Raw genomic sequence first — 72,089 nt, 5'->3', positions numbered from 1 at the left:
TGTATTTCTATAGAAAATTTTATCCTAATTTTATTTCTATAGAAAATTTTGTCAAAATTGTATTTCTAAAGAAAATTTTATCCAAATTTTATTTTCATAGAAAATTTTGTCAAAAATTTTATTTCTATAGAAAATTTTGTCAAAATTTTATTCCTAAAGAAAATGTTATCCCAATTTTATTTCTAAAGAATATTTTGTCAAAATTTTATTTCTAAAGAAAATTTTATCCAAATTTTATTTCTAAAGAAAATTTTGTCAAAATTGTATTTCTATAGAAAATTTTGTCAAAATTGTATTTCTATAGAAAATTTTGTCAAAATTGTATTCTATAGAAAATTTTGTCAAAATTGTATTTCTATAGAAAATTTTGTCGAAATTGTATTTCTAAAGAAAATGTTATCCTAATTTTATTTCTACAGAAAATTTTGTCAAAATTGTATTTCTATAGAAAATTTTATCCAAATTTTATTTTTATAGAAAATTTTGTCAAAATAGTATTCCTATAGACAATTTTGTCAAAATTGTATTTCTATAGAAAATTTTGTCAAATTGTATTTCTATAGAAAATTTTGCCAAAATTTTATTTATATAGAAAATTTTGTCAAAATTGTATTTCTTTAGAAAATTTTGTCAAAATTTTATTTCTAAAGAAAATGTTATCCAAATTTAATTTCTAATGAATATTTTGTCAAAATTTTATTTCTAAAGAACAGTTTATCCAAATTTTATTTCTATAGAAAATGTCGTCAAAATTGTATTTCTATAGAAAATTTTATCCAAATTTTATTTTTATAGAAAATTTTGTGAAAATAGTATTTCTATAGAAAATTTTGTCAAAATTGTATTTTTATAGAAAATTTTGCCAAAATTTTATTTTTATTATTTCTATAAAAAATTTTATCCAAATTTTATTTCTATAGAAAATGTCGTCAAAATTGTATTTCTATAGAAAATTTTGTCAAAATTGTATTTCTCTAGAAAATTTTGTCAAAATTTTATTTCTATAGAAAATGTAGACAAAATTGTATTTTTATAGAAAATTTTGTCAAAATTGTATTTCTAAAGAAAATTTTGTCAAAATTTTATTTCTATAAAAAATGTAGTGAAAATTGTATTTCTAAAGAAAATTTTGTCAAAATTTTATTTCTATAAAAAATGTAGTCAAAATTGTATTTTGATAGAAAATTTTGCCAAAATTTAATTTCTATAGAACATTTTGTCAAAATTTTATTTCTATAGAAAATGTAGTCAAAATTGTATTTTTATAGAAAATTCTGTCAAAATTGTATTTCTATAGAAAATTTTGTCAAAATTTTATTTCTAAAGAAAATGTTATCCAAATTTTATTTCTATAGAAAATGTCGTCAAAATTGTATTTCTTTAGAAAATTTTGTCAAAATTGTATTTCTAAAGAAAATTTTATCCTAATTTTATTTCTATAGAAAATTTTGTCAAAATAGTATTTCTATAGAAAATTTTGTCAAAATTGTATTTCTATAGAAAATTTTGTCAAAATTGTATTTCTAAAGAAAATTTTATCCAAATTTTATTTTTATAGAAAATTTTGTCAAAATTTTTTCCAAATTTTATTCCTATAGAAATTTTTTTCAAAATTGTATTTCTATAGAAAATTTTATTTTTATAGAAAGTTTTGTCAATATTGTGTTTCTATATAAAATTTTGTCAAAATTTTATTTCTATATTCTATATAAATTAAATTCTATAGAAATAAAAATATTGTCAAAATTTTATTTCTAAAGAAAATTGTATTCAAATTTTATTTCTATAAAAATTTTTGTCAACATTTTATGTAGAAGTCTTCTTGTAAGGTAGAATTATTTTGCAAGATCTACCAAAACATCAAGAATTCTACCAATCATTAAAGAATCTACCATTTTTGGTAGAATTCTACCAATTGTGGCAACCATGGAGGGGAAGGTTTCAACGACCCCAATGAAAAGTTCTTGCTCCTTGCTCTTCCAGAAGAATGGACAAGCACCGAAGATTTAATTTTGCTCACAATTATGACAAATTAATTTGAATTGTCCTCTTTCGGGGTGTCTAAATTCAAAAGGTTTCACTGTAGTTAAAAATTGATCAACGTTATTATGTGTATTTTTTTTAATCTATAATAATTTAATGATATTCTTATTACAAAATTTAATGAATTCCTATCAAAGCGATATTTTGCTCCTTTCATTGTCTATTTTATAGATTGAGAATATTTTGTCCATTTCTATTCCATTCAAAAAATTTTAACAAATTTTGTTTTATTTATTTTCATTTATAACTTCTTTGGATCAAATCCATAAGGATCAAAAACAGCAAACAAATTTTATCAGAGGCTCAACTACAGAGCCAAAAATGAGTCAATCTGTGCTCTATGCAGATGAAAAGAATGAAATGAGAACAAAGAGAGAAAAATTCAAAATATACTGAAACAAAAATATATTACATTTTAAGTAGTTGTAAATATTTGTGAAAACAAAACAAAAACGAAACAAATTGAAAAAACAAAACAAATATATAAAAGAAAATATTCAAAATAAAAATTCTATGTAATTTTAATTTATAACGAAAAAGAAAGGAACAACAGAAGCCTATGAGAAGATCTCCCAAATTCCCGTATAGAGGAATTTAAAAAAAAAAATTATATCTTAAATAAAACAAAAATAAAATAATTTCTCCCTTAAAAAAACGCAAAATAGAAATACTATTATGTTGTCCTTAACCCAAGAACCCAAACAATAAATATATAAATAAATAAATATTTGGTTGTTTGTTTATAATGCTTCATATATTTGTTAAAAAAAAAAAAAACAATAATCTTGATAATATGTTTGCCTCCAGACACACAACACACCCTATTATTTTATAAAACCAACCAGATTTATCTAAAATAATTTATTCAAAACGAAAAAAAATAATAACACAAAATAAACTCAATAACTATATTTAACAATTATTTGCACATTATTAATAAACCTACAACAATAACAACAAAAACAATATTATTTTCCTTAATGATGCTGATGACCAGAATCAGAATGAAAATAAATTTAAAAAGAAAAACAAAATACTACTTGCCAAAAATCTAAACAAAAAAAACCATCAACTCAATTATCAAATAAAATAAAAATACCCCCCAAAAAAAAAGGCAAACAAAAACCATAACCACCATCCCTTTCCACCCTTAAGCATATAAATATATATAAATACAAACCCTTTCCCCCCACCCCATATGGAACCAATACACCAATATCCTTTCATCACTTAACAACCCAGGAAATACCTAAACTCTCCCCCCTTCCCCCACCCAAAACAATTAAATAAATATCATTGTATCATTAAATTTAAGTCTAAAAACAAAATAAATATCTTTCTCCTACAAACAGCTGATCACCACCTAACGAAAAACACAATTTATATATATAACTCTCTTTATATTTTCTTATTCTTTGAGACAGAAATACCCTCGGAATAAACCATAAATCCCCATCCAAAATTCAACCTCCATTTATAAAAGAATATTGAATTTCATTGACTGAATTACAAAGAAAAAAAAAACAAAACAAAAGAAATTAAATTAAATAATAAAAAATATAAAACTTACAAAAATAAAAATAAAGGGAAGCTAGAGAGCAAGAAAAAATTCAAAATAAATAAAACACAAAGTTTAATTGTAGATTTTAAGTCTTAACAAGATATTGTATAACAAAACAAAAAACAAGGATGAGTAAGATTTAAAAGAAAACCACAAATGATAAAAATTATATATATATATATATATATATATATATATATATATATATATATATGAAAATAATAATTGTAATTGTAAAACAAATAAAAACAAATGTGTGAAAGAAAAAACGAAGGAAATTTGAAATAAAAAAAAACAAAAACTCTCATCTACATTGTACATATAATTAAGTACAAGTGCAAATAATAAAGGAAGCTCTGCAATAGCGAAAAAATCCAAAAACAATTTGTATTTATTTGATCAAGAATTTCACGAAAATTTTTCCAATTAAAGTCTTAAATGAGTTTTAAACAAGTAAGTAAAGTAGAAAGTCGGGCGGGGCCGACTATATCATACCCTAAACCACCATTACAGAATTAGTAATCATAAGCATTTGTGGGGTAACATATAGGTCTGGGAGATAAACCGCAGTTGCATATTTAAGAAAATTAAGGGGTACATGTCTATGGGTGCTTTGTGTCAATCTGACTATAGCTCATAGTCAATGTTGCCAAGGAAAATGTTCGGTTTACCCTACAAGGACAAAACAAAGTTCCCTACTTTCCCATACATTCCCAAACAATTTCCCCTACTATATTTTTCGTTAAATTTAAAAAAATTTTACAAAACAAAAATGGTTCTAAGTACTTTATTATCTTAAAACATGAATATGCAACGTATATAACTTAGAATATACATTTGTATTACCACCACGGTTGCCACAGTTGGTAGAATTCTACCCAAATTAGTAATCTTTTTTGTTAAATCTCTATAAAAATACAATTTTGGAAAAAGTTTCTATAAACAAATTTTTGTGAGAAATTTTTCTATAGAAATAAAATTTTGACAATAAATTCTATAGAAATAAAATTTTGAGAAAAAATTCCACAGAAATAAAATTTTGAGAAAATTTTTTATAGAAATAATATTTTGAAAAAAATTTCTATAGAAATACAATTTTGACAAAATGTTCTATAGAAATAAAATGTTGACAAAATTTTCTACAGGAATAAAGTTTACCACACATTGTTAAAGATCAAGCCTTGCCGGCTTCTAATTTCCTCCTCTACACACAAAAAATTTTTTTTCTGATTCAATCACCAAATTAATTGATCCAATTAATTTTTTAATTGAAATGTCTTCAATCACGAAAATGATAGTATCAATCACAGTTTTAATTGGGCATAGAAAAAATTCTTGATTAAAAAATTAATTGATTTTTTCAGCAAATTTCAATTAATTTTTTAATTGATTCAATTAAAAATTTAATTGATGTTGATTGCAAAACTCAATTAATTTATCAATTAAAAAAGGTAACTATTTTTAATTACTTTCTGAATTGGCTTAGAGTTTTTATTTGGATTAACAAATGATTGTTTGAAATACATTTTTAATTAAAAATTTAAAAAAAAAATCAGCACTTTTTTTAACCCTTTCACTACCGATGTCCGCTTTGAAGGACATTCGAAAAAGACACCAAATTCTATTTTTCCACTTAGTTTTGATTTATTTCTCGATGTTATTTTAAAGTAATCTAAATAACCTATAAATATTTTCCATATTGGTGAGGTCCAAAATACATTTTTGTAAACTTCTTTAGAAATAAACGAAAAATACGTAAATTTGAGACAATTTTTCTACTGTATGTTTCTAGTAAATGGACATTCATACCAAAACTATAGCTGACACTTTTTCGGGTTCTTTTTTGTACACACACTTTGAAGGACATTATAGGCCAAATAAGGCCACTTGGTCACAATTCAAGAATCAAATTTTCAAAACAAGCTCATATAGCTCTTGAAGTATTTGAAGTAGGTTTTCAAAATGGCAATTTTTGTTCTACATGCTGTTAGTTCAACTAAAAACAGAAGAAAAATTAAAGTTTTTAACATTAGGTTTATTTCGATAGTGAAAGGGAATTAGTCTTCCGAATTTGATTAAAAGTTAATTGTATCAATTAATTTTTTAATTAAAAATTTAAAAAATTTCAATCATTGACTTAACTAACTTAATGTTTCTATCATGATTAAAAAGTTAATTGTATCAATTAATTTATTAATTGAAAAAATTTTCAACTTCAATTAACTTTTTAATTGGAAATATTTTGGTGATATTTTTTCTGTGTAGAGCCACCAAAATGTAAAAATTATTACAAATTGTGTTGAGTGAAAATGTCCTACATTGTGGCCCCACGTCCCTACAAGACGCTAAATATTAGAAAAACCCTACATATAGAGAATTTCCCCTACTTCTAGCAACACTGGCTGTGTTGATATTGCGCCTATGGAGTTAGTATGCCACTAATATTGAGCCCATTATAAAAAAAGAGAAAATCGTTAAATTAGTATGGGTAATAAATACAAATTTGTAAAAATCGAGCAATATTCTTATGTAAGAGCTACAAGTATGTATAAGTACGATCGGCTAGTACGTCAAAATTTGAAATTTGAGTAACATCTATATATATAAAATTCAATCTATGTTTGTTTATTTGTTTGTTTGTATGTACCGAGTTGGCTCCGAAACGGCTGAACCGATTTACTTGAAACTTTCAGAGATCGTAGTGGGCGTTCATGTGGTGAAAATAGGGTACCTCATTTTTGGACACCTGGTCGCGGAGGGGGACCTCCCCTTTGTCCGACTTTTTGAAAATTGAACCAAAGTTGACCGATTTGCTTGAAATTTTCATTGAAGGTTGGGGTTGGCATCTAGATAAAGATCCGCCACTTTATATTTCGATATTTGGTGGCGGAGGGGGATCTCCCCTTTGTTCGATTTTTTTTAATGTACAGTGAAAAAACTAAAATTCTCTAAATTATTTGAGATTTACAGAGAACATGCGGTGAGGTTATGGAATTAATATGGGGTACCTGATGATTTCATATGTGGTCGGGGAGGGGGACCTCCCCCTTGCCCTACTTTTTGAAACTTGGAACAAAATTATGCGATTTGCTTGAAATTTTCATTGAATGTTGCCATCTAGACAAAAATCCGCTACATTATTTTTCGATATTTGGTCGGGGAGGGGGACCACCCCTTTGCCCGACTTTTTTTTTTAAGTACAGTGAAAACAAAACTAAACTCCCCCGACTGAAATTTTACGGAAAAAATGGGTGAGGTTATGAAATTTATATCAGGTTCCTGATTTTTTTAATAAAAATAAAAGGGCATAGGGAGACATCCGCTTCTCTTAAGTACATACAGAGAAACAATTTAACTTTACCGAGTTACTTGAAATTTACACAGGACTGGGGAGAGGTTACGATATTAATAGTTGATACCTGATTTTGTGATATTTGGACGAAAGAGAGGCCGCCCCTTTAGGCTTATAATTTGCTTGACATTTTCTGAGACGTGTACAAAAGGTACGCTACATCACTTTTCGACATTTGGTCGAGGGGGAAATTCTTAAGTTTTCTTGAAATTTACAAAGGCGGTGGAAGGTTATGAACGACGGGGCAACCTTCCTTGCCCCACACTTGAAGGAAAGTTTCAAGAATTTTCAGGGAAGGTTAGGGGTGCTATTCACTACGGTGTTTGTCGATATTGTATCGGGGAAAGTGACGTCCCTTTAAAACAATAGAGCAAAATTTAAACATCTCCGATCTACTTGAAATTTACAGGGAACGTGGGAGGAGGTGATTAAATTTATACATAATTTTTAAATTAGTATATGATTTTTCGATATCTGGTTGGGGAAGGGGAAAATTTGAATAAACTTTGTCGATTTACTTCGATAGAATTTATAGGGACCATTGAGTAGTTGTGAAATTAATATAGGGGTACGTCATAGTCCGATATCAGGTCGGAGTGGAGCGAAAGTGGGGAGAGGGTTCCCTTTTGTCCGTTTGTTTTTTCTTAAATTGAAAGTAGAGGGTTGTCCGTAAATGGGAACTCGGTACATAATTTTATGATTTCTGCACAGACTTCTTTTTAGTAAAGAACTTAAATTTACATGAAATTGGCAGCCAACGTAGAGGGTGCATCATTTTCCCACATTTTATCAAATGTTAATGTGGTAAAATTTTTTACTACTTTTGCTTTTTCCGATTTATTGAATTGGAAACAGTAATTCTTTGTATGTTATTATAATATAGTGCTTAATTTTCAGATATGTTGAGGAGAAGGATACATTTCCACACTTAAAATTCACAAGAAATATAGAAGATTTTCCAACTACTTGAATACAGAACATTATTTAAAAAAATTTTGAGGAAAGGGTACACCCTCTCCTCGACATTTTTTAAGACGAACCGTTTTACATATGCATATCCGCCGTATTTGTATCTATAAATGAAAAAGCAAGTAGTCCGATTTGTTTGAAAGAATTCAAATCTTTTCGAATTTGTTTTCAGCACGAAGGATATGGTTGACTAAGTTAACGCAAAATGTTCCTACAAAAACACTTCGGAAGGCGCAGCGAAGCGGGCCGGGTTACGCTAGTTGGTTAATAAATAACAGTACTATGGCCAAATTTGGGAAAATCGAGCGATGCATATATGGAAGCTATATCTAAATCTGAACCAATTTGCATAATATTTTGCGGGTTTGATTAATACCACAAAAGGTTACCTTGTGCAAGATTTGAGTAAGATCAGTTACGAAATGAGGCCTATATGGTCAAACATAAGGTTATAAGGGCGAATTTTTCAAAATCGGGCGATACATATATGGGAGCTATATCTAAATTTGAACCAATTTCTATGAAATTTTGCACATATAGTTAGTGCTATAGAAGACTACATTTAGTCAAATTTGGGTTAGATCGGTTGATAAATAATGGTTTTATGGCCAAATTTAGAAAAATCGGGCGGTACATATATATGGGAGCTATAGCTAAATCTGAACCGATTTCAATGATTTTTTGTGCATATAGTTAGTGCTAAAGAAGATTATATTTAGCCAACTTTGAGTAAGATCGGTTGATAAATAAAGGTTTTGTGGCCAAATTAGGGAAAATCGGGCGATACATATATATGAGAGCTATATCTAAATCTGGACCGATTTGGATGAAATTTTGCAGACTTGAAGGGCGATGGAAAAGATTACCTTTTGCCAAATTTGGTGACGATCCGTTTGAAAAAACGCGTAACGTGACCCCATTTGGCGATACATATATATGGGAGCTATATCTAAATTTGATCCGATTCCTTCCAAATTCAATAGCGTTCGTCCTTGTGCCCAAAAAACTCCATGTACCAAATTTCATCAAAATCGGTTAATAATTGCGACCGGAATCCTATGAACAACAAATACATGGACAGACGGACGGACGGACAGACACCAAGCGCTAGATCGACTCAGGAGGTGATTCTGAGTCGATCGGTATATATTTTATTGGGTCTAAAATCAATATTTCTGGTAGGCACATTTTTTGGCCGATCAAACTTATTATACCCTGACCACTATGTGGTTTAGGGTATAAAAATGTTTGATTAAAAATTTTATTAATTTAAAAAAAATTTAATTGAAACAAAAATCAATCGCAAAAATTAATAGTATCAATTAATTTTTTAATAGACTGTTAATTAATTTTTTAATTGATACTAGCATTTCTGTGATTAAAGACATTTCTATTAAAAAATAATTGGATCAAATAATTTCGTGATTGAATCAGATTTTTTTTGTGTGTAAAAAAGGATTTTATATTGCGTAAGTATTTTTTTTTTTATGGAGACATTGCTTATTTCCACCCTAGTAATCATAGGTCATTGGGCCAGACTCAAAACCATCGGTCAAAGAAAAAAGTCATTTTTAATAGCAAACAAGTTAACTGTTTCAGCAGTCTATATCTGCTGAAAACAGTGAAAGCAGTCAAATAGCAAATTTACCACTGCAAACTATTAAAACAGCAAACATTGTTTTCGAAATCAGGAGCTATATCTAAATCTGAACCGATTTCAACCCAATTTGGCACGCAAAGCTACAATGCTGATTCTACTCCCTGTGCAAAATTTCAACTAAATCGGAGTTAAAAATTGGCCTCTGTGGTCATATGAGTGTAAATCGGGCGAAAGCTATATATGGGCTATACCCAAATCTGAACCGATTTCAACCAAATTTGGCACGCATAGCTACAATGCTAATTCTACTCCCTGTGCGAAATTTCAATAAAATCGGAGTAAAAGATTGCCACTGTGGTCATACGAGTGTAAATCGGGCGAACGATATATATGGGAGCTATATCTAAATCTGAACCGATTTCAACCAAATTTGGCACGCATAGCTACAATGCTAATTCTACTCCCTGTGCAAAATTTCAACTAAATCGGAGTTAAAAATTGGCCTCTGTGGTCATATGAGTGTAAATCGGGCGAAAGCTATATATGGGAGATATATCTAAATCTGAATTGATTTCAATAAAATTTGGCACACTTGACTACACTACTAATTGTACTCCTGGTGCAAAATTTCAACCAAATTGGGGTAAAACTCTGGCTTCTGGGACCGTATTAGTCCATATCGGGCGAAAGATATGTATGGGAGCTATATCTAAATCTGAACCGATTTCAATAAAATTTGGCACACTTGACTATAGTACTAATTGTTCTTCTTGTGCAAAATTTTAAGCAAATTAGGGTTAAACTCTGGCTTCTGGCGTCATATAAGTCCATACCGGGCGAAATATATATATATATATATATATATATATATATATATATATATATATATATATATATATATATATATATATATATATATATATATATATATATATATATATATATATATATATATATATATATATATATATATATATATATATATATATATATATATATAAAGGGTGATTCTTTTGAGGTTAGGATTTTCATGCATTAGTATTTGACAGATCACGTGGGATTTCAGACATGGTGTCAAAGAGAAAGATGCTCAGTATGCTTTGACATTTCATCATGAATAGACTTACTAACGAGCAACGCTTGCAAATCATTGAATTTTATTACCAAAATCAGTGGCAGAAAATCCGCTTTTTTATCGACAAATTTTGTTCAGCGATGAGGCTCATTTCTGGTTGAATGGCTACGTAAATAAGCAAAATTGCCGCATTTGGAGTGAAGAGCAACCAGAAGCTGTTCAAGAACTGCCCATGCATCCCGAAAAATGCACTGTTTGGTGTGGTTTGTACGCTGGTGGAATCATTGGACCGTATTTTTTCAAAGATGCTGTTGGACGCAACGTTACGGTGAATGGCGATCGCTATCGTTCGATGCTAACAAACTTTTTGTTGCCAAAAATGGAAGAACTGAACTTGGTTGACATGTGGTTTCAACAAGATGGCGCTACATGCCACACAGCTCGCGATTCTATGGCCATTTTGAGGGAAAACTTCGGAGAACAATTCATCTCAAGAAATGGACCGGTAAGTTGGCCACCAAGATCATGCGATTTGACGCCTTTAGACTATTTTTTGTGGGGCTACGTCAAGTCTAAAGTCTACAGAAATAAGCCAGCAACTATTCCAGCTTTGGAAGACAACATTTCCGAAGAAATTCGGGCTATTCCGGCCGAAATGCTCGAAAAAGTTGCCCAAAATTGGACTTTCCGAATGGACCACCTAAGACGCAGCCGCGGTCAACATTTAAATGAAATTATCTTCAAAAAGTAAATGTCATGGACCAATCTAACGTTTCAAATAAAGAACCGATGAGATTTTGCAAATTTTATGCGTTTTTTTTTTAAACGAAGTTATCAAGCTCTTAACAAATCACCCTTTATATATATATATATATATATATATATATATATATATATATATATATATATATATATATATATATATATATATATATATATATATATATATATATATATATATATATATATATATATATATATATATATATATATATATATATATATATATATATATATATATATATATATATGGGAGCTATATCTAAATCTGAACCGATTTCTTCCAAAAACCCTATTGATGTTGAGCCAAAACACATACTTGTGCCAAATTTGAAGTCGATTGGACTAAAACTGCTTTGATTAGAAAAATGTGTTCACGGACAGACGGACATTGCTATATCACTCAGGAGCCCACCCTGAGCATTTGTGCCAAAGACACCATGTGCCTATCTCGTCTCCTTCTGGGTGTTGCAAACATATGCACTTATAATACCCTGTTCCACAGTGTGGCACAGGGTATAAAAATAAATCACGAAAAATATAAATCAAAAAAAAAAATTGGAAGTTTTTCTAAAAGCACAACTTTGAAATCACTTCCAAGAATGTTCTCCCAAAGATGTTCTTTATTTTAACTACATACACTGAAAAAAAAAATATTTACGTGGTATTAAAGAATACGCAACTTCAATTTTAGGATGCGCAATTTACACACTATTGAGGACAAATTTCTTTAAAATACATAATGAAATTTTATTCAAAGAAAATTCATAATCTTTGTTTAAAAAAATATATTTTGCATTATATTTAGGACACAAATATTGAAAATTTGCCCCCCTTCGCTAGAGTCACATGTCTTTGAACTAAGGCTAAGTTTCCTTAAAGTAAAGAAACATTTTAAAGTAAAGAAACAAATATAGGCTATCACTTATTTTAAGGATTTTGCATTTTTGGTTTAAAGTTTTGCTTTTTGTTTAGGAATTACGAAAACATTTTTTACTTTGAAGTGTCCGTTATAAATTGGATTTTTAAACTGGCATTTGTTTGTACATGAGCACCTTTATTAATACACCGCGAAAAGAGAATGAAAATTTAATAAATGAGATCTGGGGGCTAATCACGGCATTCGATATCGAATTCATAATCGTATCGAAAAATTGTCGATACGATTAAAAGTTTGGATCACGGCATTCGATCAAATTTGATGCAATTTCTCTAGCATTGCCAATAGCAAAAAAACGAAGCAGAATAAAATAGAATGTAGAAAAACACATGTTTTTGAAGATTTCAAAGTAAAAAGTAAATTGTATTGCATTATATCTTATGGATCCATATCTCTTTTACATTCCTCCGAATTCCTTCCTAATTGGAGGATGAGATGAATATAAAATAATTCGGCGACAAATAAGGAATAAAAGTGCACATTGTTATTGGTGTAAGTACATGGGTTTGAAATAGTGTGCACCGTTAGAAAGTCACCTTTTTGCAGGCTCCATGGACGATTTCGGCTGACGAAGGAGGCGTTCAAATGGAAAATAATTTTTGGTGGCATGTCATCGTCAATTCTATCGCTTTACAATTGTCTGCCGTCTTAAAACTTGTTGCCAGTGGATGCCTTCATCATTCACTATTCTTACAAGATGGTTCAGAAGCGTTATGTTGTTACAGAATGGTACGGTAATTGGTTGATCACAATCGCTTGGATATCGATCTAACATGTGCACTTTATATATGGTTCTTTGCCAAGCTAGGATGCTCGCTCCCGATCTCGACTATGACCAATTTTTGTTTAACTTTTATTGGAGTTGCATTAGTCCTAAATATTCAAAATATGTTCATAAATTTACTACAAATTAGAAACAATTCGAACTAAAACTAATATATTTTCTATTCCTATATGGCGAAAACAATGTAAAAAACAAGTGAAAAATGTTTTACGATTGCAATTTACCAATCGAAAAAGTTGTCTATCAAAAAACTCGATATCGAAATTATATGATATATAATAAATTATACGAACATACTTTTCTTCTGTTGATTAAGCTACTCTTGAGTTAGAACGCATGGTTTTAGGATTACACACACATTGATTTTAATCGTATTTGCTAGACGACACATGTTCCAATATATTTATCAAAACCATTTAGAATCTCCTTATCTTATGATCTCATTAGACCATCATTAAATTTCGTCAGTACAAAAATTTCTTCATATGAAGAAAAGAACGGAGTTCCTACAGTCCTCTTCTACTAATCTATACAGATATGTTTTTACAAAAAAAAAAGTATAAATTGTTATTATTATTTTAACCTCAAATACACTATTCGGTCCTTTTTGTTATACGGACCGATATAGAATTTTACGTCACAGTTTTTTTCAATAATCTTTATTATAACCCATGAAGATATACGGCGTTCACATTCATGAAAGCGAATGAGCACATCTGGTGCATGGTTGCCACGCAAGCCAAAATTAATCTACCAACATTTTGAGAAAATTTTACCAAAAAACTACCAAACAAAAAAATCCTATTTTGCAAAATTTTATTTCTATAGAAAATTTTGCCAAAGTTTTATTTCTATAGAGTATTTCGTCAAAATTTTCTCAAAATGTTATTTCTATAGAAAAGTTCGTCAAAATTTTATTTCTATAAAAAATTTTGTCGAAATGGTATTTCTATAGAATTTCGTCAAAATATTATTTCTATAGAATATTTTGTCAAAATTTTATTTCTATAGAAAATTTTGTCAACATTTTATTTCTATAGAAAATTTTCTCAAAATTTTATTTCTATAGAAAATTTTCTCAAAATTTTATTTCTATAGAAAATTTAGTCAAAATTTTATTTCTATAAAAAATTTAGTCAAAATTTTTTTCTACCGAAAATTTTATTTCTATAGAAAATTTTCTCAAAATGTTATTTCGATAGAAAATGTTGTCAAAATTTTATTTCTATAGAAAATTTTGTCAAAATGTTATTTCTGTAGAACATTTTTTCAAAATGTTATTTCTATAGATTTTTTTTTTTTTTAATTTTATTTCTAAGAAAATTTTGTCAACATTTTATTTCAATAGAAAAGTTTGTAAAATGTTGTTTCTATAGACAATTTTGTCAACATGTTATTTCTATGGAAAATTTTGTCAAAATTTTATTTCTATAGAAAATTTTGTCAACATGTTATTTCTATGGAAAATTTTGTCAAAATTTTATTTCTATAGAAAATTTTTTCAAAATTTTATTTCTATAGAAAAGTTTGTCAAAATTTCATTTCTATAGAAAACTCTGTCAAAATTTCATTTCTATAGAAAATTTTGTCAAAATTATATTTCTATAGAAAACTCTGTCAAACTTTTATGTCTATAGAAAATTTTGTCGAAATTTTATTTCTATAAAAAATGTCAAAATATTTTTTCTATAGAAAATTTTGTCAACATTTTATTTCTATGGAAAAGTTTGACAAAATTTAATTTTTATAGAAAATTATATCGTGTTTGTTGAAAATTTTGCAAAATCTATCAAAATATCAAGATTTCTGGCAATCTACACAGAAAAAAATATCACCAAAATATTTCCAATTAAAAAGTTAATTGAAGTTGATTTTTTTTTTCAATTAATAAATTAATTGGTACAATTAACTTTTTAATCAAGATAGAAACATTATGTTAATTAAGTCAATGATTGAAAATTTTAAAATTTTTAATTAAAAAGTTAATTGATACAATAAACTTTTAATCATATTCGGAAGACTAAGTCAGTTAAAAAAGTGATTAACATTTTTTTAAATTTTTAATTAAAATTTTTTTTCAAACAATCAATTGTTAATCCAAATAAAAATTCTAAGCCAATTCAAAAGGTAATTGAAAACAGTTACCTTTTTTTTAATTAATAAATTAATTGAGTTTTGCAATCAACATCAATTAAATTTTTAATTGAATCAATTAAAAAATTAATTGAAATTTGGTAATGAAATCAATTAATTTTTTAATCAAGATTTTTTTCTATGCCCAATTAAAACTGTGATTGATACTAACATTTTCGGGATTGAAGACATTTCAATTAAAAAATTAATTGGATCAATTAATTTCGTGATTGAATCAGAAAAAAATTTGTTTGTGTGTACCAAACAGTAAAAAATCTACCATTTTTGGTAGAATTCTACTAATTGTGGTAACCGTTATCTAGTGTCAAACGGAGAACAGACGGTGTGAATCTAACAACGATTGTTATGGCAAACGGGAGCTATGAAGACACAGGTACGAATCGGAAATTTTTTTATATAATAATTTATTAATTTTTTTTTGCTCTATAAATATTAAAAAATTGAGGAAAAATATTTTTGACATATTTCTTTGTTTTTAATTTAGTACATTACACCACCGACGGAGTTGCCATAACAACGTCCAATGATTATTTAAAGACTTTTTAAGGTCAAAGAAAAACTACCGACGTTCATGACATCGTGAACGTCCGTTGACGAAACTGTAAACACATCGTTTTAATTTTTCTTGAACGATTTTCTGTTTCATTTCGTTAGCATTTCGTACGTTTACGATTTTGAAACGTAATGTTTTGCTGAATATTTTTTTGTATGTGAAGGATTGTTTTCTACAGGCTAAACAAACAACTACGTCCCTGATGGAGGGTACCTGAATTTCGGTCTAGCCGAACTCAATATCACTTTCCCTTGGTCAAAGAACAAATAGCCTTTTTATAAAAAAAAAAAAAAAAAAAAAAAACAAATAAATTTAAATTTTCATTAATATATTTTCAATACATTGCTGACATTGTTTGTTTTTTTTTTTAACACAAATTCTCCAGTACTTTGTATCACTGATTATCAAAAATATTTGGCTTTTTCAAATGCAAAATATTTTATAAAATCAAATTGCTGCCTTCGATAATGAATCAAGTATTGATGATTTATTTTCGAATAGAAATTTGTTGGTAGCCAATAAATATCATCAATTTCGTTAGGTTGCACAAATAAAAACTCCGATAGCTGGGGTGTTGTAGTGCCACTGTTCACCATACTCAATTGTGAAAGAATACCAATAATCAAAATCACAACGAAATGGAATTTTATTAAGCGATATTGAAACGACCAACGGTTATAAATGAACATTTTTGTAATACAAGAAATTGTCGACTAATCAAAATTTTTGGTTAAAGGCCTATTCAGACAATGCAAAATTGCAAAACGATTAAAGAAGAAAATTTATAATGCAATTCACTATGGCCATAGCCAAATGGAAAATGGAGTGTAAAATGAAACGCCACAATTGAAATAATTGTTTGGTGGAATACAGTGGTGTAAAATAGTTTTTTTAGTAATAATAAAAACTAAATAATTTATTTAAAAAAAATTGAACATTCATAATTATTAGCCTATTTTCATCAATTGAACAATAAATAGAGTATTTTGTGTGGAGAGCGTTGGGGGTTATCATCTCAAAGTAATGGCGTTAGCTTTAAGGGAAAAAAGAAAAGAAGCCCTCTATCAAAAAAGAAAAGAAGCCCTCTATCATTCAAAAATAGTTAGTGACAAAATTTTCTATAGAAATAAAATTTTAACAAAATTTTCTATAGAAATACAATTTTGACAAAATTTTCTACAGAAATAAAATTTTGACAAAATTTTCTATAGAAATAAAATTTTAACAAAATTTTCCATAGAAATAAAATTTTGATAAAATTTTCTATAGAAATAAAATTTTGTCAACACCTCTAACAGAAATAAAATTTTGGCAAAATTTTCTATAGAAATAAAATTTTGACAAAATTTTCTATAGAAATAAAATTTTGACAAAAGCTGTTAAGAAATACAATTTTGCAAAATAAGATTTTTTGTGTGTTAGGTTTTTGGTAAAATTGTGACAAAACTTTGACAAAATTTTCTATAGAAATAAAATTGTGACAAAAATTTCTATAGAAATAAAATTTTGACAAAATTTTCTATAGAAATAATAATAATAATAATAAAATTTTCTATAGTAATAACATTTTAACAAAATTTTCCATAGATATAAAATTTTGATAAAATTTTCCATAGAAATAAAATTTTGACAAAATTTTCTATAGAAATAATATTTTGACAAAATGTTCTATAGAAATAAAATTTTGACAAAATTTTCTATAGAAATAATATTTTGACAACATTTTCTATAGAAATAAAATTTTGACAAAAGCTCTTATAGAAATACAATTTTCCAAAACAAGATTTTTGTTGTTTGTTTTGTGTTAGATTTTTGATAAAATGTTCTCTTAATTTTGGTAGATTATTTGGCTCGAGTGGCAACCGTGGCTGCCTGCCCTTTCTATGATCAATCCTACGAGAATCTCTGCATGACCTACGTTTCTTACTAAGCATCCTCCCATGATCCACTTACACATTTGTAGTCTTCCAAATATAACGCAATCACATTATCACGCTTTAACTTGATTATTAAGAATAACATCATTTGTGAATGCAACAAATCGAAATGCATTTATAAGCTTGTAATCAATAAATTTAAATGTCACTGGAATAATTTTGTCAGCTGCCAGATGAGATTTTTAGAAATGATAGCTACTTGAAGTTGGTCGCAATATCAGCCACCCTGTATATACACAACGCAATTACACTTACACGAAACTTATTTTGCTGTATACAAACCATTATTTTGATGTATTTTTATATTTGAGAAAAATCTATATTGCAATGATTCTTTTTTGTATAAAATAAATTTTATATCATTATTTTGAGCTTTTTTACACAATAAAAATATACAAATTATTGGGCCCTTAAACGAGGCTAATACTACTAAAAAGATCTATATAGATGTAGTTCTACTTCATTATGTAAGCATGTATAAATTAAATATTAAAACTCTTGTAATAGCATTAAAAACGTTACATACACACACACGTTAAAAAGACTATGTAATGGGAGGAGACACCACCAATGATTTAACGAACGCCGGGGGAGACTTTTCTTTACAGGTTCCCTTTTTTGTTTTAGGTGCACGTTCATGAATGCGTTGATGTCGCCTCAGATCGCCAGAAACACGAAATTTTTTCCCACATACTTCACATTCGTATGGTTTTTCTCCTGAAAAAACGGAAATATTTACAAATCGATAATGGTATGAAATAAAATTTTTATAAAATTCTCTGTAGAAATAAAATATTGATAAAATTTTTTAGAGAAATAAAATGTTAATAATATTTTCTATAGAAATAAAATTTTGACAAAATTTTCTATAGAAATAAAATTTTGACAAAATTTTCTATAGAAATAAAATTTTAACAAAATTTTCTATAGAAATAAAATTTTAACAAAATTTTCTATAGAAATAAAATTTTGACAAAATTTTCTATAGAAATAAAATTTTGACAAAATTTTCTATAGAAATAAAATTTTGACAAAATTTTCTATAGAAATAAAATTTTGACAAAAATTTCTATAGAAATAAAATTTTGACAAAATTTTCTATAGAAATAAAATTTTGACAAAATGTTCTATCGAAATAAAATTTTGACAAAATTTTCTATAGAAATAAAACTTTGACAAAATTTTCTATAGAAATAAAACTTTGACAAAATTTTCTATAGAAATAAAATTTTGACAAAATTTTCTATAGAAATAAAATTTTGACAAAATTTTCTATAGAAATAAAATTTTGACAAAATTTTCTATAGAAATAAAATTTTGACAAAAATTTCTATAGAAATAAAATTTTGACAAAAATTTCTATAGAAATAAAATTTTGACAAAATTTTCTATAGAAATAAAATTTTGACAAAATTTTCTATCGAAATAAAATTTTGACAAAATTTTCTATAGAAATAAAACTTTGACAAAATTTTCTATAGAAATAAAATTTTGACAAAATTTTCTATAGAAATAAAATTTTGACAAAATTTCCTATAGAAATACATTTAAAGAAAAAAATTCTATAAAAATAAAATTTTGATAAAATTTTCTATAGAAATAAAATTTTGACAAAATTTTCTATAGAAATAAAATTTTGACAAAATTTTCTATAGAAATAAAATTTTGACAAAATTTTCCATAGAAATAAAATTTTGACAAAATTTTCTATAGAAATAAAATTTTGACAAAATTTTCTATAGACATACAATTTTGACAAAATTTTCTATAAAAATAAAATTTTGACAAAATTTTCCATAAAAATAAAATTTTGACAAAATTTTCTATAGAAATAAAATTTTGACAAAATTTTCTATAGACATAAAATGTTGACAGTACAGTAATCCGAGTGGCAACCGTGCTACTAACACCCAACAGCCTTTAGAGGAAAATATTTCGATAATTTTTATGCTATAAAACACTAAAATAACCCTTAGTTTAATCCCATTTTTAAATCCGGATTTTCGACAAAAATACATTGTTACTACATCAGCACCACCTACCTGTATGTATTTTTCGATGATTCTGTAAATATGTAGATGCCCGAAATGTCTTCGTACAAAATTCACATTTGTAATTGAGTTCTCGTGTATGAATTCTCAAATGGACAACCAGAGAATATTTACGCGAAAAAGATTTGCCACAAAATTCACATTGGTGATTCTTTTCGGAACTATGTATGGAAACAGTGTGGTATTTGAGATCTCCCCATTGACGAAATTTCCTCTTACAAATCTCACATTCAAATGGTTTATCACCCGTGTGTGTTCGCATATGAGCCTTAAGGGCACCTACGGCAAAAAATGATTTATCACATATTTCACATTGATGTGGTCTCAGACCGAGATGTGTTCTCATGTGATATTTCAAAGCATTGCATGAATTGAATACTCGTTGACATTTATTGCACAAATAACGTTTACGTTTTCCGTTACCATCAAGCGAGGTCTCACCATCACCATCATCCTCTTTCCATTCTGGATCGTATACGGCCCTTTCTAATCGTTGTTTTCTAGTAGAATATTCTTCTGTATCTTCATCGCTTTGATGATCATCAAGATCATCATAATATTCTCCTTCATCATGTATGGGTTCGGGTTCTTGTTCTTCATGATCATTATCATCATCATCATTTTCAATTTCAGCTTCATTGACAACATAGGCTTGATCTGTATGGAATGAGGGAATGTCTAGGCTTGATTCTAATTTTATGTGTTGAGGTGATATGAGTTCTAGATTATTATTAAGCGTAGGAGGAGGTTGTTGCGTTGACTGTTGTATTGGTACTACTGTTGTTGGAGGTTGTGGCGGTTGTTGTTGTTGTTCATGGCTAGTAATTGTATTTTCACTATGGTGAAATTGTAATCTCAAATCGGTGGCATGATGCATAACCTGAGGTGTGGTATCCACCAAATCTTTAGGCATCATTTTCCCCACACTTATGTGATTATTATCAGGAGGGACAGAGGGTTCTGTATTCAGAAGCGGAGCATATTGACCCGAAAAAAGTACATCACATATGGGCTTGGCTTTCAAATCGATTCCATTAAAACAGGAAGTGTGATACCTAAAAGTATGGAACTCGTTTATAGTTCAAATTTCCAAATTATTGATATACACTTACCAATTAGGTCTAACTTCATTACCATTGGGTGTCATCAGATCCATGGCATCACAAGTATCCTCTATTAACACCTTATCCCTGATGCCTTCAAGCATATCTTCGGTATCACTAAACTCTTCAGGCACAAGACTTTGATTAGGCTGTTGTTGTTGTTGATGATGATGTGCTTGTTGGTTTTGTGGCAGGGACGACGTTGATGACACCACATTACCCAAAGTGTCACTAAAGACAACTTTCATATCGACCTGATTCACATGATTTTGCAAATTCAGATCCACTTGTCTATCGGCATTTACAACATCATCACTTTGAGGAAAATTTTCAAAGGGAAAATGTACATCTTGGAAGACTTGATCAAGTCCATCAGTCTAAAAAAGTTGGAAATTATAGCTTAGTACTTTAGTTGTATATGGTGACAATAGACATACCTTTTTATCTATCGAACAAAGATTAGAAGCATCTCGAGATTTCTCAGGCCCCAAAGCATCTAAAGATGTTTTCATTGCTGCCAAAATTGTATCGGGAGTTGAAGGTTCATAGTGCTGTTTGAGATGAGCGAAAAAATCCAATTGCGAACAGGTTACATGGCCACAAAGTTCGCAACGGAATTGTTGCACCGCTCCCACTACCAATTGTTCAACATTTGGTAGTTTATGATCTTCTAAAGGTACATTTAGCTGTAGTTCACCACCTGTGTGGTTGATTTTCAATTTGCGGGAAATACGTTTCTTATGAGGCAGGACTTTACGAGAATCGAAGCGGGAAATATCGCAGTCGTCATCTATGGAACCATCCTAAAAAAATAAAACATATTGATAAGTTTGACGATGGATACAACAAAGAAGATTTGAAATAGGTTTCTTTGGTTTTAATGGTGCGAATCACAATCATGGAATTATTAGTTGACCTTCTTTTACAAAGAAAAAGTTGTGGATTTAACCCCAAACTAACAGCCACTCTAAACATTTTTAATATTATATATTATTATATTAAAAACTTTACAATAATGTTGAGGCCTCAGCGCCTTAAGGCATTTTTGAGGCAAGTTGGCAAAAGTGTAACAAAGATAAATGTTTTTAATATATTATAATTTTAAAATAGAAGTACAAAAATAAAAATTCAAAAAGAATAATCAAAATGAATATAATAAAAATTATTCCATTAATCTTGAATGTAATTTAAGCTAGAAGTATCTCAACATTTTCAAGCAAATTTAAGCAATATTTGCTTGAAAATGTTAAGATAATTTGATTTGGTCTTAAAAAGCGAAAATTAGATGTATGATTTACATCATGGGGTAAGGTATTAAATAAGGAAGTACCAATGAACACAATCATCTGTTTAGTACTTTCCAATCTACACCTCACAACCTTTAAAGATGTTAGGTCGTTAGCATGGCTGCATTTCACATGAAAATTATTTGGTAGCCCAATTTGTTTCATAAATCAGGCACCTTACTCAAGCGGTTTTACTAACACAATCATATTTTTGTGAAAACTTACATCCAAAGCTACACCAGTTCCATTCATCAACAACTCCTGTACCGCTTTCACTCCATTCTCTTCAACACTCCCCACATCGGTGGACGAGTCATTATATGCTTTATTATTAACAGGCATTAGGAAGTCACTATTTAAAGGCAGATATGTGGGTGATTTGCGGGGTTCATTGGAATGATGGTGGTGGTGATGATGATGATGTTCTTCATCCGATGTGACAGCAAACAAATGAGCTCCACCGAAATTCAAATCTGCAGCTGTTAAAGTATCACCGGGATGTGGACCTGTAGATACCACACCCTTAGGAAAATTCATTAAGTCCATAATGAAATTATTTGGATCACGCATATAGTCTGGGGGCAGCAAAGAGGTCTACAAAATAAGAAATATTAGTTACAGTTATTGTTATAACTATTTACCACTCACATGATCCATGAACTCTTGATGCTGTTGCTGATGATCTTTACGGTGCATGATATGATCTATGGAATCCAAGTTATTATGCGATTCCTTATGGAGATACTTTCGCTGCTTGAGAAGATCCTGGAAACAAAAAACAAGACAATTAAGAGAGTGAATGGAAGCCACTATTTTATTATTGTGAGTTGATTTGAAAGCCAACTTACCATGTCAGCAGCAGACTTGCAATGGTCTTCGAAACCATTGTATCCGTTTAATTCCATTGTTGTTGAGTAACTTAGACACGCTATTACATTATATTCTCTTCATATAAATTTGCATGGGCCAATGGCCCATGGGCAAATCAAATGCCTCTAACCTAATATGTCCACGGCAGGAATAAGTTAGGATATCAGTCCTTTTTCCTGGTAGATCTTTGTTAGGTAGTTATGAAATTCTGAAAAGACAATATTACCAATATGCATGATCCAATACTTTAGCTTGTTAATAATTAGTAGTTAATCAAATGATTCTAATGATCCATAGAATGGATGCAAAATCCTCCTATGGAAGCTCAAATTATCACTAATTCACATAAACATATAAAATTGGCATTTACACTCTCTCAAAAGATAACCACGCAATATTGATGGATGGAATTTGAGAATATCAAAAATGCAAATCTCTGATTCTTTGTGCTATTCCTCTACCTACCTAACTTTGCCAAGGACTCTTGTAGTATTGCTAGTGCAGATTGTAGGGTTTCATCCTATGGAGTATCCTCCAATTTTTTTGGTCGAGACGACAACAATTTTCTACGGAATTTTCTGTTTCCCAGCTTTATGGCTGACGTTTATTTCACTTCTGACAGCTGTCTGATTGAGTGTTGCCAGATCTAGCAATTTGTGTACATTCGACACAGTAAACAAAAACGTTTGAAGAATATGGGAATGCAAAGTCTTTTATTGTACTGGCTTTGCAAACACGTTGAGTTCAAGCGACAATTTGTGCGTTTCAATATGGAAGTACCCTGCCAGCATTTCAAAGTTCCATTTCATCCTCATCGCTACCACCGACTCGTAAGTGACACTGCAACAGTCGCCAACTGTGTTGGGGGAAGCATATGAAAAAGTATGAAATATACATGAAAGTATTTTGCCATCACTATTGTTACAAGAACCATTTTATATTTTGTGAAACACCAAGCGCAACTAGCTTCTTATAATTTATTTAAATAAAATCGATAATGAAGTTCTGAAAACAGAGTTATTTCGCCTAAAGGTAGGTACTATGTTCGGTTTCCGAAGCGAAATCCCATACAAAACCAAAAATGCGAAAAACTACCGAAATATTTTTTCATTTGTGGTACTTTGTTTTTTTTTTCGAGTTGAAAAACTGACATAAAGTGCATAGTCCCTAATTAGGTCGGCTTTAAATCCTTCCATATGTTGAGATTAGTTAGTTTCAAAACATGGCGCCATTTGTAATGTGAATTAAGAAATAATTGATTTATTCAAATGATTTGTGTTAAATTAGAATACAAAAGTGGTTCGCGTTGTTATTTAAAAATGCAATTCGATTGACGAAATAAAAATAACGGCGTGCTATATGTATATAACATATATAACAGCATCTGGTTCTTTAGCCGTTTCTGCCACAGTAGCATCTGCCCTCACATCCCTGACACCCACAATTGCAGCCACTACATCAGCTACAGTGAACAACTCCAACATAGCACCCTCAACACCTGCCACGACCACAGTGGCTGTGACCGCAAATATTGTATTGCAACAACCAAATACAACGGCCGCCCAAGTAGTGAGTGGTCCCATTGGGGTGGCAGCAAATACTACTCCAACATTAGCCACTATTACTAATTCTTCAAATGCAATATCGACTGTTGCTGCCGTTAGTAATACAAATGCAATACTAATGCAATGGAGGTTTCACAATCATCCACAATAGTATCACCAGCAGCTGGATCGAATGTTGTTGTTCCCACCACTACAATGGCTTTAGCAGGAGCTACCGTGGGACTTAAGTCTGGTCCAGATATTACAATGACATTGAACCGTATAAATACGGCAGAGAATGAAGTTGATGTGGAGGAATGTTTACCAGGTGATGTTGTTAAATTGGATTTTGCTGGCGAAGAAGTGGCTGGGTGAAATTTTACCCCTAAGGAATGTCTTCTAGGAGTTTCCAATCGGCGACCGGTGCCCGTTGGAAACTCCGCCTATTACAACAGTACCATCATCGCTTCAGCCATCAGCAACAATAGCATTCCATCAGCGTCATATTGTAGAGATACAACCAGGCCACCATTTATCATCATCCCCTGCTAATTTAGAATTGACTAATGTTATGCAACATAATGTTTGCACAGAACACGAAGAAGTAGAAGAAGCTAATTGTCATAATACTGCAGATGTAATCGATGAAGATTTCTTTTTTAAAATATGCTTAAAAACGATTTCGTCTTATCTCTGTAAACCCAGTGCTTCTACATTCAACGCCCATTTTTTACAAAGAAATGAATTGTATTTTTTTTTTATTATTTTACCGCTCCTCGTAATTGCTCCCTTTTCCATTTGTTAAGCGAGCTCGTTTTTTGTGTGTAAGAGGCGTAAATGAATGAGAACTGAACAAAAGAAATGTTAATGCAATTTTAATTTTTAATGGAAACAACATGAAACCTAAATATGAGAAATGATAATTAAAAATTTTTAAATATAACAATATTAATGAAAGAAAGCTGATAATCCAGAAAAGAAAACATTGTGTTCTAGTGTCTTTAATTAGTGTATAAATGTACAAATTAAAAAAAAAATAATAATAAAATTATAATCGAACTTGTTTTATTTTTATATACCGGGGTATAGGTAATTGGGTGGTCTTATACGTTTTATACTTTTTAATATAAAATTAGTAAATTTTTCTGAACAAAGTTATATCCAAAATAAATGTTTATAGCAAATAATTAAATAATTTTTATTTAAGTAGCAATGATGTATTCATCATTTGTCCAAAATGGTTGCGATAGGCTGGAATGAAACGATTTAATTTCGTTGTGGCTTTTAAATTTCAGTTAGCGGCATTCTTGCTTTTTATCAATTCAAAACACTGGTTGAATTTCATAACGTGACTGAAATAGTTATTGGAACTTATACATTGGGAGAGTATAACATCCTTCAGTAAACCAGCCAATTGCTTCTCAATGTATTAATTTCAGTCAACGAAGAGTCTGGTATAGAACACTAACATCCCTTTGTGACGAAATATAAGTCGGGAACAGTGACTTTGGCTTAGGAACTACCCTTGAACTTGAGTTATGGGCTTAAGTTGGTTGTTCCCCCCCGATGTAACAACATTGGCAAATGAAATGGCATTATTATCCTTTGTGGGAACCGTGGTGGTGACCACTGGATTTGAAATTGCTAGTGAGGCGGCAACAGCATGGTATTGCAATGCGATTGTGTAGATATTGTGGACACCAACGAATTAAGTTTGTTGATGAATGAGTCCATTGCTGCTCATGATGTAAAAGTTAGCATAACACCGGAATTATATGTTTTTTTGATGTGCGTTACAAATTGACGGTATCCATTTGGAAAAGCTGAAGAAGACAATGTACCACATGTTGTAAAAGCTGTTGCAGAATGTGGTAAGACACCAGGGGTAGAGCGGCTGGAGCTTTATTCTTAATAATTATTAGTGTCCAGTGCTGTATGAGATTTTTTTGCAAAACAATCCAAAAACTGGTAGAAAAACACTTTTCAAAACAATTATCATGAATGCGTGTATGTAAACAATCAGCTGCTGCGTATGTATAAGTAAAAATAGTATGACATTTGGCGATGTTGTCAATTAAATTGCGGAGAAATAAACGTGGAATAGCTCCAAAATAGCTGTTTTCTTCATTCGAAATGTATTGTCAACACTCTCATTTTTCAACGCGAAAGAATGGTTAAGTGAAGTTTTTTTCGTGCCAACAAACATAGTACCCACCTTAAAATTGTAAAAGGTATATTGGTGAACAATTTCTGACTTTCCATATGGAATAAATTGATTGTTTTTCACATATTTTACAGACACGCTGCCTCCATCGAGAATAAAAACACTGGCTGATAGACGCTGCAACATGTAACTTGCCACTTGTAAATCAACATCATTCTATTATTAATGAAAAAAATTATGTTAAATGTGTTGTGATAGTGGTATAAATGTTATATTTATAAGAATTTTTAAATGTTTAATCAAATTAATAAACATCTAAACAATCGTGTTTTACTTGACCACAATGATTCTTGTACAACTATCTTAAAATGCACCTTTTCTGATTGTTTGAAGGGACTCTTATTGTAGTAACTTGGCGTGGAACAACTTCTCAATAGTGACGGCGCTTTTCCGACGAGTTTTGGATGTCGTATACGATTGTTTTCGACGTGGTGGAGATTCGCAGAAGCGCCGTCAAATTCAAAAAATGTTGGCAGGGTTGCGCTTGGTATTTCACAAAAAATAAAATAGCTCTTGTAACAATAGTGATGGCAAAATACTTTCATGTACATTTCATACGCGATTGTTGCAGTGTCACTTACGAGTCTGTGGTAGTGATGAGGATGAAATGGAACTTTGAAATGTTGGCAGGGTACCTTGAGTTTCTCTTTTATCAAACTAAAATAATGATTTAAAAAAAAAAAAAATGAATGGGATCCCGGCATTTTTTACTTTGTATCCCGGGATTTTTCGGGTTCTCGACAAATCCAATTTGTTAAATTTGTGGCTTTTTAGCATTATTTATTAACCCTTTCGACCCTGAATTTTTATAGGTATCGCTAAAATTTTTTTTTTACTTTTAATCATGTTGAAGTCATTTAAGAAGCGTCTAGCCAAAATTTCGGGTCGCCACGCCCATTCGTTTAGGCGGTAGAGAATGTTGCCTGTGGGCAACTTTGGGCAATTGTGACTACAAAATAGTTTGTTTTGCATTGATAGACGTATTACGTTTTATTGGATTTTTGTTAAGTTTTTTGTTATTTTACAGTAAATATATACTTAGATGTGCGCGTTAGTGGAATTTCAATCACGCTCAAACACATTCACGAAGAAATATTTGTACTCACGCACGCCATGTGGGTAGGAATTCACGGTCACGAAATTAATTCACGAAATGAAAAGTCATACTCGCGCACGATCACACATGAACAACGTTTATGTCTCACGCTTTCGCACGATTCACGACAATTTTCGTAATTCACGACAAATCTCGTGAGTCACGAATATTTTCGCAACACGACAATTTTCGTGGCTCAATAAAATTCTGGTAATTAACGAAATTTCTCGTGATTCACGCTATTGAGTTGGATCGTGAGGGTGGGTTGGATCGTGAAAGTAAATTTTTATCGGGAGCGTGTTTTCGGAGAAAGTTTACTGATTCACAATCACGAACACAATTTTATTTTAACTCACGCTCACGCGCCACACATTTTTCTTTAATCCCGTTCACGCATATTCACGAGATTTCGTTTAAATTTCATTCACGGCTTCGCGTGAATCACGCGTGACTCACGAAAATGTTTTGTTTTTTTTTGTTTGTTTTTAACCCATGTCAATTTAACTGGCGGTGTAAAAAACCAAAGTATTATAAAGCGTCAATATTCGTGCTAATCCACTAGTATGTTGCCAAGAAGTGGCTTCCTCCCTTTTTACGATTCCTTCCAAATTCCCCACTGCACTGCAGATATGTTTTCCACATCATCGCTACATTTCTCGTCACTGGGACATCCCAATCGAAGTTCAAAATTTTTTCAAAATCATTGTTTTTCAAACCTTTTTTCTCCAGGCCTTATGTTCAAAAATATGTAATTTTACTACCACAATTGCCTAAAGTTGCCCACAGGCAACTTTTCAATTTTAAAAATTTCTCATCTGTTGTTTTTTCGCAATTCTAAGATTTGACTTCCAGAAATATTTTATTTGACATGTACTACAATAGATTTAATAAAAACTTTCAACATTTTAGTTGTAATTTTTGAAAAAAGTCACATGTATAAAAACCTCTTTTTAAATTCGCAAATATTTTTTTCTTGAGGTACGTGCGTATTAATGAATTTTTTTTTGCTAATTGACAACCAAATTAGCTGATTTTTTATTCAACTTGAAGGAAACACTTGTAGCTTTCGATACCGTTACAGTTTTATGAACAAAAACAAAAACAACGCTGACAGTGAGTCTCAAAACACAAAAAGTTGCCCACAGGCAACTTTAGGGTCGAAAGGGTTAATAAATTAGAGCCTTCCCGACAAATTGAGTTAATAACATTTATGGTACATATTGAGTGTTAAATGGAATTCGTTCCACATAAAATAAAAAGCAATGGTAAAAGGACCGTTGACAATATGACAAGATCGCGTTTATCTGATAAGAATTTGGATGCCTTGATATTTTTAAGTAGTTACTTAAAACAATGAAGGATTGACACAAGTCTACGAAAATATACCTAATATAATCAAAATCCTTAAAATGCTTTGCTGAGCAAAGGCCGGTACTATGTTCATTCTTGCGAAAAACATTTTATAGAAACCATTGTTTCGCACATAGAAAGCGGCGTTTATTTAGGTAACGGGGAGCGCTATTTAAGAGGAAGCTATTGTGAATTAAGTTGGTGGTTGCTGCTCGCTATTACAAAATTAACATTTTATTTTTCCTTGGGCAACTGATCTGCTACTCCTTTGATCCTTTGTATATTTTCGGAACAAAAATATGATTCGTGTTTGCGTTATAAACCCACACAAATAGTTTCAATAAATAAATTATTTCTTAATTCACATAGCAAATGGCGCCATGCTATAAACGTCAGTTTTTCAACTCGAAAAAAAAAACAAAGTACCACAAATGGAAAAAATTTCGCTAGTTTTTCGCATTTTATGGTTTTGCATGGAGTTTCAACGCGAAAACCGAACAGAGTACCGGCCTTAAGATAGCGATATGAAATTTCTTTTTAAATTATTTTTGTCAGTTTTTTGTTCATTTTATTGGGTTGTTTAGGAGTATATGAATGCAAACAAAACAAGTTTATTTAATCTTTTTTCTCGACGTTTCGTCGGCTTTTTTCCGACCTTTTCCAGAGAATTTTTTATTTTAAATATCTGTAGAGGAAATTTCTATTTAGATTTCATTAATTGTAGATTTTAATTCTTACTTACAATTGTTGTACATTTGTTTCATTTATAAATTATTAAAACTGGACATCACAAACAATAATAATGTTACGAATTTGATAATTATAGATATAAGTTTATTTAAATTAGTTTCCGTTAATTTAAAATTTCAAATTATAACGATAAAATTTCGCTATCACTTGTTGGAATCATCTATTCATTTTCTAGTATTTTCCTGAATTTCTTTTATGTTCTTTTGTTTGCTTATCGAAATGTTAGTTCTTACTCTCTCATAGAATAGCAACCCCTTTGCTTTGTTATTTTGCATCCTCATTTCATCTCATTGTCTATTGTCATTACTGTTGTTGTTGTAGTAATGCGAGCATATATCTATGTGAGTGTGTATGTGTTTGGCAGCCACCAGATGAACAACTTAATGGTCGTAGATCCTTCTAGCATTGTCTAAGAATGTTCTGGCGTTGCCAGAATATGGTAGTGCTACCAGAATGTTCTCGTATTGCCACACCGTCATATATAAAAGCGCTCGCATGCTGCTAACGAGTCAGTCTTAATTAAACCCAATAAGCACTGATCATGAAAATTTCTTGAAACTGAATGTAAAATTTCCAGATTTTACTTCTCGTAATCATTTTAATAATGGCGATGAAAATCTACAGATTTTAGATTTAAAATCAAGGCGTAATTTCATCATTATCTTGGACACTTAAAAGAGATGTTAATGATTTCTCTAAAACTCAAACAAAAATGGTTCTTATAAATGCAGAATCTTGTATAGTCTTCATAGGTAAAATCTTTAAATTTATCTTTGGGAAGTGTACTGGTTGAACTGCTCTGCTTGGGAGAATATCGCTCATCAAACCCCCCCCAAATTTCAAAGGAAACTATAATATTTGATTCGTGGTGGTGGGTATTTAAGATTCGGCCCGGCCGAACTTACTGCTTTATATACATGTTTTTCTTCATATTGTTGAGTTGGAGTAAGAGTTCGTTAAGTATGATAGCAATTTGAAATTGGTTTTTAATTTACTCTTATGTTTAATGTACAACAATTTTTTGTCGCTGTAGATTTTTATTACTAAATATATTTAAAAAATCCCGAACATTTCGGGATCTCGAAAAAATCCCGGGATCTCGGGATTCCATATTTTGAATTTTGGATTTATAACAATCGATCCTGAATGACAGCCCTAGCCCTAGTACTATGCGTCTATAGAACAAATCTACTTTAGCAAAAGTGTTTAAAAACAAACCAATTTTTTGGAGCGTGGGAGAAAGCGAAAATGTGAATTTGTCGGAAAAGCCTAGTTTTCGAGATATCGACATCTGAAAATCGTTATTTTCCTTTATATTTGTGTTAATTCTGACAGTGATTTTTCATGAAATGAATGAAATTGCGTTTTTGGTAAAAATGGTACATTTTAAAGAGAAAATATTAGGTAAAAATTTTGTCGGAAGAGCGTAGTTTTCGATATACCGACCCTTGAAAATTGGGGTATAGGTGGCAGGCCGTCGACCGGGGTTTGAGACTTTCTCCTATGGACAGGGTCCACAGTAGGCTAACGCGAACCCAAAGTAAAACCTGATGTTTTATAGTTCTCTATAAACAATTAAGACAATAAATCACAGTCTTATACGTCATACACATTATACTTCCAAAATCCACTTTATCTAGATTTAAACTGTCATTTAGATTTCAATGTGATGTGTAGAGCCTATTAAGAATTTTTTTTTAATAAAATTAGATTGTAACATTTACGAAAAAAAAAGAAACTCAATAAACCTAATTACAATTAAAATTGATACTGCAAATTAAACTGCCCAATAAACACAAACGTTTGAAAAATGCTAAATTTCAACAATTTTTCAAACATTTTTTCAAAGGATTAGGGTAATATTCAAGTTGAGAAATTGTTGAGAAAATCGCGTTCTCAACAAAAAACAGACATTACCCTCAACAGTAAAATTCAACACAATAGCAATAATCTCTCAATTGTAATCCTCAAATTGAAATGCATTGCTACTCAATAATTTCTCAAACAGTTTTCAATGTGAGACAAATTAAAAACTAATATTGCTGCGAATATTTTCTAACCACAATTTGCATGAAAGTCAATCCCAGTTCTTACTGAAAGTCAACACTAAATTTCTAGTGATTTTGTACATTTTATTAATTTTTTTCGTTAAAAATATAATAATATTAAAAATAACATTAACAATATATAAAATAATATGTTATAATACCAATCAAAACATAATTATCTTATTAAAGGTATTAATAACTAAAACTATCAATACAACTTTAAATAACTTAAACATTTTTCATATATAATTTCCCCCATAATGTTGGTGTCACATAACTATTAATTAATTAATTATTAATTAATATGCTGACAATTTCAAATAATTACTATCGAGGAACTTGCTGGCCTGCGTGTTAGAATAGATTCCATCAAGAGGAATTCACAAAATATCAAACTGATGACGGAATGTAAATTGATGTAATGCACATTTTCATCCAGAAGTTCTTGATTTAGGAACTGTTGCACTTTGTTTTAATTGGTTGCACTTTGCAAGTTTTCTGGAATCTTTTCTTTGTTGTTTCATTCATCATTTCTTCACCGGTCAACATCTTCCAAGAATATAACATCCAATGATTTTAGTTTTCTGCAAAACAATCGAGTTTTGTGATTTCCATTACGTTTTCATTTCACTTTTTATTTTGACTTACCAATTATAATTACCGTTTTGGATTAATTTCAGTTTTATGTCAATAAAAATAACTGACCACGTACTTCGTGGCACAAAATGTATTGAAACCCACAAAATTCCTCAAGAACGTTGGTGTCACAAAATTCTTGTAAATCTCATTAAAATTCGGGAAATTAGCAAGGAACTTGATGACTAGAGAGTTAGAATAAATTTCCAGCAATTTCAATTCACAAAATATCAAATTAAACCGATGATGCGATGTAAATTAAACTATAGGCGTGATGCGAATTATCACCCAGTAGTTGATATGGAAAAGCATAAATACCAAGTTTAATTCGTTGTACTTTGATTTAGGGAAACTTTCTCTTTTCGATAAGCCACCATCATTTTTCATTGGTCAACCTCTTAATGTTTCCAAGAATGCAGCATCCAAATATTTTAGTTTTCTGCAATGAGATTTAAATTTAGTGACTTCTCTAAAGTGTTGATTTAATTTTTCATATTGACTTACCAATTATTATAAACTATTTGAAGCAGTTCCAGTTACTTGTCCAACATTTTTTCATCGGTCAGCTTTTTAATGTTTTAAAGAACGTAGAATCCATAATTTTAGTTTTCGGCAAAGAGATATAATTTAGTGTCTTCCTTAAAGTTTCATATCATTTTTTTATTTTCACTTACGTATTATTAGGAACTATTTGGAGTAAATTCAGTTTTTTGTCTAAAATGTTTTTTATTTCTTTCAATTGACCACGAACTTCGTTGCACAAACAAGTATTGAAAACCACATGGTTTTTTCGTTGCATTTTAGGGTAGTGTTTTGTCAAAGTTTTCTCATATTATCTTCAACCCCTTTTCAAAGATTTCGTCAACATTTTGGCAAATTGGAAGTAATTCGCAAACAATTTGAAGATGTATTGAATATGAGCTGTTTCAAGTCAAGTTGAATTTATGTTGATAATTATAGTTACCCTCAAACTGAAAAGTTGTTGCATTTGAAAAACGCTCATCCTGTGTTTATTGGGAAGCGTCAAAGGAATAACTTCAGTGTGAACGAATTGTAAAAGTGTGAAGTCATAGTAAACAAATTGTAGATTGTCGTTATTTAAAAGAACTGTGTTTTAATTGTCGGGTAAATAAAAACGCCTAAATATAAAAACGTAACAATAATAACTAAATAAATAAATAAAATGTAAATATTGCAGCAGAACTTAAAATCTATTTTTGTCATAATTTGTTGTTTTTATACCCACCATCATAGAGTAGTGACGGGGGTATAATAAGTTTGTCATTCCATTTGTAACACATCGATTTCCGACTATATAAAGTGTATATATTCTTGATCAGAGAGAAATTCTAAGGCGATTTAACCATGTCTGTCTGTGTCTGTTGTAATCACGCTACAGTCTTCAACAATGAAGCAATCGTGCTGAAATTTTGCACAAACTCGTCTTTTGTCTGCAGGCAGGTCAAGTTCGAAGATGGGCTATATCGGTCCATGTTTTGGTATAGCACCCATATAGACCGATCTCACGATTTTACTTCTTGGGCTTCTAGAAACTGTATTTACTATCCGATTTGGCTGAAATTGGAAATCTAAAGGTATTTTAAGACCATAAATAGGTGTGCCAAAAATGGTGAGTATGAGTCCATGTTTTGGTATAGGCCCCATATAGACCGATCTCTCGATTTTACTTCTTGGGCTTCTAGAAACTGTATTTACTATCCGATTTGGCTGAAATTGGAAATCTAGAGGTATTTTAAGACCATAAAGAGGTGTGTGAAAAATGGTCCATGGTTTGGTATAGCCCTCATAAAGACCAATCTGCCGATTTGACTTCTTGGGCTTCTAAAAACTGTATTTAGTATCCGATTTGGCTGAAATTGGAAATCTAGAGATATCATAGGTCTACAAAGAGGTGTGCCAAAAATGACGAGTATCGGTCCATGTTATGGTATAGCCCCCATATAGACCGATCTCCCGCTTTTACTTCTTGGGCTTATAAAAATTTTAGTTTTTATCCAATTTGCCTTAAATTGAAAATTTAGAGGTATTTTAGGACCATAAAAAGGTGTGCTGAAAATGGTGAATATAGGTCCATATTGTGATATAGCCCCCATATAGATCGATCTCTATATTTTACTTCTTGGGCTTATAGAAACCGTAGCTTTTATCCAATTTGCCTGAAATTGGAAATCTAGAGGTATTCTAGGGCCTTAAAGAGATGTGCCGCAAATGGTGAGTATCGGTCCATGTTTTGGTATATCCCCCTTATAGACCGATCTCCCGATTTTACTTCTTGGGCTTCTAGAAACTGTTTTGGGCGCGCCTCTTTATGGTCCTAAAATAGTAGATTTCCAATATCAGCCAAATCGGATAGTAAGATTTGGCTGATATTGGAAATCTACTATTTTAGGACCATAAAGAGGCGCGCCCAAAATGGTGAGTATCGGTCAATGTTTTAGTATAGCCTGATCTCCCGATTTTACCTTTTGTGTTTATAGAAACCGTAGTTTTTATATGATTTGCCTGAAATTGTAAATATACTGGAATTTTAGAATTTAAAAAAAAGGGAGTATCGGATTTAGTTTTTATCGGTCCATTTGGTAGGCCCCCCATATAGCCCGATTTCACTTCTTCACGGTATAGAAGCCGCACTGATCATGAAAATTTCTTGAAACTGAATGTAAAATTTCCAGATTTTACTTCTCGTAATCATTTTAATAATGGCGATGAAAATCTAAAGATTTTAGATTTAAAATCAAGGCGTAATTTCATCATTATCTTGGACACTTAAAAGAGATGTTAATGATTTCTGTAAAACTCAAACAAAAATGGTTCTTATAAATACAGAATCTTGTATAGTCTTCATAGGTAAAATCTTTAAATTTATCTTTGGGAAGTGTACTGGTTGAACTGCTCTGCTTGGGAGAATATCGCTCATCAAACCCCCCTGAAATTTCAAAGGAAACTATAATATATGATTCGTGGTGGTGGGTATTTAAGATTCGGCCCGGCCGAACTTACTGCTTTATATACTTGTTTTTCTTCATATTGTTGAGTTGGAGTAAGAGTTCGTTAAGTATGATAGCAATTTGAAATTGGTTTTTAATTTACTCTTATGTTTAATGTACAACAATTTTTTGTCGCTGTAGATTTTTATTACTAAATATATTTAAAAAATCCCGAACATTTCGGGATCTCGAAAAAATCCCGGGATCTCGGGATTCCATATTTTGAAATCTCGAATCCCGGGATTTATAACAATCGATCCTGAATGACAGCCCTAGCCCTAGTACAATGCGTCTATAGAACAAATCTACTTTAGCAAAAGTGTTTAAAAACAATCCAATTTTTTTGGAGCGTGGGAGAAGGGATTTTAAAGCGAAAATGTGAATTTATCGGAAAAGCCTAGTTTTCGAGATATCGACATCTGAAAATCGTTATTTTCCTTTATATTTGTGTTAATTCTGACAGCGATTTTTCATGAAATGAATGAAATTGCGTTTTTTGCGTTTTTGGTAAAAATGGTACATTTTAAAGAGAAAATATTAGGTAAAAATTTTGTCGGAAGAGCGTAGTTTTCGATATACCGACCCTTGAAAATTGGGGTATAGGTGGCAGGCCGTCGACCGGGGTTTCAGACTTTCTCCTATGGACAGGGTCCACAGTAGGCTAACGCGAACCCAAAGTAAAACCTGATGTTTTATAGTGCTCTATAAACAATTAACACAATAAATCACAGTCTTATACGTCATGCACATTATACTTCCAAAATCCACTTTATCTAGATTTAAACTGTCATTTAGATTTCAATGTAATGTGTAGAGCCTATTAAGATTTTTTCTTAATAAAATTAGATTGTAACATTTACGAAAAAAAAGAAACTCAATAAACCTAATTACAATTAAAATTGATACTGCAAATTAAACTGAAGTGTTAGTTTAATAAATTTGATTGCATACTCTGGGGCGTTAATATGAAAAATATGTGGTGCCAAATTTAAAATATAAACTAATCTAAGATACAATCCTGTCAAAACAGTACTTGTAAAATGACGATCAACCACAGATGTCGCTTTCAATTCCTAGCGGTGACACAAACCAGTCATATAGTTTAGTAAATTTGATTGCATACGTTGGGGCGTTAATATCAAAAGCTGTTGTACCAAGTTTACAAATATAGACCAATCTAAGACACACACCTGAAATTTCAACCAGTATTGTTATCAATGATATAAATTTCTTAAAAATGCCTTACTTCAGATGTAGATTATGAACAACAGGGACTCTAGTGAATACGGTTCCAATCAGAGAACGGCTGTGATCTACCGCAACCGACCAGTGTATTTAGTAAACACCAATATTTGCAATCTTAAAACACCAATTTGATATTCTCTTATTTGGTACTCTCTCAATTCTCTTGAGCTAATGCCAACTGCTGGAAATTGTTGTTGTTGAGTGCAATCACACTTAAGTGCCACACTCGTTTTTTGTTTACCGAGCGTTGTTACAATGTCGATTGGTTTAAGATTGCAAGACACTGCATACGAACATTGTTATATACTAGTGCTGTTTTTATTTTCGCAATTGTACCACTGTAAAAGATCGCATGGTAATTGGTGTCTTACTCACTGCCACCAACATTTTGTGGGTAACATTGCAATACGCAAAAAAGGAGTTATGGCCAAAATAAGTTTCTCATATAAAAATTAGAATTTTTCGAGGATTTTCATCAACATTTCATTTTTTGGGGGGTGGTCACGAATTGAGGTCCTTTTCGCGACCACCCCAAAAAGTCAAAATTTTGATGAAAATCCTCGAAAAATTCAAATTTTTATATGAAAAACTTATTGTGGCCATAACTCCTTAACTATTCGTCCTAGAGCGAAAGTAACGTTAATTCATGACCACCCCAAAAAATCAAAATTTTGATGAAATCCTCGAAAAATTCAAATTTTTATGTGAAAACCTTATTTTGGCCATAACTCCTTAAATATGCGTCCTAGAGCGAAAAGGACCTCAATTCGTGACCACCCCCAAAAAATTAAAATTTCGATGAATATCCTCGAAAAATTCAAATTTTTATATGAAAAACTTATTTTGGCCATAACTCCTTAAATATGCGTCCTAGAGCGTAAAGGACCTCAACTCGTGACCACCCCCAAAAAATTAAAATTTCGATGAAAATCCTCGAAAAATTCAAATTTTTATATGAAAAACTTATTTTGGCCATAACTCCTTAAATATGCGTCCTAGAGCGAAAAGGACTTAAATTCGTGACCACCCAAAAAAAATTAAAATTTCGATGAAAATCCTCGAAAAATTCAAATTTTTATATGAAAAACTTATTTTGGCCATAACTCCTTAAATATGCGTCCTAGAGCGAAAAGGACCTCAATTCGTGACCACCCCCAAAAAATTAAAATTTCGATGAAAATCCTCGAAAAATTCAAATTTTTATATGAAAAACTTATTTTGGCCATAACTCCTTAAATATGCGTTCTAGAGCGAAAAGGACTTAAATTCGTGATCACCCAAAAAAAAATCAAAATTTTGATGAAAATCCTCAAAAAATAAATTTTTTATATGAAAAACTTAAATTGGCCATATCTCCTTAAATATGAGTCCTAGAGCAAAAAGGAGGTTAATTCGTGACCACCCCCCACAAATCAAAATTTTTAAGAAAATCCTCAAAAAATAAATTTTTTTATATGAAAAACTTAAATTGGCCATATCTCCTTAAATATGAGTCCTAGAGCCAAAAGTAGGTTAATTCGTGACCACCCCCAAAAAATCAAAATTTTGATGAAAATTAAAAAAATATTAAAATTTTTTATATGAAAAACTTAAACTGGCCATATCTCCTTAAATATGCGTCCTAGAGCCAAAAGGACCTTAATTCATGACCAAATTTTTTATATGAAAAACTTAAATTGGCCATATCTCCTTAAATATGCGCCCTAGAGCCAAAAGGACCTTAATTCATGACCACCCCCCAAAAATCAATATTTTGATGAAAATCCTAAAAAAAATCAAATTTTTTATAAGGAAAACTTAAACTGGCCATATCTCCTTAAATATGGAGATATGGCCAAAGGAGGTTAATTCATGACCACCCCCCAAAAATCAAAATTTTGATGAAAATCCTAAAAAAATCAAATTTTTTATATGAAAAACTTAAATTGGCCATATCCCCTTAAATATGCGCACTAGTGCCAAACGGACCTTAATTCATGACCACACCCCAAAAATCAAAATTTTGATGAAAAACCTCAAAAAATAAAATGTTTTATAGGACATATCTCCTTAAATATGCGTCCTAGAGCCAAAAGTACCTTAATTCATGACCACCCCCCAAAAATCAAAATTTTGATGAAAATCCTCAAAAAATCAAATTTTTTATAGGTAAAACTTAAATTGGCCATATCTCCTTAAATATGCGTCCTAGAGCCAAAAGGACCTTAATTCATGACCTACCCCCAAAAATCAAAATTTTGATGAAAATCCTCAAAAAATCAAATTTTTTATATGAAAACCTTAAATTGGCCATATCTCCTTAAATATGCGTCCTAGAACAAAAAGGAGGTTAATTCATGACCACCCCCCAAAAATCAAAATTTTGATGAAAATCCTAAAAAAATCAAATTTTTTATATGAAAAACTTAAATTGGCCATATCTCCTTAAATGAGTCCTAGAGCCAAAAGGAGGTTAATTCGTGACCACCCCCAAAAATCAAAATTTTGATGAAAATCCTAAAAAAATCAAATTTTTTATATGAAAAACTTAAATTGGCCATATCTCCTTAAATATGCGTCCTAGAGCCAAAAGGACCTTAATTCATGACCACCCCCAAAAATCAAAATTTTGATGAAAATCCTCAAAAAATCAAATTTTTTATATGAAAAACTTAAATTGGCCATATATCCTTAAATATGCGTCCTAGAGCCAAAAGGACCTTAATTCATGACCACCCCCAAAAATCAAAATTTTGATGAAAATCATAAAAAAATCAAATTTTTTTATATGAAAAACTTAAACTGGCCATATCTCCTTAAATATGCGTCCTAGAGCCAAAAGTACCTTAATTCATGACCACCCCAAAAAATCAAAATTTTGATGAAAATCTTAAATTGGCCATATCTCCATAAATATGCGTTCTAGAGCCAAAAGGACCTTAATTCATGACCACCCCTCACAAATCAAAATTTTGATGAAAATCCGCAAAAAATCAAATTTTTTATATGAGAAACATAAACTGGCCCTATTTCCTTAGATATGCGTACTAGAGCCAAAAGGAGGTTAATTCATGACCACCCCCCCAAAAATCAAAATTTTGATGAAAATCCTCAAAAAATCAAATTTTTTATATGAAAAATTTTAATTGGCCATTCTCCTTAAATATGCGTCCTAGAGCCAAAAGGAGGTTAATTCGTGACCACCCCCCAAAAATCAAAATTTTGATGAAAAACTTCAAAAAATCAAATTTTTTATATGAAAAATTTTAATTGGCCATATCTCCTTAAATATGCGTCCTAGAGCCAAAAGGAGGTTAATTCGTGACCACCCAAAAAAAATTAAAATTTCGATGAAAATCCTCGAAAAATTCAAATTTTTATATGAAAAACTTATTTTGGCCATAACTCCTTAAATATGCGTCCTAGAGCGAAAAGGACCTCAATTCGTGACCACCCCCAAAAAATTAAAATTTCGATGAAAATCCTCGAAAAATTCAAATTTTTATATGAAAAACTTATTTTGGCCATAACTCCTTAAATATGCGTTCTAGAGCGAAAAGGACTTAAATTCGTGATCACCCAAAAAAAAATCAAAATTTTGATGAAAATCCTCAAAAAATAAATTTTTTATATGAAAAACTTAAATTGGCCATATCTCCTTAAATATGAGTCCTAGAGCAAAAAGGAGGTTAATTCGTGACCACCCCCCACAAATCAAAATTTTTAAGAAAATCCTCAAAAAATAAATTTTTTTATATGAAAAACTTAAATTGGCCATATCTCCTTAAATATGAGTCCTAGAGCCAAAAGTAGGTTAATTCGTGACCACGCCCAAAAAATCAAAATTTTGATGAAAATTAAAAAAAAATCAAAATTTTTTATATGAAAAACTTAAACTGACCATATCTCCTTAAATATGCGTCCTAGAGCCAAAAGGACCTTAATTCATGACCAAATTTTTTATATGAAAAACTTAAATTGGCCATATCTCCTTAAATATGCGCCCTAGAGCCAAAAGGACCTTAATTCATGACCACCCCCCAAAAATCAATATTTTGATGAAAATCCTAAAAAAAAATCAAATTTTTTATATGAAAAACTTAAATTGACCATATCTCCTTAAATATGCGTCCTAGAGCCAAAAGGACCTTAATTCATGACCACCCCCAAAAAATCAAAATTTTGATGAAAATCCTCAAAAAATCAAATTTTTTATAAGGAAAACTTAAATTGGCCATATCTCCTTAAATATGGAGATATGGCCAAAGGAGGTTAATTCATGACCACCCCCCAAAAATCAAAATTTTGATGAAAATCCTAAAAAAATCAAATTTTTTATATGAAAAACTTAAATTGGCCATATCTCCTTAAATATGCGCACTAGTGCCAAACGGACCTTAATTCATGACCACACCCCAAAAATCAAAATTTTGATGAAAAACCTCAAAAAATAAAATTTTTTATAGGACATATCTCCTTAAATATGCGTCCTAGAGCCAAAAGTACCTTAATTCATGACCACCCCCCAAAAATCAAAATTTTGATGAAAATCCTCAAAAAATCAAATTTTTTATAGGTAAAACTTAAATTGGCCATATCTCCTTAAATATGCGTCCTAGAGCCAAAAGGACCTTAATTCATGACCTACCCCCAAAAATCAAAATTTTGATGAAAATCCTCAAAAAATCAAATTTTTTATATGAAAACCTTAAATTGGCCATATCTCCTTAAATATGCGTCCTAGAACAAAAAGGAGGTTAATTCATGACCACCCCCCAAAAATCAAAATTTTGATGAAAATCCTAAAAAAATCAAATTTTTTATATGAAAAACTTAAAATGGCCATATCTCCTTAAATATGCGTCCTAGAGCCAAAAGGAGGTTAATTCGTGACCACCCCCAAAAATCAAAATTTTGATGAAAATCCTAAAAAAATCAAATTTTTTATATGAAAAACTTAAATTGGCCATATCTCCTTAAATATGCGTCCTAGAGCCAAAAGGAGGTTAACTCGTGACCAACCACCAAAAATCAAAATTTTGATGAAAATCCTCAAAAAATTTTTTATATGAAAAACTTAAATTGGCCATATATCCTTAAATATGCGTCCTAGAGCCAAAAGGACCTTAATTCATGACCACCCCCAAAAATCAAAATTTTGATGAAAATCATAAAAAAATCAAATTTTTTTATATGAAAAACTTAAACTGGCCATATCTCCTTAAATATGCGTCCTAGAGCCAAAAGTACCTTAATTCATGACCACCCCAAAAAATCAAAATTTTGATGAAAATCTTAAATTGGCCATATCTCCATAAATATGCGTTCTAGAGCCAAAAGGACCTTAATTCATGACCACCCTTCACAAATCAAAATTTTGATGAAAATCCGCAAAAAATCAAATTTTTTATATGAGAAACATAAACTGGCCATATTTCCTTAGATATGCGTACTAGAGCCAAAAGGAGGTTAATTCATGACCACCCCCCCAAAAATCAAAATTTTGATGAAAATCCTCAAAAAATCAAATTTTTTATATGAAAAATTTTAATTGGCCATTCTCCTTAAATATGCGTCCTAGAGCCAAAAGGAAGTTAATTCGTGACCACCCCCCAAAAATCAAAATTTTGATGAAAAACTTCAAAAAATCAAATTTTTTATATGAAAAATCTTAATTGGCCATATCTCCTTAAATATGCGTCCTAGAGCCAAAAGGAGGTTAATTCGTGACCACCCCCCAAAAATCAAAATTTTGATGAAAAACCTCAAAAAATCAAATTTTTTATATGAAAAACTTAAATTGGCCATATCTTCTTAAATATGCGTCCTAGAGCCAAAAGGAGGTTAATTCGTGACCACCCCCCAAAAATCAAAATTTTGATGAAAAACCTCAAAAAATCAAATTTTTTATATGAAAAACTTAAATTGGCCATATCTCCTTAAATATGCGTCCTAGAGCCAAAAGGACTTTAATTCATGACCACCCCCCAAAAACCAAAATTTTGATGAAAATCCTCAAAAAATCAAATTTTTTATATGAAAAACTTAAATTGGTCATATCTCCTTAAATATGCGTCCTAGAGCCAAAAGGAGGTTAATTCGAGACCACCCCCCAAAAATCAAAATTTTGATGAAAAACCTCAAAAAATCAATTTTTTTTAGGAAAAACTTAAATTGGCCATATCTCCTTAAATATGCGTCCTAGAGCCACAAGGACCTTAATTCATGACCACCCCCAAAAATCAAAATTTTGATCAAAATCCTAAAAAAATCAAATTTTTTATATGAAAAACTTAAATTGGGCATATCTCCTTAAATATGCGTCCTAGAGCCAAAATGAGGTTAATTCGAGACCACCCCCCAAAAATCAAAATTTTGATGAAAAACCTCAAAAAATAAAATTTTTTATATGAAAAACTTAAATTGGCCATATCTCCTTAAATATGCGTCCTAGAGCCAAAAGGAGGTTAATTCGTGACCACCCCCAAAAAATCAAAATTTTGATGAAAATCCTCAAAAAATCAAATTTTTTGTATGAAAAACTTAAATTGGCCATATCTCCTTAAATATGCGTCCTAGAGCCAAAAGGACCTTAATTCATGACGACCCCCAAAAAATCAAAATTTTGATGAAAAACCTCAAAAAATCAAATTTTTTTATATGAAAAACTTAAATTGGCCATATCTCCTTAAATATGCGTCCTAGAGACAAAAGGACCTTAATTCATGACCACCCATCAAAATTTTGATGAAAATCCTCAAAAAATCAAATTTTTTATATGAAAAACTTAAATTGGCCATATCTCCTTAAATATGCGTCCTAGAGCCAAAAGGACCTTAATTCGTGACCACCCCCCAAAAATCAAAATTTTGATGAAAAATCTCAAAAAATCAAATTTTTTATATGAAAAACTTAAATTGGCCATATCTCCTTAAATATGCGTCCTAGAGCCAAAAGGAGGTTAATTCGTGACCACCCCCCAAAAATCAAAATTTTGATGAAAAACCTCAAAAAATCGAATTTTTTTATATGAAAAACTTAAATTGGCCATATCTCCTTAAATATGCGTCCTAGAGACAAAAGTACCTTCATTCATAAATCCTCAAAAAATAAAATTTTTTATAGGAAAACTTAAATTGGCCATATCTCCTTAAATATGCGTCCTAGTGCCAAAAGGAGGTTAATTCATGACCACCCCCCAAAAATCAAAATTTTGATGAAAATCCTCAAAAAATCAAATTTTTTATATGGAAAACTTAAATTGGCCATATCTTCTTAAATATGGGTCCTAGAGCCAAAAGGAGGTTAATTCGTGACCACCCCCAAAAAATCAAAATTTTGATGAAAATCCTCAAAAAATCAAATTTTTTATATGAAAAACTTAAATTGGCCATATCTCCTTAAATATGCGTCCTAGTGCCAAAAGGACCTTAATTCATGACCACCCCCCAACAATCAAAATTTTGATGAAAAACCTCAAAAAATCAAATTTTTTATATGAAAAACTTAAATTGGCCATATCTTCTTAAATATGCGTCCTAGAGCCAAAAGGACTTTAATTCATGACCACCCCCCAAAAACCAAAATTTTGATGAAAATCCTCAAAAAATCAAATTTTTTATATGAAAAACTTAAATTGGCCATATCTCCTTAAATATGCGTCCTAGAGCCAAAAGGAGGTTAATTCGTGACCACCCCCAAAAATCAAAATTTTGATGAAAAACCTCAAAAAATCAAATTTTTTATATGAAAAACTTAAATTGGCCATATCTCCTTAAATATCCGCCCTAGAGCCAAAAGGACTTTAATTCATGACCACCCCCCAAAAATCAAAATTTTGATGAAAAACCTCAAAAAATCAAATTTTTTTATATGAAAAACTTAAATTGGCCATATCTCCTTAAATATGCGTCCTAGAGCCAAGAGGACCTTAATTCATGACCACCCCCCCAAAAATCAAAATTTTGATGAAAATCCTAAAAAAATCAAATTTTTTATATGAAAAACTTAAATTGGCCATATCTCCTTAAATATGCGTCCTAGAGCCAAAAGGAGGTTAATTCGTGACCACCCCCCAAAAATCAAAATTTTGATGAAAATCCTAAAAAAATCAAATTTTTTATATGAAAAACTTAAATTGGCCATATCTCCTTAAATATGCGTCCTAGAGCCAAAAGGAGGTTAATTCGTGACCAAACCCCAAAAATCAAAATTTTGATGAAAATCCTAAAAAAATCAAATTTTTTATATGAAAAACTTAAATTGGCCATATCTCCTTAAATATGCGTCCTAGAGCCAAAAGGACCTTAATTCATGACCACCCCACCAAGAACCAAATTTTGATGAAAATCCTCAAAAAATCAAATTTTTTATATGAAAAACTTAAATTGGCCATATCTCCTTAAATATGCGTCCTAGAGCCAAAAGGAGGTTAATTCGTGACCACGCCCCAAAAATTAAAATTTTGATGAAAAACCTCAAAAAATCAAATTTTTTATATGAAAAACTTAAATTGGCCATATCTCCTTAAATATGCGTCCTAGAGCCAAAAGGACCTTAATTCATGACCACCCCACCAAGAACCAAATTTTGATGAAAATCCTCAAAAAATCAAATTTTTTATATGAAAAACTTAAATTGGCCATATCTCCTTAAATATGCGTCCTAGAGCCAAAAGGAGGTTAATTCGTGACCAAACCCCAAAAATCAAAATTTTGATGAAAATCCAAAAAAAAATCAAATTTTTTGTATGAAAAACTTAAATTGGCCATATCTCCTTAAATATGCGTCCTAGAGCCAAAAGGACCTTAATTCATGACAACCCCCCAAAAATCAAAATTTTGATGAAAATCCTCAAAAAATCAAATTTTTTATATGAAAAACTTAAATTGGCCATATCTCCTTAAATATGCGTCCTAGAGCAAAAAGGACCTTAATTCATGACCACCCCCAAAAAATCAAAATTTTGATGAAAATCCTCAAAAAATCAAATTTTTTATATGAAAAACTTAAATTGGCCATATCTCCTTAAATATGCGTCCTAGAGCCAAAAGGACCTTAATTCGTGACCACCCCCCAAAAATCAAAATTTTGACGAAAATCCTCAAAAAATCAAATTTTTTATATGAAAAACTTAAATTGACCATATCTCCTTAAATATGCGTCCTAGAGCCAAAAGGAGGTTAATTCGTGACCAAACCCCAAAAATCAAAATTTTGATGAGAATCCTAAAAAAATCAAATTTTTTATATGAAAAACTTAAATTGGCCATATCTCCTTCAATATGCGTCCTAGAGCCAAAAGGACCTTAATTCATGACCACCCCACAAAAATCAAAATTTTGATGAAAATCCTCAAAAAATCAAAATTTTTATATGAAAAACTTAAATTGGCCATATCTCCTTAAATATGCGTCCTAGAGCCAAAAGGACCTTAATTCATGACCACCCCCCAAAAATCAAAATTTTGATGAAAATCCTCAAAAAATCAAATTTTTTATATGAAAAACTTAAATTGGCCATATCTCCTTAAATATGCGTCCTAGAGCCAAAAGGAGGTTAATTCGTGACCAAACCCCAAAAATCAAAATTTTGATGAAAATCCTCAAAAAATCAAATTTTTTATATGAAAAACTTAAATTGGCCATATCTCCTTAAATATGCGTCCTAGAGCCAAAAGGAGGTTAATTCGTGACCACGCCCCAAAAATCAAAATTTTGATGAAAAACCTCAAAAAATCAAATTTTTTATATGAAAAACTTAAATTGGCCATATCTCCTTAAATATGCGTCCTAGAGCCAAAAGGACCTTAATTCATGACCACCCCCAAAAAATCAAAATTTTGATGAAAATCCTCAAAAAATCAAATTTTTTATATGAAAAACTTAAATTGGCCATATCTCCTTAAATATGCGTCCTAGAGCCAAAAGGAGGTTAATTCGTGACCAAACCCCAAAAATCAAAATTTTGATGAAAATCCTAAAAAAATCAAATTTTTTATATGAAAAACTTAAATTGGCCATATCTCCTTAAATATGCGTCCTAGAGCCAAAAGGACCTTAATTCATGACCACCCCCCAAAAATCAAAATTTTGATGAAAATCCTCAAAAAATCAAATTTTTTATATGAAAAACTTAAATTGGCCATATTTCCTTAAATATGCGTCCTAGAGCCAAAAGGAGGTTAATTCGTGACCACGCCCCAAAAATCAAAATTTTGATGAAAAACCTCAAAAAGTCAAATTTTTTATATGAAAAACTTAAATTGGCCATATCTCCTTAAATATGCGTCCTAGAGCCAAAAGGACCTTAATTCATGACCACCCCCCAAAAATCAAAATTTTGATGAAAATCTTCAAAAAATCAAATTTTTTATATGAAAAACTTAAATTGGCCATATCTCCTTAAATATGCGTCCTAGAGCCAAAAGGACCTTAATTCATGACCACCCCCAAAAAATCAAAATTTTGATGAAAATCCTCAAAAAATCAAATTTTTTATATGAAAAACTTAAATTGGCCATATCTCCTTAAATATGCGTCCTAGAGCCAAAAGGAGGTTAATTCGTGACCAAACCCCAAAAATCAAAATTTTGATTAAAAACCTCAAAAAATCAAATTTTTTATATGAAAAACTTAAATTGGCCATATCTCCTTAAATATGCGTCCTAGAGCCAAAAGGACCTTAATTCATGACCACCCCCCAAAAATCAAAATTTTGATGAAAAACCTCAAAAAATCAAATTTTTTTATATGAAAAACTTAAATTGGCCATATCTCCTTAAATATGCGTCCTAGAGCCAAAAGGACCTTAATTCATGACCACACCCAAAAACTCAAAATTTTGATGAAAATCCTCAAAAATCAAATTTTTTATATGAAAAACTTAAATTGGCCATATCTCCTTAAATATGCGTCCTAGAGCCAAAAGGAGGTTAATTCGTGACCACGCCCCAAAAATCAAAATTTTGATGAAAAACCTCAAAAAATCAAATTTTTTTATATGAAAAACTTAAATTGGCCATATCTCCTTAAATATGCGTCCTAGAGCCAAAAGGACCTTAATTCATGACCACCCCCAAAAAATCAAAATTTTGATGAAATTCCTCAAAAAATCAAATTTTTTATATGAAAAACTTAAATTGGCCATATCTCCTTAAATATGCGTCCTAGAGCCAAAAGGAGGTTAATTCGTGACCATACACCAAAAATCAAAATTTTGATGAAAATCCTAAAAAAATCAAATTTTTTATATGAAAAACTTAAATTGGCTATATCTCCTTAAATATGCGTCCTAATGCCAAAAGGACCTTAATTCATGACCACCCCCCAAAAATCAAAATTTTGATGAAAATCCTCAAAAAATCAAATTTTTTATATGGAAAACTTAAATTGGCCATATCTCCTTAAATATGCGTCCTAGAGCCAAAAGGAGGTTAATTCGTGACCAAACCCCAAAAATCAAAATTTTGATGAAAATCCTAAAAAAATCAAATTTTTTATATGAAAAACTTAAATTGGCCATATCTCCCTAAATATGCGTCCTAGAGCCAAAAGGACCTTAATTCATGACCACCCCCAAAAATCAAAATTTTGATGAAAATCCTAAAAAAATCAAATTTTTTATATGAAAAACTTAAATTGGCCATATCTCCTTAAATATGCGTCCTAGAGCCAAAAGGACCTTAATTCATGACCACACCCAAAAAATCAAAATTTTGATGAAAATCCTCAAAAATCAAATTTTTTATATGAAAAACTTAAATTGGCCATATCTCCTTAAATATGCGTCCTAGAGCCAAAAGGAGGTTAATTCGTGACCACGCCCCAAAAATCAAAATTTTGATGCAAAACCTCAAAAAATCAAATTTTTTTATATGAAAAACTTAAATTGGCCATATCTCCTTAAATATGCGTCCTAGAGCCAAAAGGACCTTAATTCATGACCACCCCCAAAAAATCAAAATTTTGATGAAATTCCTCAAAAAATCAAATTTTTTATATGAAAAACTTAAATTGGCCATATCTCCTTAAATATGCGTCCTAGAGCCAAAAGGAGGTTAATTCGTGACCATACACCAAAAATCAAAATTTTGATGAAAATCCTAAAAAAATCAAATTTTTTATATGAAAAACTTAAATTGGCTATATCTCCTTAAATATGCGTCCTAATGCCAAAAGGACCTTAATTCATGACCACCCCCCAAAAATCAAAATTTTGATGAAAATCCTCAAAAAATCAAATTTTTTATATGGAAAACTTAAATTGGCCATATCTCCTTAAATATGCGTCCTAGAGCCAAAAGGAGGTTAATTCGTGACCAAACCCCAAAAATCAAAATTTTGATGAAAATCCTAAAAAAATCAAATTTTTTATATGAAAAACTTAAATTGGCCATATCTCCCTAAATATGCGTCCTAGAGCCAAAAGGACCTTAATTCATGACCACCCCCAAAAATCAAAATTTTGATGAAAATCCTAAAAAAATCAAATTTTTTATATGAAAAACTTAAATTGGCCATATCTCCTTAAATATGCGTCCTAGAGCCAAAAGGACCTTAATTCATGACCACACCCAAAAAATCAAAATTTTGATGAAAATCCTCAAAAATCAAATTTTTTATATGAAAAACTCAAAAATCAAATTTTTTATATGAAAAACTTTTTTATATGAAAAACTTTTTTATATGAAAAACTCCTTAAATATGCGTCCTAGAGCCAAAAGGAGGTTAATTCGTGACCACGCCCCAAAAATCAAAATTTTGATGCAAAACCTCAAAAAATCAAATTTTTTTATATGAAAAACTTAAATTGGCCATATCTCCTTAAATATGCGTCCTAGAGCCAAAAGGAGGTTAATTCGTGACCATACACCAAAAATCAAAATTTTGATGAAAATCCTAAAAAAATCAAATTTTTTATATGGAAAACTTAAATTGGCCATATCTTCTTAAATATGGGTCCTAGAGCCAAAAGGAGGTTAATTCGTGACCACCCCCAAAAAATCAAAATTTTGATGAAAATCCTCAAAAAATCAAATTTTTTATATGAAAAACTTAAATTGGCCATATCTCCTTAAATATGCGTCCTAGTGCCAAAAGGACCTTAATTCATGACCACCCCCCAACAATCAAAATTTTGATGAAAAACCTCAAAAAATCAAATTTTTTATATGAAAAACTTAAATTGGCCATATCTTCTTAAATATGCGTCCTAGAGCCAAAAGGACTTTAATTCATGACCACCCCCCAAAAACCAAAATTTTGATGAAAATCCTCAAAAAATCAAATTTTTTATATGAAAAACTTAAATTGGCCATATCTCCTTAAATATGCGTCCTAGAGCCAAAAGGAGGTTAATTCGTGACCACCCCCAAAAATCAAAATTTTGATGAAAAACCTCAAAAAATCAAATTTTTTATATGAAAAACTTAAATTGGCCATATCTCCTTAAATATCCGCCCTAGAGCCAAAAGGACTTTAATTCATGACCACCCCCCAAAAATCAAAATTTTGATGAAAAACCTCAAAAAATCAAATTTTTTTATATGAAAAACTTAAATTGGCCATATCTCCTTAAATATGCGTCCTAGAGCCAAGAGGACCTTAATTCATGACCACCCCCCCAAAAATCAAAATTTTGATGAAAATCCTAAAAAAATCAAATTTTTTATATGAAAAACTTAAATTGGCCATATCTCCTTAAATATGCGTCCTAGAGCCAAAAGGAGGTTAATTCGTGACCACCCCCCAAAAATCAAAATTTTGATGAAAATCCTAAAAAAATCAAATTTTTTATATGAAAAACTTAAATTGGCCATATCTCCTTAAATATGCGTCCTAGAGCCAAAAGGAGGTTAATTCGTGACCAAACCCCAAAAATCAAAATTTTGATGAAAATCCTAAAAAAATCAAATTTTTTATATGAAAAACTTAAATTGGCCATATCTCCTTAAATATGCGTCCTAGAGCCAAAAGGACCTTAATTCATGACCACCCCACCAAGAACCAAATTTTGATGAAAATCCTCAAAAAATCAAATTTTTTATATGAAAAACTTAAATTGGCCATATCTCCTTAAATATGCGACCTAGAGCCAAAAGGAGGTTAATTCGTGACCACGCCCCAAAAATTAAAATTTTGTTGAAAAACCTCAAAAAATCAAATTTTTTATATGAAAAACTTAAATTGGCCATATCTCCTTAAATATGCGTCCTAGAGCCAAAAGGACCTTAATTCATGACCACCCCACCAAGAACCAAATTTTGATGAAAATCCTCAAAAAATCAAATTTTTTATATGAAAAACTTAAATTGGCCATATCTCCTTAAATATGCGTCCTAGAGCCAAAAGGAGGTTAATTCGTGACCAAACCCCAAAAATCAAAATTTTGATGAAAATCCAAAAAAAAATCAAATTTTTTGTATGAAAAACTTAAATTGGCCATATCTCCTTAAATATGCGTCCTAGAGCCAAAAGGACCTTAATTCATGACAACCCCCCAAAAATCAAAATTTTGATGAAAATCCTCAAAAAATCAAATTTTTTATATGAAAAACTTAAATTGGCCATATCTCCTTAAATATGCGTCCTAGAGCAAAAAGGACCTTAATTCATGACCACCCCCAAAAAATCAAAATTTTGATGAAAATCCTCAAAAAATCAAATTTTTTATATGAAAAACTTAAATTGGCCATATCTCCTTAAATATGCGTCCTAGAGCCAAAAGGACCTTAATTCGTGACCACCCCCCAAAAATCAAAATTTTGACGAAAATCCTCAAAAAATCAAATTTTTTATATGAAAAACTTAAATTGACCATATCTCCTTAAATATGCGTCCTAGAGCCAAAAGGAGGTTAATTCGTGACCAAACCCCAAAAATCAAAATTTTGATGAGAATCCTAAAAAAATCAAATTTTTTATATGAAAAACTTAAATTGGCCATATCTCCTTCAATATGCGTCCTAGAGCCAAAAGGACCTTAATTCATGACCACCCCACAAAAATCAAAATTTTGATGAAAATCCTCAAAAAATCAAAATTTTTATATGAAAAACTTAAATTGGCCATATCTCCTTAAATATGCGTCCTAGAGCCAAAAGGACCTTAATTCATGACCACCCCCCAAAAATCAAAATTTTGATGAAAATCCTCAAAAAATCAAATTTTTTATATGAAAAACTTAAATTGGCCATATCTCCTTAAATATGCGTCCTAGAGCCAAAAGAAGGTTAATTCGTGACCAAACCCCAAAAATCAAAATTTTGATGAAAATCCTCAAAAAATCAAATTTTTTATATGAAAAACTTAAATTGGCCATATCTCCTTAAATATGCGTCCTAGAGCCAAAAGGAGGTTAATTCGTGACCACGCCCCAAAAATCAAAATTTTGATGAAAAACCTCAAAAAATCAAATTTTTTATATGAAAAACTTAAATTGGCCATATCTCCTTAAATATGCGTCCTAGAGCCAAAAGGACCTTAATTCATGACCACCCCCAAAAAATCAAAATTTTGATGAAAATCCTCAAAAAATCAAATTTTTTATATCAAAAACTTAAATTGGCCATATCTCCTTAAATATGCGTCCTAGAGCCAAAAGGAGGTTAATTCGTGACCAAACCCCAAAAATCAAAATTTTGATGAAAATCCTAAAAAAATCAAATTTTTTATATGAAAAACTTAAATTGGCCATATCTCCTTAAATATGCGTCCTAGAGCCAAAAGGACCTTAATTCATGACCACCCCCCAAAAATCAAAATTTTGATGAAAATCCTCAAAAAATCAAATTTTTTATATGAAAAACTTAAATTGGCCATATTTCCTTAAATATGCGTCCTAGAGCCAAAAGGAGGTTAATTCGTGACCACGCCCCAAAAATCAAAATTTTGATGAAAAACCTCAAAAAGTCAAATTTTTTATATGAAAAACTTAAATTGGCCATATCTCCTTAAATATGCGTCCTAGAGCCAAAAGGACCTTAATTCATGACCACCCCCCAAAAATCAAAATTTTGATGAAAATCTTCAAAAAATCAAATTTTTTATATGAAAAACTTAAATTGGCCATATCTCCTTAAATATGCGTCCTAGAGCCAAAAGGACCTTAATTCATGACCACCCCCAAAAAATCAAAATTTTGATGAAAATCCTCAAAAAATCAAATTTTTTATATGAAAAACTTAAATTGGCCATATCTCCTTAAATATGCGTCCTAGAGCCAAAAGGAGGTTAATTCGTGACCAAACCCCAAAAATCAAAATTTTGATTAAAAACCTCAAAAAATCAAATTTTTTATATGAAAAACTTAAATTGGCCATATCTCCTTAAATATGCGTCCTAGAGCCAAAAGGACCTTAATTCATGACCACCCCCCAAAAATCAAAATTTTGATGAAAAACCTCAAAAAATCAAATTTTTTTATATGAAAAACTTAAATTGGCCATATCTCCTTAAATATGCGTCCTAGAGCCAAAAGGACCTTAATTCATGACCACACCCAAAAACTCAAAATTTTGATGAAAATCCTCAAAAATCAAATTTTTTATATGAAAAACTTAAATTGGCCATATCTCCTTAAATATGCGTCCTAGAGCCAAAAGGAGGTTAATTCGTGACCACGCCCCAAAAATCAAAATTTTGATGAAAAACCTCAAAAAATCAAATTTTTTTATATGAAAAACTTAAATTGGCCATATCTCCTTAAATATGCGTCCTAGAGCCAAAAGGACCTTAATTCATGACCACCCCCAAAAAATCAAAATTTTGATGAAATTCCTAAAAAAATCAAATTTTTTATATGAAAAACTTAAATTGGCTATATCTCCTTAAATATGCGTCCTAATGCCAAAAGGACCTTAATTCATGACCACCCCCCAAAAATCAAAATTTTGATGAAAATCCTCAAAAAATCAAATTTTTTATATGGAAAACTTAAATTGGCCATATCTCCTTAAATATGCGTCCTAGAGCCAAAAGGAGGTTAATTCGTGACCAAACCCCAAAAATCAAAATTTTGATGAAAATCCTAAAAAAATCAAATTTTTTATATGAAAAACTTAAATTGGCCATATCTCCCTAAATATGCGTCCTAGAGCCAAAAGGACCTTAATTCATGACCACCCCCAAAAATCAAAATTTTGATGAAAATCCTAAAAAAATCAAATTTTTTATATGAAAAACTTAAATTGGCCATATCTCCTTAAATATGCGTCCTAGAGCCAAAAGGACCTTAATTCATGACCACACCCAAAAAATCAAAATTTTGATGAAAATCCTCAAAAATCAAATTTTTTATATGAAAAACTTAAATTGGCCATATCTCCTTAAATATGCGTCCTAGAGCCAAAAGGAGGTTAATTCGTGACCACGCCCCAAAAATCAAAATTTTGATGCAAAACCTCAAAAAATCAAATTTTTTTATATGAAAAACTTAAATTGGCCATATCTCCTTAAATATGCGTCCTAGAGCCAAAAGGACCTTAATTCATGACCACCCCCAAAAAATCAAAATTTTGATGAAATTCCTCAAAAAATCAAATTTTTTATATGAAAAACTTAAATTGGCCATATCTCCTTAAATATGCGTCCTAGAGCCAAAAGGAGGTTAATTCGTGACCATACACCAAAAATCAAAATTTTGATGAAAATCCTAAAAAAATCAAATTTTTTATATGAAAAACTTAAATTGGCTATATCTCCTTAAATATGCGTCCTAATGCCAAAAGGACCTTAATTCATGACCACCCCCCAAAAATCAAAATTTTGATGAAAATCCTCAAAAAATCAAATTTTTTATATGGAAAACTTAAATTGGCCATATCTCCTTAAATATGCGTCCTAGAGCCAAAAGGAGGTTAATTCGTGACCAAACCCCAAAAATCAAAATTTTGATGAGAATCCTCAAAAAATCAAATTTTTTATATGAAAAACTTAAATTGGCCATATCTCCTTAAATATGCGTCCTAGAGCCAAAAGGACCTTAATTCATGACCACCCCCAAAAATCAAAATTTTGATGAAAATCCTAAAAAAATCAAATTTTTTATATGAAAAACTTAAATTGGCCATATCTCCTTAAATATGCGTCCTAGAGCCAAAAGGACCTTAATTCATGACCACCCCCCAAAAATCAAAATTTTGATGAAAATCCTCAAAAAATCAAATTTTTTATATGAAAAACTTAAATTGGCCATATCTCCTTAAATATGCGTCCTAGAGCCAAAAGGACCTTAATTCATGACCACCCCCAAAAAATCAAAATTTTGATGAAAATCCTCAAAAAATCAAATTTTTTATATGAAAAACTTAAATTGGCAATATCTCCTTAAATATGCGTCCTAGAGCCAAAAGGACCTTAATTCATGATCACCCTCAAAAAATCAAAATTTTGATGAAAATCCTCAAAAAATCAAATTTTTTATATGAAAAACTTAAATTGGCCATATCTCCTTAAATATGCGTCCTAGAGCCAAAAGGACCTTAATTCGTGACCACCCCCCAAAAATCAAAATTTTGATGAAAATCCTCAAAAAATCAAATTTTTTATATGAAAAACTTAAATTGGCCATATCTCCTTAAATATGCGTCCTAGAGCCAAAAGGAGGTTAATTCGTGACCGCGCCCCAAAAATCAAAATTTTGATGAAAAACCTCAAAAAATCAAATTTTTTATATGAAAAACTTAAATTGGCCATATCTCCTTAAATATGCGTCCTAGAGCCAAAAGGAGGTTAATTCGTGACCAAACCCCAAAAATCAAAATTTTGATGAAAAACCTCAAAAAGTCAAATTTTTTATATGAAAAACTTAAATTGGCCATATCTCCTTAAATATGCGTCCTAGAGCCAAAAGGACCTTAATTCATGACCACACCCAAAAAATCAAAATTTTGATGAAAATCCTCAAAAAATAAAATTTTTTATATGAAAAACTTAAATTGGCCATATCTCCTTAAATATGCATCCTAGAGCCAAAAGGAGGTTAATTCGTGACCACGCCCCAAAAATCAAAATTTTGATGAAAAACCTCAAAAAATCAAATTTTTTTATATGAAAAACTTAAATTGGCCATATCTCCTTAAATATGCGTCCTAGAGCCAAAAGGACCTTAATTCATGACCACACCCAAAAAATCAAAATTTTGATGAAAATCCTCAAAAAATCAAATTTTTTGTATGGAAAACTTAAATTGGCCATATCTCCTTAAATATGCGTCCTAGAGCCAAAAGGACCTTAATTCGTGACCACCCCCCAAAAAATCAAAATTTTGATGAAAATCCTCAAAAAATCAAATTTTTTATATGAAAAACTTAAATTGGCCATATTTCCTTAAATATGCGTCCTAGAGCCAAAAGGAGGTTAATTCGTGACCACGCCCCAAAAATCAAAATTTTGATGAAAAACCTCAAAAAATCAAATTTTTTATATGAAAAACTTAAATTGGCCATATCTCCTTAAATATGCGTCCTAGAGCCAAAAGGACCTTAATTCATGACCACCCCCCAAAAATCAAAATTTTGATGAAAATCCTCAAAAAATCAAATTTTTTATATGAAAAACTTAAATTGGCCATATCTCCTTAAATATGCGTCCTAGAGCCAAAAGGACCTTAATTCATGACCACCCCCAAAAAATCAAAATTTTGATGAAAATCCTCAAAAAATCAAATTTTTTATATGAAAAACTTAAATTGGCCATATCTCCTTAAATATGCGTCCTAGAGCCAAAAGGACCTTAATTCGTGACCACCCCCCAAAAATCAAAATTTTGATGAAAATCCTCAAAAAATCAAATTTTTTATATGAAAAACTTAAATTGGCCATATCTCCTTAAATATGCGTCCTAGAGCCAAAAGGAGGTTAATTCGTGACCACGCCCCAAAAATCAAAATTTTGATGAAAAACCTCAAAAAATCAAATTTTTTTATATGAAAAACTTAAATTGGCCATATCTCCTTAAATATGCGTCCTAGAGCCAAAAGGAGGTTAATTCGTGACCATGCCCCAAAAATCAAAATTTTGATGAAAATCCTAAAAAAATCAAATTTTTTATATGAAAAACTTAAATTGGCTATATCTCCTTAAATATGCGTCCTAATGCCAAAAGGACCTTAATTCATGACCACCCCCCAAAAATCAAAATTTTGATGAAAATCCTCAAAAAATCAAATTTTTTATATGGAAAACTTAAATTGGCCATATCTCCTTAAATATGCGTCCTAGAGCCAAAAGGACCTTAATTCATGACCACCCCCAAAAATCAAAATTTTGATGAAAATCCTAAAAAAATCAAATTTTTTATATGAAAAACTTAAATTGGCCATATCTCCTTAAATATGCGTCCTAGAGCCAAAAGGACCTTAATTCGTGACCACCCCCCAAAAATCAAAATTTTGACGAAAATCCTCAAAAAATCAAATTTTTTATATGAAAAACTTAAATTGACCATATCTCCTTAAATATGCGTCCTAGAGCCAAAAGGAGGTTAATTCGTGACCAAACCCCAAAAATCAAAATTTTGATGAGAATCCTAAAAAAGTCAAATTTTTTATATGAAAAACTTAAATTGGCCATATCTCCTTAAATATGCGTCCTAGAGCCAAAAGGACCTTAATTCATGACCACCCCACAAAAATCAAAATTTTGATGAAAATCCTGAAAAAATCAAAATTTTTATATGAAAAACTTAAATTGGCCATATCTCCTTAAATATGAGTCCTAGAGCCAAAAGGACCTTAATTATGACCACCCCCCAAAAATCAAAATTTTGATGAAAATCCTCAAAAAATCAAATTTTTTATATGAAAAACTTAAATTGGCCATATCTCCTTAAATATGCGTCCTAGAGCCAAAAGGACCTTAATTCATGACCACACCCAAAAAATCAAAATTTTGATGAAAATCCTCAAAAATCAAATTTTTTATATGAAAAACTTAAATTGGCCATATCTCCTTAAATATGCGTCCTAGAGCCAAAAGGAGGTTAATTCGTGACCACGCCCCAAAAATCAAAATTTTGATGAAAAACCTCAAAAAATCAAATTTTTTTATATGAAAAACTTAAATTGGCCATATCTCCTTAAATATGCGTCCTAGAGCCAAAAGGACCTTAATTCATGACCACCCCCAAAAAATCAAAATTTTGATGAAATTCCTCAAAAAATCAAATTTTTTATATGAAAAACTTAAATTGGCCATATTTCCTTAAATATGCGTCCTAGAGCCAAAAGGACCTTAATTCGTGACCACCCCCCAAAAATCAAAATTTTGATGAAAATCCTCAAAAAATCAAATTTTTTATATGAAAAACTTAAATTGGCCATATCTCCTTAAATATGCGTCCTAGAGCCAAAAGGAGGTTAATTCGTGACCGCGCCCCAAAAATCAAAATTTTGATGAAAAACCTCAAAAAATCAAATTTTTTATATGAAAAACTTAAATTGGCCATATCTCCTTAGATATGCGTCCTAGAGCCAAAAGGACCTTAATTCATGACCACCCCCAAAAAATCAAAATTTTGATGAAAATCCTAAAAAAATCTAATTTTTTATATGAAAAACTTAAATTGGCCATATCTCCTTAAATATGCGTCCTAGAGCCAAAAGGAGGTTAATTCGTGACCAAACCCCAAAAATCAAAATTTTGATGAAAAACCTCAAAAAGTCAAATTTTTTATATGAAAAACTTAAATTGGCCATATCTCCTTAAATATGCGTCCTAGAGCCAAAAGGACCTTAATTCATGACCACACCCAAAAAATCAAAATTTTGATGAAAATCCTCAAAAAATAAAATTTTTTATATGAAAAACTTAAATTGGCCATATCTCCTTAAATATGCGTCCTAGAGCCAAAAGGAGGTTAATTCGTGACCACGCCCCAAAAATCAAAATTTTGATGAAAAACTTCAAAAAATCAAATTTTTTTATATGAAAAACTTAAATTGGCCATATCTCCTTAAATATGCGTCCTAGAGCCAAAAGGACCTTAATTCATGACCACACCCAAAAAATCAAAATTTTGATGAAAATCCTCAAAAAATCAAATCTTTTATATGGAAAACTTAAATTGGCCATATCTCCTTAAATATGCGTCCTAGAGCCAAAAGGACCTTAATTCGTGACCACCCCCCAAAAAATCAAAATTTTGATGAAAATCCTCAAAAAATAAAATTTTTTATATGAAAAACTTAAATTGGCCATATTTCCTTAAATATGCGTCCTAGAGCCAAAAGGAGGTTAATTCGTGACCACGCCCCAAAAATCAAAATTTTGATGGAAAACCTCAAAAAATCAAATTTTTTATATGAAAAACTTAAATTGGCCATATCTCCTTAAATATGCGTCCTAGAGCCAAAAGGACCTTAATTCATGACCACCCCCCAAAAATCAAAATTTTGATGAAAATCCTCAAAAAATCAAATTTTTTATATGAAAAACTTAAATTGGCCATATCTCCTTAAATATGCGTCCTAGAGCCAAAAGGACCTTAATTCATGACCACCCCCAAAAAATCAAAATTTTGATGAAAATCCTCAAAAAATCAAATTTTTTATATGAAAAACTTAAATTGGCCATATCTCCTTAAATATGCGTCCTAGAGCCAAAAGGACCTTAATTCGTGACCACCCCCCAAAAATCAAAATTTTGATGAAAATCCTCTGTTTTGAGAAACCACTGTGCGAGCAAAATTGTCCAAATAATTAGCAGCAGAAATATATGCAGCGACAGCAGCAGCATCAAATTCCCAAAGCATTGGTGCATCGCTATGCGTGCTCTCATCTACGAATTTGTACACTGTTAGAAAAATATGTTTTTCATATGTTCCGATATAAACAAAATGTGTTTCAGGCACAATTTTTAAACACAATATATTTAAGTGCAAACATGTAATGTTCCTAAACTAACACAAAATGTTTGGGACACATATATTAATATGTTAGAATATATATTGTTTGGGGCATGAATGTTTCATAAAAATAATATGCGTGAATGTAAACATATATAAATTTACAAATTTCGAATAAACATATATATGTTGTGATACTTTATTCAGAGAGCGACAGAGAGAGAGAGAGTTAGTATAGAGAAAGAAATAGAGATGGAAACCGGGAGGGTTGAATAAAAAGATATCAACATAACACAGCGAGAGAATGAAATGAGAGCAATTTCTGTGAAACCGCTTGTATGTTGTTTCGGAAAACTGTTTTATAATATGGCCAAAAATTTGGTATGCTTAAGTCTAAATATTATTTAATTTGAATAGTAGATTGAGTATTCGGAATAAAGAGAATAGACATTCGGAACCGAGAAAATAGACATTTGAAAAAAAAAACAGCATATTTGTATGACAGAAAAGCATATACTATTTTTGGACTCAAAATGCTTCCAAACATATAATATGCTCACATAATACAAACATATTAATGTTTCGGCGGTATCCAATAATATATGTGCTTCCTGCAAAATATGTTTGGAACATATGTTAGAGAAGCGATTTTTTTTGAGGGTGTATGTACATCGCTGTGTGTATGATTTTTACATTGCTAGCTAAATTGCAATTGTCAACCAAACATACCTACATGCATTGTATTGTTAAGGGCCATAAAATCTAGCGGTGTAACCAAAAAGAAAACGATCAATGCAATATACATACAAACATTTCATTTGCATATTGAATTTTGATTTTTAGTTTTTAGTTGCCAAGCAGAATTCAAATAAAACCAATTCGATCGCAAACTTTAAAAATTTCGTAGTTTTATTTTTTCGCACTAGCCTGTAAAAAAGCTTACAGGCTCTAACATTTGGTGACCCCGACGTGATCCTCCAAAGCATTTCGTCGATAATTGATATCAATTTGGATATTAATTTACTCCTTTGGTTGGATTTCACGATTTTTCCATTCGTTAAAAAAATCAATTCGGATTTTGTACCAAAAAAGTTGTGATTTTGGCTTGTAAAAATTTACATAATTATGCCCAAAAATACCATGTCGTCAATTAATGAAAGTGGAAAAGAAGGGTCTGATATGACCCAATGTCTTAATCGAGTTGCCTCTATTGGTAAACAGTTGGCCGATATAAATGCTCGTTTGACTCCAGAAGAATTAAATAATATGGATGATTCAGACCTTATCGTTCGCCTTGATTACGTCGAAAATTTGCATTCTCGTTTCGATCAGTCCATTGTATCCCTCGAAGAAAGTGGCGAAGGAGATGTGGACCACTCCATTCGTTCAGAATTTTTAACATCCTTCTTCGAAGTCAAAGCAAAAATTAAGCGTAAGTTGAATACAAGTCGCAGCGCTCCATGCCATCCCCCATCATCAACACTTCGACAATTTTCGTTGGATGAACCCCCAATTGTACGTAGAAGCAGATTGCCTGAGCTAAAACTTCCCCAGTTCAGCGGCGCATATACTGATTGGCCCGATTTCTTTGCCATGTTTACCACTGTGGTAGCTAATGACATGGAAATTACAAAATTAGAAAAATTCCAGCATCTCCGTGCATGTTTAGTTGGATCTGCGCTGGATGCAATTTCATCTTTGGAACCATCAGACGCAAGCTACGACGAAGCTATAAAATTGTTAAAAAATAGATTTGATAACAAGCTTCTTAACTTTCAGGCACATATTAAAGAAATATTTGCACTTAAGCCTGTCATCAAGGGTTCTGCCTCAAGTCTTCGACAACTGAGCGACAAACTGAACGCACATATGAGGGCTCTTGGAACAATGTGCAAGAAAGATGAAATAGCGGACGGACTCCTCATTTATTTAGTCACTTCGAAGCTCGATACTCCAACACAAGCCAAATGGGAAGAAGGCCTCCAAAACGATCAGCTGCCAACATGGTCATCTATGACAAACTTTCTTGACAAACGGTGTCGAATGCTCGAAAATCTGGAACACTCATCAATATTGAAAGTACCCACTCAAATGGTAAATAAAAAATCTAATAACATTCGAAGCTCACTTGTGACATCTGGAAATGCACTCCAAATTTGTAACTTTTGTGACGGTAAGGATCATTTAATTACAAATTGCTCTAAGTTCTCAAATCTTTCGCCAACATTGCGTTTTAAAGAGGCTAAAAAGCTAGATCTCTGCCTTAATTGCTTAAGAAAAGGCCATCGACTTTCAAAATGTAAATCTAGTACATGTCGACATTGCGCTATGAAGCATCATTCATTATTACATATGGAGAATAGCATCTCAGAGAATTTTGCATTACAACAAACCTCCAATCACCCAACTAACCATCCACAAACAACAACTCCCCAAACTGCAACAATTTCCCAATCCTCTCTTGTTTCATTTAACCCATCGCAACAACCCACAGGCTCTCTTTCAAATAATGATGTTTTATTAGCTACGGCCATCATTCTGGTAAAAAATAAATTTGGTACCTTTGTTCCCTGCCGAGCAATTTTAGATTCGGCTTCTCAGTTAAACTTCATTACCAGCCGTTTTGCTGCTCAAGCCCAACTTAAATTAAATCCATCACAATTTTCTATATCTGGTATTGGAGAGGGTAATTTAGTAGCTGACAAATCCGTAGAAATTTTGATCAAATCTTGCCATAATAATTATTCTGCTTCCTTTGTTGCCGTTGTTATTCCAACAATAACAGAATATCAACCTAATCCAAATATTGATGTAAACCAAATGAAAATTCCCCAAAATGTAAGCTTAGCTGATCCAGAATTTTACAAAAAGGGTAGAATTGATATTTTAATTGGAGCCGGTCTCTTTTTTGATCTAATGAGTGTGGGTCAAATAAGATGCGCAAACACTTCAACAATTTTGCAAAAAACTCAGCTGGGTTGGGTGGTATCGGGGGGAGGATCCAGCTTATCAAAGTCATACTCATTAGCAGTGGCGGGTAAAACCCATTCAAATATGACAAATGAAAATTTGGAAGATATTCTTAAAAGTTTCTGGGAAGTAGAACACAACTTCGAAAAGAGCTCAAAACAGTCGATAGACGATATTTTTTGTGAAGAACATTTTAAGAAAAATACTTCGCGTTTGAAATCTGGAGCATATTCTGTTGTTTTACCAAAAAACCAAAACTTTAATGAACTTGGCGAATCTTATAATCGCGCCCTCAAGCGTTTTATGAATCTTGAGAACAAGCTCAAAAAGATGCCACAAACTAAGGAAAAGTATATTGCCTTCATGAATGAATATGCCCAGTTAGAACATATGTCGCCAATTGTATCTATGCCCAAATCAACAAAAACGTATTTTCTTCCCCACCATTGTGTTCATAAGGAAGATAGTACAACAACAAAGCTTAGAGTTGTCTTCGATGGTTCGGCTAAAACAACAACAGGTTTATCACTTAACGACACCCTACATTCGGGACCAACCATCCAATCGAAACTTTTTGACATACTAATTCGATTTCGTTTCTTTAAAATTGCCCTGAGTGGGGATATATGCAAAATGTATCGGTGTGTTTATGTCACACACCCAGATGATTACCTACAATGCATTTTATGGAGAAATGACCCACAAAACGAAATTCAAATTTACAAATTAAACACCGTTACATACGGAACAAAACCTGCAGCATTTCTCGCAATTCGTACGATGCATCAGCTTTCTATAGATGAAGAAGATTCTTTCCCGCTAGGTGCAGAAATTGTCAGGCGTGACTTTTATGTCGATGATTTGATATCGGGCGGAAATTCAGTGGCCGAAGTTAATGAAATTAGGAAGCAAGTTTCTCATCTATTACAAAAAGGCAATTTTCAAATAAGGAAATGGTGCTCAAATGACTGCTCTGTTTTAGATGAAGTGCCACTTGCTGATCGTGAGACCTTCCTGGAATTTCATGATGGCACGGATATAACTAAGACGTTAGGACTGGTATGGAATCCAGACCTAGACAACTTTGTTTTTACATTTTCGCACATTAGTGACAACAAGCCAATATCTAAAAGAAATATTTTATCATCCATCGCCCGATTTTATGACCCGCTGGGACTAGTTGGACCTATAATAACAAGGGCTAAAGTTTTTATGCAAATGCTATGGAAGGATAAATTAGAGTGGGATGAAAGTTTGCCCCAGCATTTGCACTCAGTTTGGCAGCAATACGTATCTACATTTAATCTTGTTGATAAATTTATATTTCCAAGATTTGTTTCCATTGCAGGCTCCAGTGTTCAAATCCACGCATTTTGCGATGCCAGCCTTTCTGCATATGGAGCTTGTGTGTATGCGAGATCAGAATTGCAAGGCCAGGTGAAAATTGTGTTGCTATGCTCAAAATCGCGTGTAGCCCCATTGAAGGTTCTAACAATACCTAAGTTAGAGTTATCTGCTGCAGCGCTGCTTGCAGAACTTTTACAAACGATTTCATCTGCGCTTGGTACTGAATACCAGTATCACTGTTGGACTGATTCAATGATCGTTTTGTCATGGCTTCGGGAGGAATCATCCAACTATAACATATTCGTCGCTAACAGAGTAAGTCTTATACAAAAGATAACAAAAAATATGATATGGCACCATGTTCCGACGGCATTCAATCCAGCCGATATTTTGTCAAGAGGAGCTACTCCTGAAGAACTCCTTAAATCCAGTCTATGGAAAGAGGGTCCAGATTTTTTGACTAAAGGTCCAGAGCTATGGCCAAAATCTTTTAACTTCATTGCAAATCTTCCAGAACGTCGTCGTGTTGCCCTATTAATCTCATCAAATTATGATTTATCGATTACATGCAAATACGCCAACTCATTTCCTAAGATTCAACGTACATTTGCTTACGTGTTTAGATTTTTGAATTCCATAAAAATGAAAAGTTTTGGAAAATTGTCAGAATACGAAATAAAGATGGGTACATATCTATTGATTCGAAATATACAGCGAACTAATTTTACCATGGAGTTCAAGGCTTTAAGAAAAAATGAAAATATACCATCATCCAGTAAACTTTTTTCACTTTCGCCCTTTTTGGATTCAAATGGATTGATCAGAGTAGGCGGACGTTTGCAGAATTCAATTTTGTCGTTTGAAGCACAACACCCAATTATAATACCAAAATCACATCCCGTCACTTCATCGTTGATTATGCATTACCATCAAAATTTATTGCATGCTGGGGCACAATGTTTACTCGCCAACATTCGTCAGAAATATTGGCCCATTGGAGGCAGAAAATATGTAAGTGCAGTTATAAATAAATGCATTCGATGCTTTCAAATTAAGCCAACAATAGCCGAACACTTAATGGGAAGTTTGCCAGAAGAACGGGTGAAGCCAAGTAGAGCATTTCAAGTAACTGGACTAGATTTTTGTGGACCGTTTTATTATAAGTCGGAAGTAAGGAATCGACCTCCTATAAAATCGTATGTTTGTATATTTGTGTGTTTCACAACAAAGGCGACACACTTAGAACTAGTGCCAGACTTATCAACTTCATCTTTTTTATTGTCGCTCAAAAGATTTGTTTCAATTCGTGGAAAGCCAAAAACTATCTGGTCTGATAATGCCACAAATTTTGTAGGGGCAAAAAACGAATTAGCAGACCTTCGGCAGTTATTTTTCGACCAATGGCAAATGGAGAGAATTTACACTCAGTGCTTGGAGGATGAAATTGAGTGGAAATTTATACCTCCTCGTTCACCACACTTCGGCGGCCTTTGGGAGGCCGCAGTGAAGTCGGCTAAGTACCATTTTTACCGCACCGTCGGCAAAAACATTTTAACATTCGATGAATTGCGAACCTTGATATGTCAAATTTCAGCAATACTAAATTTTCGACCATTGATTCCACTTACAGATGATCCAAATGATTTAGAAGTATTGACCCCCGGTCACTTTTTAGTAGGTGCACCACTAACAAGTTTTCCAGAACCTGACATCGGCAGTTTGAATATAAACACCTTATCTAGATGGCAAAAGGTTTGCTATATACAACAAATTTTTTGGAAAAAGTGGAGCTGTTCATATTTAAACCTATTGCAAGAACGTACGAAATGGAAGAGCAGCAAAAATAATATTGCAACTGGGGCTATGGTTCTCGTGAAAGACGATAATCTTCCACCACTAAAATGGAAAATGGGTCGGATTGTGGAAACTATATGTGGCAGTGATGGCATAGTGAGAGTCGCTATTGTTAAGACTTCCAATGGTGTTTCACGTCGTTCGGTGTCCAAACTAGCCCCTTTACCCATCGAAGATAACGCTGTTGAAAGTCAAAGCCTTCCAACGGGGGGAGGATGTTTTGAGAAACCACTGTGCGAGCAAAATTGTCCAAATAATTAGCAGCAGAAATATATGCAGCGACAGCAGCAGCATCAAATTCCCAAAGCATTGGTGCATCGCTATGCGTGCTCTCATCTACGAATTTGTATGTACATCGCTGTGTGTATGATTTTTACATTGCTAGCTAAATTGCAATTGTCAACCAAACATACCTACATGCATTGCATTGTTAAGGGCCATAAAATCTAGCGGTGTAACCAAAAAGAAAACGATCAATGCAATATACATACAAACATTTCATTTGCATATTGAATTTTGATTTTTAGTTTTTAGTTGCCAAGCAGAATTCAAATAAAACCAATTCGATCGCAAACTTTAAAAATTTCGTAGTTTTATTTTTTCGCACTAGCCTGTAAAAAAGCTTACAGGCTCTAACATCCTCAAAAAATCAAATTTTTTATATGAAAAACTTAAATTGGCCATATCTCCTTAAATATGCGTCCTAGAGCCAAAAGGAGGTTAATTCGTGACCACGCCCCAAAAATCAAAATTTTGATGAAAAACCTCAAAAAATCAAATTTTTTTATATGAAAAACTTAAATTGGCCATATCTCCTTAAATATGCGTCCTAGAGCCAAAAGGACCTTAATTCATGACCACACCCAAAAAATCAAAATTTTGATGAAAATCCTCAAAAATCAAATTTTTTATATGAAAAACTTAAATTGGCCATATCTCCTTAAATATGCGTCCTAGAGCCAAAAGGAGGTTAATTCGTGACCACGCCCCAAAAATCAAAATTTTGATGAAAAACCTCAAAAAATCAAATTTTTTTATATGAAAAACTTAAATTGGCCATATCTCCTTATATATGCGTCCTAGAGCCAAAAGGACCTTAATTCATGACCACCCCCAAAAAATCAAAATTTTGATGAAATTCCTCAAAAAATCAAATTTTTTATATGAAAAACTTAAATTGGCCATATCTCCTTAAATATGCGTCCTAGAGCCAAAAGGACCTTAATTCATGACCACCCCCAAAAAATCAAAATTTTGATGAAAATCCTAAAAAAATCAAATTTTTTATATGAAAAACTTAAATTGGCTATATCTCCTTAAATATGCGTCCTAATGCCAAAAGGACCTTAATTCATGACCACCCCCCAAAAATCAAAATTTTGATGAAAATCCTCAAAAAATCAAATTTTTTATATGGAAAACTTAAATTGGCCATATCTCCTTAAATATGCGTCCTAGAACCAAAAGGAGGTTAATTCGTGACCACCCCCCAAAAATCAAAATTTTGATGAAAATCCTCAAAAAATCAAATTTTTTATATGAAAAACTTAAATTGGCCATATCTCCTTAAATATGCGTCCTAGAGCCAAAAGGACCTTAATTCATGACCACCCCCAAAAATCAAAATTTTGATGAAAATCCTAAAAAAATCAAATTTTTTATATGAAAAACTTAAATTGGCCATATCTCCTTAAATATGCGTCCTTGAGCCAAAAGGACCTTAATTCGTGACCACCCCCAAAAAATCAAAATTTTGATGAAAATCCTCAAAAAATCAAATTTTTTATATGAAAAACTTAAATTGGCCATATCTCCTTAAATATGCGTCCTAGAGCCAAAAGGAGGTTAATTCGTGACCAAACCCCAAAAATCAAAATTTTGATGAAAATCCTCAAAAAATCAAATTTTTTATATGAAAAACTTAAATTGGCCATATCTCCTTAAATATGCGTCCTAGAGCCAAAAGGACCTTAATTCATGACCACACCCAAAAAATCAAAATTTTGATGAAAATCCTCAAAAATCAAATTTTTTATATGAAAAACTTAAATTGGCCATATCTCCTTAAATATGCGTCCTAGAGCCAAAAGGAGGTTAATTCGTGACCACGCCCCAAAAATCAAAATTTTGATGAAAAACCTCACAAAATCAAATTTTTTTATATGAAAAACTTAAATTGGCCATATCTCCTTAAATATGCGTCCTAGAGCCAAAAGGACCTTAATTCATGACCACCCCCAAAAAATCAAAATTTTGATGAAATTCCTCAAAAAATCAAAGTTTTTATATGAAAAACTTAAATTGGCCATATCTCCTTAAATATGCGTCCTAGAGCCAAAAGGAGGTTAATTCGTGACCATACACCAAAAATCAAAATTTTGATGAAAATCCTAAAAAAATCAAATTTTTTATATGAAAAACTTAAATTGGCTATATCTCCTTAAATATGCGTCCTAATGCCAAAAGGACCTTAATTCATGACCACCCCCCAAAAATCAAAATTTTGATGAAAATCCTCAAAAAATCAAATTTTTTATATGGAAAACTTAAATTGGCCATATCTCCTTAAATATGCGTCCTAGAGCCAAAAGGAGGTTAATTCGTGACCAAACCCCAAAAATCAAAATTTTGATGAGAATCCTAAAAAAATCAAATTTTTTATATGAAAAACTTAAATTGGCCATATCTCCTTAAATATGCGTCCTAGAGCCAAAAGGACCTTAATTCATGACCACCCCCAAAAATCAAAATTTTGATGAAAATCCTAAAAAAATCAAATTTTTTATATGAAAAACTTAAATTGGCCATATTTCCTTAAATATGCGTCCTAGAGCCAAAAGGAGGTTAATTCGTGACCACCCCCCAAAAATCAAAATTTTGATGAAAAACCTCAAAAAATCAAATTTTTTATATGAAAAACTTAAATTGGCCATATCTCCTTAAATATGCGTCCTAGAGCCAAAAGGACCTTAATTCATGACCACCCCCAAAAAATCAAAATTTTGATGAAAATCCTCAAAAAATCAAATTTTTTATATGAAAAACTTAAATTGGCCATATCTCCTTAAATATGCGTCCTAGAGCCAAAAGGACCTTAATTCGTGACCACCCCCCAAAAATCAAAATTTTGATGAAAATCCTCAAAAAATCAAATTTTTTATATGAAAAACTTAAATTGGCCATATCTCCTTAAATATGCGTCCTAGAGCCAAAAGGAGGTTAATTCGTGACCACGCCCCAAAAATCAAAATTTTGATGAAAAACCTCAAAAAATCAAATTTTTTATATGAAAAACTTAAATTGGCCATATCTCCTTAAATATGCGTCCTAGAGCCAAAAGGACCTTAATTCATGACCACCCCCAAAAAATCAAAATTTTGATGAAAATCCTAAAAAAATCTAATTTTTTATATGAAAAACTTAAATTGGCCATATCTCCTTAAATATGCGTCCTAGAGCCAAAAGGAGGGTAATTCGTGACCAAACCCCAAAAATCAACATTTTGATGAAAAACCTCAAAAAGTCAAATTTTTTATATGAAAAACTTAAATTGGCCATATCTCCTTAAATATGCGTCCTAGAGCCAAAAGGACCTTAATTCATGACCACACCCAAAAAATCAAAATTTTGATTAAAATCCTAAAAAAATCAAATTTTTTATATGAAAAACTTACATTGGCCATATCTCCTTAAATATGCGTCCTAGAGCCAAAAGGACCTTAATTCATGACCACCCCCCAAAAATCAAAATTTTGATGAAAAACCTCAAAAAGTCAAATTTTTTATATGAAAAACTTAAATTGGTCATATTTCCTTAAATATGCGTCCTAGAGCCAAAAGGAGGTTAATTCGTGACCACCCCCCAAAAATCAAAATTTTGATGAAAAACCTCAAAAAATCAAATTTTTTATATGAAAAACTTAAATTGGCCATATCTCTTTAAATATGCGTCCTAGAGCCAAAAGGACCTTAATTCATGACCACCCCCAAAAAATCAAAATTTTGATGAAAATCCTCAAAAAATAAAAATTTTTATATGAAAAACTTAAATTGGCCATATCTCCTTAAATATGCGTCCTAGAGCCAAAAGGACCTTAATTCGTGACCACCCCCCAAAAATCAAAATTTTGATGAAAATCCTCAAAAAATCAAATTTTTTATATGAAAAACTTAAATTGGCCATATCTCCTTAAATATGCGTCCTAGAGCCAAAAGGACCTTAATTCGTGACCACCCCCCAAAAATCAAAATTTTGATGAAAAACCTCAAAAAGTCAAATTTTTTATATGAAAAACTTAAATTGGCCATATCTCCTTAAATATGCGTCCTAGAGCCAAAAGGACCTTAATTCATGACCACACCCAAAAAATCAAAATTTTGATGAAAATCCTCAAAAAATAAAATTTTTTATATGAAAAACTTAAATTGGCCATATCTCCTTAAATATGCGTCCTAGAGCCAAAAGGAGGTTAATTCGTGACCACGCCCCAAAAATCAAAATTTTGATGAAAAACCTCAAAAAATCAAATATTTTATATGAAAAACTTAAATTGGCCATATCTCCTTAAATATGCGTCCTAGAGCCAAAAGGACCTTAATTCATGACCACACCCAAAAAATCAAAATTTTGATGAAAATCCTCAAAAAATCAAATTTTTTATATGAAAAACTTAAATTGGCCATATCTCCTTAAATATGCGTCCTAGAGCCAAAAGGAGGTTAATTCGTGACCACGCCCCAAAAATCAAAATTTTGATGAAAAACCTCAAAAAATCAAATTTTTTATATGAACAACTTAAATTGGCCATATCTCCTTAAATATGCGTCCTAGAGCCAAAAGGACCTTAATTCATGACCACACCCCAAAAATCAAAATTTTGATGAAAATCCTCAAAAAATCAAATTTTTTATATGGAAAACTTAAATTGGCCATATCTCCTTAAATGTGCGTCCTAGAGCCAAAAGGAGGTTAATTCGTGACCAAACCCCAAAAATCAAAATTTTGATGAAGATCCTAAAAAAAATCAAATTTTTTATATGAAAAACTTAAATTGGCCATATCTCCTTAAATATGCGTACTAGAGCCAAAAGGACCTTAATTCATGACCACCCCCCAAAAATCAAAATTTTGATGAAAATCCTCAAAAAATCAAATTTTTTATATGAAAAACTTAAATTGGCCATATCTCCTTAAATATGCGTCCTAGAGCCAAAAGGACCTTAATTCATGACCACCCTCAAAAAATCAAAATTTTGATGAAAATCCTCAAAAAATCAAATTTTTCATATGAAAAACTTAAATTGGCAATATCTCCTTAAATATGCGTCCTAGAGCCAAAAGGACCTTAATTCATGACCACCCCCAAAAAATCAAAATTTTGATGAAAATCCTCAAAAAATCAAATTTTTTATATGAAAAACTTAAATTGGCCATATCTCCTTAAATATGCGTCCTAGAGCCAAAAGGAGGTTAATTCGTGACCACGCCCCAAAAATCAAAATTTTGATGAAAAACCTCAAAAAATCAAATATTTTATATGAAAAACTTAAATTGGCCATATCTCCTTAAATATGCGTCCTAGAGCCAGAAGGACCTTAATTCATGACCACCCCCCAAAAATCAAAATTTTGATGAAAATCCTCAAAAAATCAAATTTTTTATATGGAAAACTTAAATTGGCCATATCTCCTTAAATATGCGTCCTAGAGCCAAAAGGAGGTTAATTCGTGACCCAACCCCACAAATCAAAATTTTGATGAAAATCCTAACAAAATCAAAAGGACCTTAATTCATGACCACCCCCCAAAAATCAAAATTTTGATGAAAATCTTCAAAAAATCAAATTTTTTATATGAAAAACTTAAATTGGCCATATCTCCTTAAATATGCGTCCTAGAGCCAAAAGGACCTTAATTCATGACCACCCCCAAAAAATCAAAATTTTGATGAAAATCCTCAAAAAATCAAATTTTTCATATGAAAAACTTAAATTGGCAATATCTCCTTAAATATGCGTCCTAGAGCCAAAAGGACCTTAATTCATGACCACCCCCAAAAAATCAAAATTTTGATGAAAATCCTCAAAAAATCAAATTTTTTATATGAAAAACTTAAATTGGCCATATCTCCTTAAATAT

The 72,089-nt window shown here is 31.2% G+C and overlaps 3 protein-coding genes and 1 long non-coding RNA gene across 4 annotated transcripts; 2 read left to right on the top strand and 2 right to left on the bottom strand.

Moving 5' to 3' along the window:
- Positions 1 to 18,079: 18,079 nt before the first annotated feature.
- On the bottom strand, positions 18,080 to 23,665 carry LOC142227106 (uncharacterized). Its single transcript, XM_075297445.1, has 8 exons — positions 23,524 to 23,665; positions 23,037 to 23,266; positions 22,837 to 22,953; positions 22,414 to 22,782; positions 21,340 to 21,705; positions 20,912 to 21,279; positions 19,791 to 20,854; positions 18,080 to 18,465 (listed from the first exon to the last, which is right to left on the bottom strand). Exons 2-8 carry the CDS (start codon positions 23,091 to 23,093, stop codon positions 18,293 to 18,295), a joined length of 2,514 nt encoding a protein of 837 aa, XP_075153560.1. The 5' UTR covers positions 23,094 to 23,266; positions 23,524 to 23,665; the 3' UTR covers positions 18,080 to 18,292.
- Positions 23,666 to 24,167: 502 nt separating this feature from the next.
- On the top strand, positions 24,168 to 25,656 carry LOC142227104 (uncharacterized). The gene is made up of 2 exons (XM_075297444.1): positions 24,168 to 24,548; positions 24,582 to 25,656. Exons 1-2 carry the CDS (start codon positions 24,418 to 24,420, stop codon positions 24,772 to 24,774), a joined length of 324 nt encoding a protein of 107 aa, XP_075153559.1. The 5' UTR covers positions 24,168 to 24,417; the 3' UTR covers positions 24,775 to 25,656.
- Positions 25,657 to 32,322: 6,666 nt separating this feature from the next.
- LOC142225266 (uncharacterized) lies at positions 32,323 to 33,699 on the bottom strand. The gene is made up of 3 exons (XR_012719220.1): positions 33,211 to 33,699; positions 32,719 to 33,145; positions 32,323 to 32,654 (listed from the first exon to the last, which is right to left on the bottom strand). It is a non-coding gene; the product is annotated as an uncharacterized LOC142225266 (long non-coding RNA).
- Positions 33,700 to 60,905: 27,206 nt separating this feature from the next.
- On the top strand, positions 60,906 to 66,212 carry LOC142225284 (uncharacterized). The gene has a single exon (XM_075295059.1). The coding sequence runs from the start codon at positions 60,906 to 60,908 to the stop codon at positions 66,210 to 66,212; it is 5,307 nt and encodes a 1,768-aa protein (XP_075151174.1).
- The last annotated feature ends 5,877 nt before the right edge of the window (positions 66,213 to 72,089 follow it).

The sequence above is a fragment of the Haematobia irritans genome, chromosome 2 (genome assembly GCF_050003625.1).
Source record: "Haematobia irritans isolate KBUSLIRL chromosome 2, ASM5000362v1, whole genome shotgun sequence".
In the NCBI taxonomy this organism is placed as follows: domain Eukaryota; kingdom Metazoa; phylum Arthropoda; class Insecta; order Diptera; family Muscidae; genus Haematobia; species Haematobia irritans.
This window is presented reverse-complemented; position numbering and strand designations above follow the sequence as displayed.

Coding starts and splice junctions, on each gene's coding strand:
- LOC142227104 (XM_075297444.1), top strand. CDS start 24,418: ATGTATATAACATATATAACAGCATCTGGTTCTTTAGCCGTTTCTGCC. Junction 24,549..24,581: donor AACAACTCCAACATAGCACC/CTCAACACCTGC, acceptor AGTGGCTGTGAC/CGCAAATATTGTATTGCAAC.
- LOC142227106 (XM_075297445.1), bottom strand. CDS start 23,093: ATGGAATTAAACGGATACAATGGTTTCGAAGACCATTGCAAGTCTGCT. Junction 22,954..23,036: donor GCAAGTCTGCTGCTGACATG/GTAAGTTGGCTT, acceptor TTTTGTTTCCAG/GATCTTCTCAAGCAGCGAAA. Junction 20,855..20,911: donor AATGAAGTTAGACCTAATTG/GTAAGTGTATAT, acceptor CCATACTTTTAG/GTATCACACTTCCTGTTTTA.
- LOC142225284 (XM_075295059.1), top strand. CDS start 60,906: ATGCCCAAAAATACCATGTCGTCAATTAATGAAAGTGGAAAAGAAGGG.